At 36.7% G+C, this 66,475-nt stretch overlaps 4 protein-coding genes, 2 long non-coding RNA genes and 2 pseudogenes across 14 annotated transcripts; 4 read left to right on the forward strand and 4 right to left on the reverse strand.

The window, feature by feature from the left end:
* The first annotated feature begins 17,233 nt into the window (after positions 1 to 17,233).
* On the forward strand, positions 17,234 to 17,809 carry LOC147513344 (ethylene-responsive transcription factor CRF3-like). The gene has a single exon (XM_086598909.1). It carries the CDS (start codon positions 17,234 to 17,236, stop codon positions 17,807 to 17,809), a length of 576 nt encoding a protein of 191 aa, XP_086455035.1.
* Positions 17,810 to 19,857: 2,048 nt separating this feature from the next.
* Positions 19,858 to 22,463, reverse strand: LOC147513345 (ubiquitin-conjugating enzyme E2-17 kDa-like). The gene is made up of 4 exons (XM_086596382.1): positions 22,147 to 22,463; positions 21,542 to 21,669; positions 20,917 to 21,021; positions 19,858 to 20,202 (listed from the first exon to the last, which is right to left on the reverse strand). Exons 1-4 carry the CDS (start codon positions 22,214 to 22,216, stop codon positions 20,059 to 20,061), a joined length of 447 nt encoding a protein of 148 aa, XP_086452508.1. The 5' UTR covers positions 22,217 to 22,463; the 3' UTR covers positions 19,858 to 20,058.
* Positions 22,464 to 29,386: 6,923 nt separating this feature from the next.
* LOC147513346 (uncharacterized) lies at positions 29,387 to 30,607 on the forward strand (annotated as a pseudogene). Its single transcript, XR_015217374.1, has 2 exons — positions 29,387 to 29,531; positions 29,641 to 30,607. The product of XR_015217374.1 is annotated as an uncharacterized LOC147513346 (transcript).
* A 970-nt stretch (positions 30,608 to 31,577) lies between these two features.
* LOC147513347 (uncharacterized) lies at positions 31,578 to 35,608 on the reverse strand. Of its 3 annotated transcripts, XR_015215408.1 has the most exons (5): positions 35,029 to 35,608; positions 34,648 to 34,930; positions 34,367 to 34,454; positions 32,059 to 32,228; positions 31,578 to 31,887 (listed from the first exon to the last, which is right to left on the reverse strand). It is a non-coding gene; the product is annotated as an uncharacterized LOC147513347 (long non-coding RNA). The 3 variants fall into 3 exon arrangements; XR_015215409.1 differs by having other exon boundaries at positions 34,367 to 34,930; positions 35,040 to 35,608; XR_015215407.1 differs by having other exon boundaries at positions 34,367 to 34,930.
* A 709-nt stretch (positions 35,609 to 36,317) lies between these two features.
* On the forward strand, positions 36,318 to 43,599 carry LOC147513348 (uncharacterized). 6 transcript variants are annotated; one of them, XR_015215412.1, is made up of 4 exons: positions 36,318 to 39,134; positions 39,891 to 40,040; positions 40,152 to 40,271; positions 41,769 to 43,599. It is a non-coding gene; the product is annotated as an uncharacterized LOC147513348 (long non-coding RNA). The 6 variants fall into 6 exon arrangements; XR_015215414.1 differs by having other exon boundaries at positions 40,152 to 40,266; XR_015215410.1 differs by having other exon boundaries at positions 36,318 to 40,040.
* Positions 42,459 to 45,760, reverse strand: LOC147513349 (uncharacterized). The gene is made up of 2 exons (XM_086596384.1): positions 44,230 to 45,760; positions 42,459 to 42,680 (listed from the first exon to the last, which is right to left on the reverse strand). The coding sequence occupies exons 1-2, from the start codon at positions 44,967 to 44,969 to the stop codon at positions 42,665 to 42,667; spliced, it is 756 nt and encodes a 251-aa protein (XP_086452510.1). The 5' UTR covers positions 44,970 to 45,760; the 3' UTR covers positions 42,459 to 42,664.
* An 851-nt stretch (positions 45,761 to 46,611) lies between these two features.
* On the reverse strand, positions 46,612 to 48,838 carry LOC147513350 (DEAD-box ATP-dependent RNA helicase 38 pseudogene; annotated as a pseudogene).
* Positions 48,839 to 52,254: 3,416 nt separating this feature from the next.
* Positions 52,255 to 55,632, forward strand: LOC147513351 (uncharacterized). The gene is made up of 2 exons (XM_086596383.1): positions 52,255 to 53,679; positions 55,148 to 55,632. The coding sequence occupies exons 1-2, from the start codon at positions 52,957 to 52,959 to the stop codon at positions 55,358 to 55,360; spliced, it is 936 nt and encodes a 311-aa protein (XP_086452509.1). The 5' UTR covers positions 52,255 to 52,956; the 3' UTR covers positions 55,361 to 55,632.
* The last annotated feature ends 10,843 nt before the right edge of the window (positions 55,633 to 66,475 follow it).

Consider the following 66,475-nt stretch of genomic DNA (forward strand, 5'->3'; position numbering starts at 1 on the left):
TGGATGCTTCTTCGTGGTACTACCGATCTCTTTGAATGTTGATGACTAAGAGTTCACGCTTTCATTACCGACCAAGGCATTTTCTCGCTACACTGTATGCCTTTTGGTCTGAAAATGCCGGTCAACCTACCAAAAGCTTGTCAATACAATTTTTCCGATCTGGCCGGGATAATAATGGAGGCTTATATTGATGATATAGTCGTTAAATCGAAGCTTACCGGTGATCATCTTTCCGATCTTCAACTTGTTTTGATAGACTTAACAAGTATAACATGAGACTCAATCCCGCCAAATGTTCTTTTGGCCTCTCTTCCGGAAAATTTCTGGGATACCTCATGACTCGTTAGGTATTGAGGCTAATCCCCGATCGATATCGATGCCGTTATTGATATGCCATCACCAAAAATAAGAAGGAAATTCAACGGCTTCTTGGGTCGGTCTTTGCGCTCTTCATAGATTTATTTCTAAATATTCCGATCGTTGTCATCTCTTCTTCCGGACTTTAAAGGGGGCGCAACTTGAAACATTGATTGTGAGATGGCATTGCAACAAATTGAAGAAATACTTGGTCGATCCCTCCTATATTGACAAGTCCTTCAACGGGTCAACCGATTGGCATGTACGGCGGCTACAACTTCAACTCTGTTAGTCTTTGTTTCTTTTCGTCGATGATGGTAGACCCGCTTTTTATTAGTAAGGCGTTAACCGAGCTGAGTCTCGTTATTCAAAGATTGAAAAAATGGCACTTGCATTGGTTCATGCCGCCGTCGGTTAAAACCATACTTCGGGGAGGTTGGTCGAGTTTATCTTGAGTATCCCTTTACGCAAGATCTTTCGTAATGCACAAGAATCAAGCAGATTAGCGAATGGGAAAGTTATCTTAGTGCATATAGCATTGTCTTTGAAAGTCGTTACTCTCGAAAAAGGACATGCTCTAGCTTCTTTGATAGCTGATTTTCGATTGATGATTCTCCTATTGACGATTTCTTGCGCCAAGAAGAATCTATGGAAGACGATCTCGCCACCAATAACTGGGGCTTAATTTTAAGACCAACTTGCAAGCGTAATTCCTAATCCAATTGACCTATGGATTGTTTATTCAGATGGCTCCCATAATAAATCTGGGTCCGAATTGGATGCGTTTTGTTAAACCCGGGCGGAGAAGATTGAGAAATTGTGGCGACTTGGCTTCGCCAAATAAATAACGGAGTATGAGGCTGCCGTTTGTGCCTTGAGAACAGCTTTGAAACTGGGGGCGCGAAAGCTCCAGTTATACACGGATTCTCGCCTTGTAGCCAATCAGTTTGGTGGGTCTTTTGAAGCAAGAGATGACCCGTTGTGTTGAAGCAATTTACTGCCGAAACAGCTGCCCTAAATCGTTTTATCTCTCGGTATTCTGATCGATGCCGTCCTTTTTTCCAAACATTGAAAGACGCAGTAATTTGGACGGAGGATTGTGAACTTGCATTTCGTCATTTGAAAGCATACTTAGTCCAACCTCCAGTTCTTGCCAGTCCAGCAACGGGGCAGCCTATAGGTCTGTATTTAGCTGCCATTGATCATGCCGTAAGTGCCGTCTTATTTGTCAACGGTGGCGATGGGCGTCCTATATTCTTTGTTAGCAAGACTCTTACAACTACTGAAACAAGATATTCTTGAGTGGAGAAAATTGCATTGGCTTTGGTTCATGCTTCCCGACGTCTTAAACCTTATTTCCAAGGACGAGTCGTCAAAGTTTATACGGAATATCCATCACGAAAAGCTTTTTCGTAATGCTTTCGGGAATCAAATTCGCCTTGCGAAATGGGAAAGTTACCTTAAGCTTATAGCATTGTGTTTGAAACTTCGCCACCGTGAGAAAGGACAAGCTTTGGCTTCCCTAATGGCTGATTTTCCAATTGAGGATATTCTTATGTCTGACACATTACTAGACGAAGAGAATGTCGTCGACAACACGCCATTACCTCTCAGGGATGATGATTTGCCAAACTTATCAGATGTATCTGCTGATTGTTGGATTGTTTACACTGATGGTTCGCATAATAAGTATGGCTCCGGTATTGGGTGTGTAATCTTGTAACCGAATGGAGAAAAAATTGAGAAGTCGGTCGCGTTTAGGTTTTGACGCTTCAAATAATGAGGCCGTAATGAAGTCGTCATTTTTACGGCTTGACCGCTTCTTCACTCACTTGGGGCGACTAAGCTACAATTATTCACAGATTCTAAGTTAGTCGCTAGCCAGTTTGGTGGATCGTATGCAGCTCGTGACGATAGAATGGCGGCTTATGTGGACTTAATTCATCGGATTGCTCGAAATTTTGATTCTATCAGTATTGTGCAGCGTCCGCGTCATGACGTGCGACATGCGGATTCTCTCGCATATTTATCCGCGGCAGTTAAGTCAGATAAGCCTCGCCAGATTACCATTGAATTTCAAAAGGAATCGAGTATCGATCTGTCCATCGAGGATGTGCGCGATATGTACATCACTCAGAGTTGTTTTTTCATCAAGACATTTTCTGAGGAATCACGTCATGCCAATTTGATATCTCCTGTGCTGACTCGGAAGCGCAAGCGTGATCTTGATAATCAAGCTATCATTGCAGAGAAAACGCTTGATCCACAACTTATGCTATCAGATGACCACAATGATCATGTCAATGATATTGTCTCGGTCCATACCGACGACGATCATGAAGCTGACAATGCTCCAGAGGTTCCTGATATAGAGCTAAGTTTTCTACTTACACCTTGTGACGAAGATGATTGACGTCTTTCTTATATCACATATTTATATGACCACATCTTGCCTCCCGATCATAAAGTGGGTGATCGTGTCAAACGCAATGCTTGGAAATATTGTCTCATATCGACTTCGAACAGTCTGTTGCAACTTTATGACAAAGGCACAAGTCTTAACCCTATGCTTCATTATCTCAGCAGAGCTGAAGGTTTGCTCGTTCTGGCGGAAATTCATTCAGGCCTATGTGGGAACCACTCCGGGCGTAAGTCTCGCCATAGAGCAATGACACAAGGATATCGGGTGGTGGCCACATGCAAAAGGATGCTAAGCGTTTGTCCGAGAAGTGTGTTCCTTGTCGAAATATGCTAATATGGGAAATCTTCCAAAGAACGAAACTTCATCCAATCTTGAGCCCTTGGCGTTTGCAAAGTGGGGTCTTGACATCGCCGGTCCTCTTCCGAAGCTCCCCGGTGTTAGTTTCTTACTTTCTCGAATCGATTATTTTACCAAGTGGGGTCAAGCTATGCCCTTAGCCCGGATCCATGCTTCGGATGTTAAAAAATTCTTATGGCGAGACATTGTTTGTCGTTTCGGTATTCCAACATCATTGACTTCCGACAATGGCAAACAATTTGATACTGAAGAAATTCGACAATTTTGTTCTGACTTGAAGATTAATCACAATTTCTCGCACCATACCATCCTCGCTAATGGACAAGCGGAAGCTACTAACAAATCCATTCTTGCAATGCTCGCTTAACGACTTCAACAGGGCCAAAGGAAATTGGGTTAAGGAACTTCCTGCGTTATGTGGGCTTATCGAACCACACCTAAACATTCAACCGGATTTTCTCCGTTTAATCTTGCTTACGGGTACGGAAGCGGTCTTGCCTACAAAGTTGATGACACCAACCACACGAACTTCTAACGTGGAATTGGAGTCGAATGATCAAGCACTTGCTCAATCCAAAGCCTTGATAGATGAGACAAGAGAGGTTGGTCTTCAACAGTTAATTCGTTATCAAGCTGATATGAAACAAAAATATGATAAGAAAGTTCGACTTAAAGTGTTTGAGAAAGATGACTGGGTACTCTGTCGAAAGACGAGGTTGATAGATTCCGGTAAATTTGGAGAAAACTGGACAGGTCCATACATCATAGATCGCCCTGCCACCAAAGGATCTTATTTTCTCCGAGATTTAGATGAGAATGTTCTCGATAAGCCGTGGACTACGTTTCATCTGCGCAAGTTCTATAAGTAGATTTTAGTTGTGTTTTTCCGTTATCCTGGAGAAATAAAATAATACAATATTTTGTTTCCAGTTCAGGCATGTATTTTTCGTTGTTATCTTTGCATTTTTTAAGACTCGATAATCAAGAAAGAAGCAGTTCTTTCACTTCAGTTCCAATGGTATAATTTTGGTTTTAGCGAACCTTATAATCGCTACAACAAAATCTGGCGAAATTACCACGTTTAATTTCGTCAGTCTAAGTCGAACGCTTTTACGCTCGCTTAGTCGTTACTATCGCTACAATAAAATCTGGCGAAATTACCACGTTTAATTTCGTCAGTCTAAGTTGAACGCTTTAAGCCGGCTTAGTCGTATTATCGCTATAACAAAAATCGCGAAATTACCACGTTTAATTTCGCCGGTCCTAAGTCAACGCTTTTACGCCGCTTAGTCGCTACTATCGCTACAACAAAAACTCGGCCGTGAAATTACCACATTTAATTTCGTCGGGTCTAAGTTGAACGCTTTTACGCCGCTTAGTCGTATTATCGCTACAACAAAATCCGGCGAAATTACCACGCGTTTAATTTAGATCGGTCTAAGTCGAACGCTTTTACGCCGCTTAGTGTTTAATATCGCCCGAGCAAAATATGACGAAATTACCACGTTTAATTTCGTCAATCTAAATTGAACGATTTTACGCTCGCTTAGTCGGTTACTCACGCTATGTCAACATCTGATGACGTTATCCCGTTTCGTTTCGTCAGTTCTGCGTCGGAGCATTTTTTCGCTCAATCTAATTTTGCAAGCTTAAAGTTAGCATTGGGTGCGTTTCATTCTATTTCGTGTCATCTATACAATTCAACAACATTGTCAGTTTTCCACAGGTATGTTATCTGACATCACAATGATATTCAATTGCCAACACATACTTTATTTTATTCAAAAAGAATTTTTAGCTCTATGGTATTACAAACGCAAAATCATATGATCATTGGTTTGGGCAAATCCAATGATTCCTTACAAACTTTTCGCATATACAACTCGTACAAATATTTGTAATTCATCTTCTCACGTTCTAGTTCATCTCCCGTTTCTATTAAAGTCTCTGTCAATTGTCTTACGGACGATTCACAATGTGCCATTTGCACGTGATCTTGGCCGCCGCCGCTTAAATCATCTATTCGCTTGTTATTTTTTTCTCGCTTTTTTACGCGACGCTTAGTTCCCTCGATCTTTGGTCGCCACGAGTGCCTTTAATTCTATCACATCTGCTTTTAAGTGTTTGTGTTCTTCCATTATCTCACATGCTTTCCCAAAGTCTTCGTACGATCTCTGCTCGGCTTCTTCCGTCCGCTCGGTTAAGTTTTTGTTTTCGTCTTCTAACTCTCTGTTGGTTCCGCTTAACGCTTTGTTTGCCTCTTCTAATTTTCGGTTGAGTCTTTTAACTTTCTCTATTTCTTCTACGACATTGACTTCATTCGGATCGATACTTTTCTTCGCAACTTTTTCATGAATTTCTTTGGCCCGTACTACCGCCGTTTTAACCTGCGGTGAAAAATATCTGTTTTCATCAATCTTTCAGACTTAAACACAAATTTGCAATAAATGATAAAAAAAAAATATACTATCATACCTGGTTCATAGTATCGAAAATCATTGACACTGCTCTGTCATATTCTCCGATGTTCTCCGTTCTTCGGTCACGCTTTTGATATTTTTCGAGCCCCTCCATTGGCGTGGTCTCTGGCGATACCTTCGCTTCGTCGTCCAGACTTGAACATCTTTGCTTCATCTACCAATTTCATCGATTTAGTGTCGGACATAAATTTCTTTACCATCCTAACGCAATAGTAAAAGTCAACGGTCCACTTTATGTTAACAGATTCTGTGGTTTTCCTCCATGAGTAGTATTACCCCGACAGTACTTGCCAGTGGTGGTTGGATTCTTTGCTCCTGATTTTGTTTTGCCGCTTGTTTTCTTTCAATCGACTTTGTGTTCTTCACTGCACTATCTTTTGTAAGTATCACGGTTTCGTTCTTTTTCCCCGCCATTCTTTTCCTCAGATATACCAAACCAGAGCGAGATATTACATCTCCCCACACTTTTACATATATATGTTTTCTACGGTACATACCTTTTCCTCTTTGTGTTGAGAATGTACTTTATTTCGTCTGGGCTGTTTTGTGCATTGTAGTCTCGTCCCTCGAGGCATCATACATTGTAACGTTGGTTGTCTCTCTTGATCTCCGTTCGCCCGTTTTCTTGTGGAACATCTTCTTTTGTACAATTCGCTATTTGTGTTTGGCAAGCTCAGCACTAATTCTCGCTGTGTTAATTCCGTTCCATCTTCTTTTTCACTATCGCTATCGCTGCCAAATATTGCATTTCTGAGAATCTTATTCTTCTTCGCCATTTCACTATGTGTCTCCTTGGACCTATCGAGCTGTTGTTCAATACCCCCATAGTGTTGGAAATCAACAATATCATCGAAATAGCTCAGATCTACCAATCTTTCGTCAGAACATTCATGAAAGAAGAAACGAAGGTTGTTCTCCACTTCCTTGTCCAATTCAATGTTTGGTAGTGTACTCGCATTTTCTGTTAGACACAAAATAACTCGTGTTAGTCAACAGTTTACTCGTAGTACACTTTTCAATACTTATGTTTTGGCTTACCTCGAAATTTGTTCGGTACTTTAAACTCTGTCGGATTCCACTTCCCTCGCAAGCAGTACGAAATCTATCCCATCCGTGTATACTTTTGGGAACCCTTTAAAAGTTCTCGCTTTGAATCCTTGAATTCAACTTCAAATTTTATGTACCCTTTCGCCAAGATGGCTTTCGGTCAGACAACGCGAAGATTTCTTGAGCCCCAAACCTTCTCATTATATTCATTTTGTAAACGTGCGCCTCGTAAAGATTAACCGTAACGATATTGGGTAAATTTGTCCCGGTAATTTTGCCACCACTCCAATAATCAAGCGCATTTCTTTGTTCAACGGAATTGTATTTCTGCAATTTAATTGTGTGTGCTTCATTACTACTTCATCTTCTTCAACTTTCGCTTCAAATTCGTGACACTTCTTCCATCTCAAATTTCTTGAGTCCTAGTATTTTCTCAGATTTCCTTAGCGACCATCGACGCGGTTTCGTGTAGTCGTTGATCACACCTTCTTTCCACCTCACCAAGTCTCCGATCGTCATTGAGTTTTTTTCTTCTCGATTATCTTTCATCCGTAATATCGGTCGTTTTTACCGCAAAAAACCGGGTCGATAGCTCAAAACCGGATGCAATAGCTCCACAAGGGTGAACCGGGTCGATCAAGGCAACACAGGTACGGTGCCCCTCCTTGGCTGGCACGACACCTTATCATGGTTTGTATTTCAGTTCGGATGCACCTGGCCATATTAAGAGCAGTGCACGGTGCCCTTTTATTAACTAGCTACCGCACCGTATCATATTGGTTAATATGAGTTTGAATGTGAGCCCATCTTCGCCAAAAAACAAATCAAGATGGCCACCTCACCATCTTCTCCAAATGATCTTCGAGGGTCTACAAACAAACCAAAGTTAATATGTTTGTCGCCACCTATGTTGACCCTTACAAGCCAAGGTAAGGTCGTTTATCTTTTTTTCGATGCTCGCTTTCCGATGGTAACGACCCACCTAAAATCAGCACCGCCATGCATTTTTCCACACCTGGTTTCTCCGAGTCGGTAGAGAAATCTACCTCATACCACCCGAAATCCCCCACCTAGACAGGTTGAATCTTCATGGGCCAAGGGTGTTTGGTGATATCTCCTACTCCCGCGATGCTTGATGAGTGAGATGTTGGGAGTACGCTTTGTCGCACCCTCTACTGCTGTTTCGCACATAACGTGAGCCGTGGAACGGATTGCTATGGCGATCGGCAAGGTCAAGCTAAGGTTTTCTCCACTTTCAAGGGCAGGACGTTCTAGAGCCCCAAGTGTGAGTCATCAAGAGCCTACCGTGTCAAAACGAGATATATGCGAAGAGCTGATGGTGAGAGAGCGTACTTGATTGCGACGGAACATAGCGTTCTAGAGCGGCAGTAATACGGAAGAAGACGAGCTTTATGCGACTTCAAAACTTCTCTTGCCTAAGACTGTTCTGTTGGATGAGCTTACAATATTTTTTCTGGATTGGGATATGCGGCCCCAGCACTTATATAGGATTACGAGCGGGTTTTCCAGTGCTGGTGAGATTCTTCTCCAACTCCAACTTTATCTATACTCTCAATTCTTATCTCATCCGGACACTTTGAGTCCAATTCATATTTAACTACCTTTTATTATTATTACTAAACTACCCCTACGTTTAATTTTCAACGGTATAATCCAAGTATCGCTATTCCGTTGGCACGCATCGTCGAATTCAAATTTCGTATTATTACGTGACGCGTTCGGTACAGTTTTCGCCAATCGATTTTTTTTTTTTACAATTTTATTTCTGTGCATATTTTATTTATTTTTGTGCATTTTCGGCCATCTTTTATTTAACTACATTGCGTCCCATATACGTTAGTTTGACATTATTTCGTTACCGCTAATTCACGATTTTTTTTTCGACAGTCAATTTTCCAATTATTTCTTTTCGCACGACACTTCGTTATACATTCCGCTCATTTTTCTTTCTTCTTTGCCATATGAACTTTGTTCGCATGCCAAAGAAGGGGCGGTGTTTCGACCCCCACCTACGTGGCAAATGTCCATTGGTAGGAGTCTCCACTTTATTCGTTTAATCGATAGGGCTAAAGCCCAATTCGCAATATCATGGATCAATGTACAGGCCCATTAACTCATGTGGCTAAGGCTGAACCTTAGCCACATGACTTGCCACTAATGTACGTTGATTTATGTCTAGATTCGTTTCTTATCAAAGAGATAATTATCAGTTGAAAGTTATAGTATATCACAATTACTCAGGCTACAAGATTACTTGAGCTACAAGGACTCTCTACTCTACCTATATAAATACCAAACTATTTTTCATTCAGAACTACGTTCTTGAGACTTGATCCTACTAATAATTTGGGTACGTAGGCAACTGCAAGGTACAGTCTCATCATTCCCCCGATCACCATCATTTTTCTAATTACTTTTCTACGTTCTTCGTCTTTTTCATCAACACTTGGTGTTTTAATCATATTTGGTCGAAACAATAACAATGACAAGTACGTTATCTAATGTTGAGTTAATTAACTGCCGACAGTTCATGCATCCACAACAAATAGACCAAATGCCCAAATTCTCATAATTTATAAACATGAGATCAACATATCTATTTTCTAATAATAATAACAAATTATACTACATGAATCAACAAACACGCATCTAACACTATTCTTCCGAAATTCTAAGTATCTAATAGAAGAGAGGATAAAGAAACCACAAACAAAACCAAACAAACAATAAACCTGCATAAGGGATAGAAGAAGAGGATTACCTGGAAGTAGTAACAACTGCCAAAACAAGTATGTAGCCTTTGTTTAGCGGACGCTCCTTGCTGCAAGACTCAAGTTCGGTACTAACACAAAAAGAGAAACAAGGTTTTTAATCAAAATTATCATATACAAAAATCACTACGATTCTGGGCTTTACTTAAATTGGAGAAGAAAATTACATTTTTAGAAAACCCTATTAACATCTACCAACGATATAAAGCAAAACCACTAAATTTACAGCCAAAATCGAGAGAGGGGGAGAAAACCAAATACCCTGATACACGAAATTGGGGAGAGATGAACAAAATCAATACTTGAAACCAATATAAGTTGAGAATTCTTTGATTTTTTGGTAACTAGTTGGGAAGTGTTCTGTTGAAAAGAGAGAGTTTTAGTGCGAGACGGTTTCCCCTTTTCTTTTTTTTTTTTTTGTTATTTTTTTTTTTAAAGGGAGTGGGGTTTTGGTATATTGCTTTACCTACGGTATAATTTTTTTTCGAAAACATTAGCCACCTTTTTCTGTAGAAACAGTGGGGTATATAAATATGAGAAAACAAAATAGGCGTATTGGCTTGCACCGTGGTATATGGCGTGCTGTATACCGCTGTTTTGCAAGAACAGTGGTATTTGTTTGTACCAAAATTAGAAAAGATATCCTTACCGTGGTAAGTGACTATTAGTCACTGTTATTGGGAAAACAGTGGTTTATACAAATTTGCCAACCGTGGCTAATATGTATTTTTGTAGTAGTGAAACCTAACTGGACACATGTATATAGACTAGTATAGGGTTTTGTAAATGCCCTGGAAGTTGGATTAGACCTTAATCTTGTAAATTTTCAACCTGTTCCTTTAGAAAGATGGAAACCACCACGTATAGGGTGGGCAAAATTGAACGTTGATGCCAACTTTAAGAAAAATATACCCCACCCCATTGGAATTGGTTATGTACTTAGAGATTCTAATGGATGCTTCATTGCAGCAGGAACAGACAGAGGGAGGGGCAGAACTACGGAAGAAGCAGAATGTCAAGGGGCACTTACAGGAATTCAATGGTGTCGGAAATTCAGCTCATCAGTGGAAGTAGAGCTGGATGTGAAAGATGTATGCAACTTTTTGGACAAACAAGCATCAAGCATTTCTTGGTTTCAAAGATTATACTTGAAGATGTACTAGAAACTCTTGTAAATTTTGATAATATCAGTATTAAGTGGATTAATAGATCAACAAACTCTGTAGCTCACCAGTTAGCGTTATATGGGCAAAATCTACCTCCTAGTTCTAAGTGGCTTACACTGCCACCTAGTTGGTTGATGAATTATTTGGAGGACGATAGACTATTTGTAATCTCTTCAGTCTTATTTTATTATATATATGTTGATTATCAAAAAAAAAGTTTGGATACTATAAATTACATTTTAATTAGGGGTGGAACTCGAGTGGGTTGAGACCTATAACTCGAGCCCAATATGAGTTTCAAATACTTTGACCCGAGCCTAGGACCAAGCCCTAGTCGGTCCTTAAATAATATTCAGCCCAAGCCCTAGCCCAACCAAAATATGTCAACCCAAGCCCAACTCGGGTTGGTCAAGCTTCTCAATTATTATTATTTTTTTAAAATTCACTACAAGAAAAAAAGCTTTATATCACTGTTAAAAACAGTCACAAAAAGTCTTTTGTCACTGTTTTTTTTTTTTCCAAAACCGTGACGGAGTGAGAGTCATTTATTTTTTTTCCAAAACCGTCACAAATATTTGTTCCAGACTAGCCTCTCTCTACCATAAAAAACGGTAACAACTGTTCAAAAACCGTCACAACAAATCATATCCTTTGTGACGGTTTTAAATAAACGGTTATGGATTCATCCTTTTTAACGGTCATAAAAAGTACCATTAGTCATGACGGTTTGGATAAAACAGTGATATGTATATATTATTATTTTTTTATTAAAAAAAGAAAAAAAAATGTGAATATATATAAAAACCCCCAAAATTAGGGACCTGTAATAAACTACACACCTGAATAAACTACATATCTAAATATGATCAATTAAATTTCAAGTAACACTCATGTATATTGCTAATTTCATTGAAACATTCCAATCCCATTAGATAACCAATATATATTTGTACTTAATCGTAAAACGTAATGAAATAAATAACACATTTCCAATCTAATTCATATAAATATAATCAGCCTTATCCAAATCCAAATCCAAATGAAAAAAATAACCTAATCTCATCAAAGTCGGTCACCCACATATATGTCTTCAACCTTATAGTTCATCTTCGTCTTGAGGATAGTTCATAATGCATTCTTGGATGAACATAACAAAATCCATTCGAACTTCATTTATCTCTTTATCAGTGAAAGCCCTTTTATGGCTAAGATTTTTTAGCTGGAATATAAGAAACAACAAGTTTAATATTTTGCAAAATAAAGAAAAAAAAAAGTAAAAAACACAGTTGTTAAATATATCAAGCATAAATTAAATTAAAATATGAGAGAGATTTTATTTACTTTCAATGGCAAAGGAGAAGGATCGCTCATTATGTCTCGCATAAAGCGCATTGCATGAATACCACATTGTTTACCATCTGGTTGCCTAGGGCCCTGCAAAAATATGAAATTGAATTAGCGATGTTATACATCAAGTACATACATACATAGTAATGGTAATCGTTTATCCTTAAAGTATACTCAATTGTTGTCCTTCTTACACTGAGACCCCCTGTTCCCTTTGCAAACCCATGAAAAATGCACAATGCGGGGACTGCTTGGAAGTGTCTACATACTAACTAGGGTATGGATGACACTGCAACATCCCATCTGTGTCTCATTCAATATGAAAATTATCAAATGGAATGCATAGGAGATAGGGAAACGTGTAAAATTACACAAGCATAAAATCTAAAACTTTAATTTAAAATAGCATGTTACCGTAAGTTAGTAAGTAATTTCTTTTTTCTTCTAACAGCACAAACTTTACCATCAAAGTCACCGGCCTCAACCGGATTCAACCCGACCCCTTCCAAGAAAGTAAATCATCACCATCAGCCGCAGCAATAAAGTCAACCCGCAAATAATTTTTGTATGTTTCAAGAAAAGGTACTGGTTCAAACAAAGCTCTCCATTGGGCCTTATTAAGCTCAATATCCCAAGATGGGAAAATATAGAAAAAAAAAAAAAAAATCGAGAATCAAAGAAAGAGAAAATTGACCGAAAACTCGCCCGACATTGTACCTCACAAATCTTATTTCCGCTCGAATTGCTCCATCATAACCCGACCAAGACGAAGTTGAGACATTTACTAGTAACAGAATAGACCTTCTATATTGTCCACACCTTGGTCCTATGTTTTTGGTTAAGATGGAAGCATAGAGATATTTGACCATAACCTCCACCCAAAAGTGCAAAACCATCAAGTATGAGAAGTACGAACATTTCTAGAAACCTCCCCCACCCTAACTTAAAGAGCATACCTTTGTCATATGTAAGTCCCTTTGAGGAAGGTGCGTGTTAAATAAGGATACCACTTTGCAAGGAAAATCCCGAAGAAATGGTAATAATGGTATTTAGAAATTCTATTGCGGGTTTCACTTTCTACAAGGGATTGTGTCGAACAACATAGCGAACCAACTCAGTGGTTATTATATAACTAAATAAACAAAGAAAGAAAGTTGATACTTACCAAGATCACCTTGAAGGAGAATCTCAAGGGCTTCTACATGCTGCAGGTCAACACTAACACGTTAAAATCACTAAATAACATACTGCAAGAACCAACAACTACTACAGCGTCAAACTAGTCAAACTAATTTTGCTCGGTAATAAAATTTAACAAGAAGAAATATGATAAACTTAAAATTACACCTGTGTCTCTATAATTCCTTCAACGGCACACTCCATGCGGCTCTCCATTGTTCTACTTCACACTCTGCAAAAAAAGAATATTTGAAAATAAATGATACAAGAGAAACAATTGGGTAATTTTTGTTAAAAGTAAAACACATTTCAAGAATTAATGACGGACGCCGAGGAGAGTAAATATTTTGCTAGTGTCAAAACATTTGAGTATAAGTTTAATTTAATTTTACCTGGTGCTTGCCGAAAATGTTTAAGGAGTGAGAGGACCAGAAATTATACCAAAAGCGAAGGATATAAAAGTGTAATTAAGAGTCCGCGTAGGGAATAACCGAGCCCTACGTTTCTGGAGGTGTTGGAAGGATGGGAAACCGAGCCCTAGGTTTCTAACTACTTTTATTTAGTGGGCTCTTGCAGTTGGGGAAGCGAAAAATACCTGAGTATTCAGGACTTTCACATAAAGTCTGGGAATATGTAACTGTTTTTGAAGACCAGTGACAAATTATACTCCACAACCTAGAAAAAACCATTTGTCACACTTCTGGATATGACAGTCACAAATAGTTCTCCACACATATACACCTTTTTTAAAAAAAAAACCATTTGTGACCGTTTCAAAAACGCACGTCACAAAAAACTTCTTAAAACAGTCACAAAAACCCTTTTCTGCCATTTGTGACCGTTTCAAACAGAACAGTCACAAATAACATTTTAAAACAGTCACAAAAAGCCTTTTTTCTACTAGTGATTAGAAAGTAAATAACATTGAAATTGCAATCTTATAACAAAATCAAAGGGATTTGATTATTTGAATGGGAAACTAACCTGATTGCTTATATTATTCTCTATAAAATGGATGTTCTCAACCGTATTTTTTAACAATAATACAAGGGATGGAAGATATACGTACACACTAGCTTGTAGGCCCGTGCATACGCACCAGCTCTTTTGAAAACATTTATATTTTTTTTTAGAAAATTGGGACTACCGTTTTAGTCGGTAATCCGTTTTAATTTTCTAACAAATTGTTTTAAATGAAGTTTTAATTAAGTTTTAAAAACCTGTTTTTTCAATTGGGTGAGATATCATGTTTTAATAAGAGAATAATTTTCGTTTTAATTAGATATGCTAGATTTTCCCTTTTTAATAGGGGACAAATTCACATTTTAATAGGATAACGATTCCCGTTTTAATTTGAAATGCTAGAATTTGTTTTAATATTAGAGGAATTCCCGTTATAATAGGAGAGGGTCGGAATTCCCATTGTAAAAAAAGGATTCCCGTTTTTTAATTAGGAGAGAAATTCCCGTTTTAATAGGAGATGACGTGAAATTTTAATAGAGTTCAAAAAATACCCATTGTGGAAGCTTTAATATTAAGACTAGAAAGTAGACCCGTGTATACGCACCGACATTTTTAAAAATTTGTTCAACAATCATAACTATACATATATAAATTTTCTAATTGACTAATTCGTGATTTATGTTTTCGTTGTTAATCCGTTTTAATTTCATAACAAATTGTTTTAATCAAGTTTTAAAAATCCGTTTTAATTTCTCAACAAATTATTTTAATTAAGTTTTAAAAATCAAAATTTTAATTGGGAAAGGGATTCAATTTTAATTTAGAAGTGTGATTCCCGTTTTAATTAGAAGTGCTAAAATTTCTCTTTTCAATAGAAGAGGATTTCCCATTTTAATAGAAATTGATGACGTGGAATTTTAAGAGAGCTAAAAAAATACTCCTTATGAGAGCTTTAATTTCTTAACAAATTGTTTTTATCAAGTTTTAAAAATCCATTTTAATATCTCAACAAATTATTTTAATTAAGTTTTAAAAACCCATTTTTTAATTGGGTGAGGGATCCCGTTTTAATAGTTGATTTAATTTAAAAGTGTGATTCCGTTTTAATAGGAGAATGATTATTGTTTTAATCAGAAGTGCTAGAATTTATCTTTTCTAATAGAGGGGGAATTCCTATTTTAATAGGAATTGATGACGTGGAATTTTAATAGAGCTAAAAAAAATACTCCTTGTAGGAGCTTTAATTTCCTAACAAATTGTTTTAATCAAGTCTTAAAAATTCATTTTAATCTATCAACAAATTATTTTAATTAAGTTTTCAAAACCTATTTTTTAATTGGGAGAGAGGCCCCGTTTTAATAGTTGATTTAATTTAAAAGTGTGATTTCGTTTTATTATGAGAAAGATGATTGTTTTAATCAGAAATGCTAAAATTTATCTTTTCTAATAGAGAAAGAATTCCTGTTTTAATAGGAAAATGATTCCCGTTTTAATTAGAAATATCTAAAATTTATTTTTTCAATTGGAGAGGAATTCTCATTTTAATAGGAGATAATGAGGTGGTATTTTAATAGAGCTCGAAAAATACCCCTAGGAGCTTTACTATTAAGATATAGATATAAATATGCACACATATATTCTAACCCGAGCCCAACCCAAAACCGAGTCGGGCTTTATTTTACAAAACCAAACGTGAGCTACGGATCTAAAATGTTAGTCCAAAACCAACAAAAATCGGATTTTAACCTATTAGGCTTGGACCAACCCGACCCAAATTTCACCCCTAATTTTAATGACCATTATTTAGCAAGTTGTACAAGATCTTGCATTGAAGAATGCCATAATTAGAATGAAAAATATATTCAGCATAGCAATTCACAACAGAATGGTTTGTGTACTGTACTTGTAATTTTGTCTTTTTTTCATACGCATTTTAACTTAAAAAACAATGGTTCTAATGATGACTGTTTTGGTAATCTCGTCTTCTATACATAAGCATTTTACTGCACAATTTTTATTTACAGTTAATGCATTAAGTTCTCTAAATAAGTAATATGATATCAAGCGATATTGAGCTGGCACATTTATTGGTAGATTCATTCATTTGCCACAGACACAAAAGGGATAAAAGTAAGTAATATCAAAAAAAATTATCGAAAAGACTTATATGCCCTTACCATGTGTGCTATTCCGATATTTTATAAGGTAATTTAACATACAAAAGGAGGTTCAATAAGTCAAAATATAATTTATTGATAAATTTGTTGCCATAACTTTCTCAGCAAGTCACGTGATGGATATTGCTTATTCATTATCCGGATGCGGCGGTCCGTAGTATCTACAAGTTTTCAGCAGAATCTTCGATTGGGCGGTCAGTCAAAGAGAAAAATAATAGTGATACAACACTCTACACTCCAAGAACTATAATACATTGTTAAATTAAATGACTCACAATAGCCAAAATATTCAACACTCCATAGAAATTTTACAAGTGGATAACATGGAATAGTTTATGCAAGTTAATTTGGTAGACAGAAGTCCAAGTTATTTTTCTCGTTTATGAAATGAGTTGGAAATATTCCAACTTCGCTAAGTTTCCTATTTAGGCTGATTGATTCCTATTAAACAGGTTTTTTTTAGTGTTTCAAGTCCACCCCTTCTCTGCACATCTCTATCCCTTTTTCTCTATCTCAAAGTTAGTTTCTGTGTTTATTTGTTTTGTTCTTCTTCACATTTCGTTCCATTTTGCATAATTATTCCCCTTGGGAAACAGTTTGCATATTTTGTAATGTGTTTCTTGTGTACAGTTTGCATATTTTGTAATGTGTTTCTTGTGTACTTGACATAAGAAGTGGCCTTCACACCTTCCACCCGACACTGATTCTCCAAACAGTGGTTCCTTTATTTTCTTTTTAACATAAAGATAATTTTCTCTTACTTTTGTGCTCCTCTCCTTCATTTTTATCTTTTCGAAAAATTTCTTTTTATCTTTTTCCGGTCTAGTTTTTTTTTTTTACTTTATTCTCATTGAAAGCATATCTTTAGTGTTGTTCTAGTTTCCATCTGTTTTTCGTTACATGCTTTGAAATGTCATCATTTGAGATGGATGGAATTTTTTTAAATATGGATGAAGATTTGCTTGCTCCAATTAAATATTCCGAGCACCGAAATGTCACTACTTCTACTGAATTTATCAAACAATCTCGAAAATCTAGATATTCTGAAACTAGTAATGAAACCATGCGAAAAACTGTACGGATTTCTGTTACTGATGAAAATGCAACGGATTCAAGCAGCGACGAGGACGAGATATTTTCTAGGCGTCGCGTGAAGAAGTACATTAATGAAATCAACATTGAAACAAACTGTTTTAGAAATGTATGTAAGAGTACTGGATTTATTGGGAATGAAGACATCAAGAATGTGGTTGAAGAAAAAGAAGTGAGCGCGATAATGAAGCAATTCAACTTGGTTAATGGCGAGAAGAAGAAGTACCGCGGGGTAAGACAAAGGCCATGGGGAAAATGGGCTGCTGAGATTCGAAATCCATTTAAGAAAGCAAGAGTATGGCTTGGAACATTTGAGACAGCAGAAGAAGCTGCAATGATTTATGACAAGGCTGCAATATCAATACGAGGATCCAAGGCGAAACCAACTTTATTTCACCTATTTCTCCAACAAAACCCAAGCCAGAAATGAAAAGTTCTACGTGTGCATCGTCGACTGAGTCCCAAAATCATAATCTCTCTTCTCCAACCTCAGTTCTTCAGTTTGAAAAACAAAAGGAACCTCTGCAAAAACCCCTCCAAAACCCTGTTAAGAAAGAGATAAAAGAGGAGCTAAATTGCTGCGATTTTTCGGCCCCTTTAGATGCTCCATTTAGCGAAATATGGAGCGTTGAAGCTCCATCAATGCCAGAGTTCTTCTTTGAAGATTCCATGAACTTTTCTGGAAATTTAATCAAGACTGAGTTGTTTGCAGATGAGTTTGGAGCAGACACCTGTGTTGGTTCAACTGATAATTTCAGATTCGATTCTTGGTCGCCGTGGCACAAAGATTCTTTTCTGGAAATGGGCGATTTACTTAATTTTTGACTCCTTCATGGCTTGAATTTTTGGTTAGTCGGCATTGTTATCTGAGTGTGGGAAGAAAGAAAATGAAAAAAATCTGAATCCGATTTAGCAGAGATTAACATTTTTCAGTTCTCTGCCTTCAGTAGCTTTCGCGTTTGTTAACTTCTGTCTGGATTCTAAAATTGCGGGGCATACTCAATAGAGTTCAATGGAACACAGTTAAATGCATAGCTAAACAAATAAAGATTTCTCTTTTGTTTCCTTTTCTCTGATATATGATTTCTGTTTGTGGATAACGGCTTCAATTTTTGTAATTAATCAAACAAATGCAACTGGACTAAAGGAACGAAAATGAAACTAATTGCATTTTTGTGTTGCGGCTGTGTATCTGTTTTGCTACCTGGAAGTTGGAGTATTTGGAGTCATGCAACAGTCATTTTCATGCTGTTGCCAACTTTCCAAGATCTTTCTGGCAACAATAATTTCAAGGTCCAACAACTTGCAATTGGGAGTTGGGGAGAGTTCATGGGTTTTCTCACCGTTGCCATCAATTCAATGCTCCAAGAGTAGTTTTGGTATTCTTTACAACGAGTCTGTGTGTTGAAGAGTATTCAGAGGGATGTGCTAGTTCAATAGTTTTTGCAGACTGCAGTACTTGAAGTAACCAAGACCTTTTTGACTTTTCGTGTGACATGTTTATCATTTCTAATGGTTCATATTATATGTCCATAAGCGCACATCATAAAATCGATCTAAACATTCAAGGACTCTTCCATCCCTATCAAAATTCAGTAGAACACCTAACATTAAATCCCCCCAAACTCAGTGGGTACGCCTACATTTCTACCCTAAATTTACACACAACTCGCTTCTACTGGAATATGAACTCAGAGACAGTTCCCATGAAAAATCTCACCACATTGCCATTCCCAAAAGACTAATTGCATCATAGTAGCATCTCACTTTGTCGTGCTAATATATCCATGCTCCAAACCTGATTTACCAACACCATTGAAGATAATAATAGCTCCAAAACAAGCACAACAATCTTTAATTTCCTTCTCAAATCTCAAAGACATGGATCTTGGTTATGGGGTTTATGGGTTCAATCCAATACTACGTTCTAAGTTCTAACACTATGTAGGATGGGTAGAGGCTAGTGATACATCTACGGAAGAGAAATTGCTTCAAGGAAACACCAGCCAATCAGTACATAGCCAATTTACATCCTGCATTTCCTAACCAGATCATGTACTGAACTCAATCAGCAAACTGAGACTTAGCATCTCATCACAGTATATCCATGAGCTGGGGATCTGAGTGCACTCATTGGAAACCCAAGCCAATCAGTTACCCAACCTAAAATGCACGACGTAGATTGTCAAAACATCAGCTTCATTACTTCTCTTCCACAACGCTGCTTAGACAAACTGATGAAGTGCAGTGATTATATTTGAACACCCCACCATGTTAAAAGATAAGACCGGGATTTAGGGGTAAATGTTGATTTTCACCTAATTTTTCCAAGTCCTTGCTACTTGATAAATGGTGATAAAAAAATTTCTGTAATTTACACAACAAGGTAATAAATTACCCTAGTTCCCTCTCAAATCTATTATGTCCTTTAGGAGGGTAAGCGAAGAAAGCATCAAGCAATATCGTTGAACAAGGCAGTTACTTTCAACAAGGTTTGAAGACTGAAATCATCATAAAAGTAATCAAAAGTAGTCATTATGTTTTAGGGAGGGCAGACCTCTCCTTTTGCCCTATGACATTGAAGAAATGATGAGGGCAAATGACCTCTTAGTCATACATAGTAACGAAAGACTAATACAATAACATTAAAGAGATCTCTCCACATACATACGCACCACACTATCCCATTGCGTATTTCTGGGTCCAGCTCCAAGCAGTTGTCTCATACTTGCTCCGGTCTGTCTTGTACATGTGAGCAATCTCTGGCACTAATGGGTCATCAGGATTTGGATCCGTCAACAGAGAGCAGATTGAGAGCAATACCTGAAAATGAAAAGGGAATTGCTACTCACTAAAACAACAATAATAACACAAGGAACTGAGGAAACTGAGAACTTCGATATGACAATAAGACAAACACCTATCAAATAATTTGAAATTTACCAAAATTTAGACAAGCTACAAAACAGACAAAAGATTTAACCGATCAGATAACGACCAACTGTTTCTCAATATAATAGCCACTACTATCTTATGTTGAAATTTGGTTTCAAAAATTAATTGGCTATTTTAAAAGATGAGATGCCAAAAATAATGACACATAATGTAATATATTTGAAAATTTGAAAATAAGGCATAGCATGACAATATTAGTCATTATCATGAAAGAATTGAGTTCGCAACAGGATCCAACATATCTACAAATATCACTTAATGTATATATAGGGGCCCCATATATATATATATATATATAGTGGAAACCAATTCCAATTATATAACGGTTGATATATACCAGCATGACAGACAATGGATTTGGAAGCACAGACTAATGACAACCACATAAATCATCTAAAATTTTCCAACACAACGAACTTGGGTTTTTCGAGTTATCTTTTATTTTTCTGCTCTTATTTAGAAGTATTTACACCACAGACCGAGTTCCTGGTTAAGGAACTCAGGTGGTGTCTTGTACATGTGAAAAGTTATAATTTTTCATTTGTTTTACATGTGAAAAGTAGGTTAGATTTGAAAACGAACCTTTGAAATGGTCAGGGCAGGGCTCCATTGCTCCTTCAAAATATCAAGACAGATGCTGCCATTGCTGTTGATGTTTGGATGAAAAACTTTTGTCCTGAATGCAACCTGCAGAAATGCAACAATGATACGAGAGGCTTCATACATAATCGTACTAGCAGGAATATATGGCATGTGTCATGATCATAAACTCAACAACTTTCCACCAATATAGAGGAGGGTTAACAAAATATTCGTATTATTCACTGAAATGATGCTCAGAGGATCCTAAGAAATCATCTTAGACCCTCGGCTGATGGCAGAAAATAACAACAAAGTAAGTTACTTCAATAACTTTCCACCAATATAATGAGGTTTAACAAAACATTAGGCATTGCAATTTCAAGGATTTTACTTCACACTTCTTCCTTTCATCATGTTATACACGTGTGAATTAGCCTATAATATAATACAACCAAAAATCCTTCAACAAACTTGGAAACAGAGGTACACACTAAAAACTAAAACTCAAGTCAATTTTTTTAAGTAACAGGTGATGGAGAACAATATAACATACAGCTTAAGTGTTATACAAACAAAATCTTAGTATATGCATAAGCTGCTAAAGTCACTTGGGCTGCAACCTTACCTTTGGTGGTTTAAATGGATAATCTGGAGGAAAATGAATCGTGACTAAAAAGACACCACCGGCATATGGACTGTCCGGAGGACCCATAATTGTTGCTTGCCAATGGAACATATCTTCTGCAACAGGACCTACACAATATAAACACATTCAACCACATGAACAAACTATATGCTAAAAAAATATCATTCGTCACACGTGACCTATTAATAATTGAGAGAAAAATTATTTTTCAACTCTCCATATACCTTTTCATTCTTTGATCTATTAACTAATTCAAAGTGTTGCTAACAATCTCACTTATCACTTCTCAGCTATTTGAGAACGACAAAGTCACCAGTTTATAAAAGTCTAATACAATGTGTAAATCTAAACCTTCAATATCCATATCCTCGTTGATACAATACAGAGGAAAGTCTTGGACTTTCCTGAAAACAAAAGTGAACACCACATCCTTGTAATAAAAGAGACCACCACTCAATTCCACAGCCGTAACAACATAAATTAGAATTCCGCATAAAAACATGCAAATTCAACAAAGGACTTATTTATTATTATAATATTTATCTAAAACACAAAAAATTTGTAGATCGAACATAAAAAAATACCTGCGCTGCATGACGTAGGAGGATCTTTCTGAAGATCTTTGAGTTCCTTCAAAATACGTTTCGAAGCCATCGAGAACAAACCAAAAAAAAAAAAAAAAAACCTAGATCGAAGAAGAAGGAGAGAGAACGACTTATTCTAGTTTTAAACTATTTTTCGAAAACTCTCCTTCCTTTTCGATTGCCTTATAATAAAATTTGAGGACCTTCCAACTTCGACGAGAGGAAAACGGAGGATTTGAAGATTCAGGGAATGAGAAGTTTATAAAGGCAAACTTAGGGGGTCCCACCATGCGTGTTGTAACCGGTTGGCTTTCTGCTGTCATTCATTACTTTTTGCTTATTTTATACCATGGACTACTTACTTATCCGGTTTGCGGTAACCCCGTTCCTATTACGCAATAATTGATGCAGATATTAATGCCCCACTTAAAAAGAGTTTTATAGCAAACTGAAAAATTGGCACTTGTAATCAAAGACCAAAATATCACCGATATATCTGATATATATTATTTATTTGGTACACCAATATCGATATTTTTGATATATATCCATCGAATATTAAACTTTTTTTTCTGATATATATTGAAATTTTCAATATAAAATTTTATATCACCGATATATACAATATTTATGATATATATTATTTGATTTTTTGACCATTTTTTAATATAAATCGACATTTCTGATATTATATTTCCAATATATCCAATATCTATATAATAAGCTAAGGTTTTATTTGGCGCTACAGGACAAAATAATAAACAAAGGACGGTCAAGATCTTTTTAGACAAATCTAACGGCTGTGCAAAACCCAACAATTTCTCTTTAGAAAAACCCCTTCCTTTCTTCTCCAACAAAGCGAATTAAACCCCAACAATTTCTCTTCCCCTCTTTGAAAGCAAGGTGCTTTAAACAAGAAAAATCGAAAAATTTGAACCTTTTTCGATTCAAGTAAAGATAAAATCTGAATCTGAACCTTTTGATCCGAAATCAACCTTTTCGATTCAAGTAAAGATGAAGGGTTGAATATTCATTGATATGCTATTATCCCCTGGTCGAGAGAGTACGATACATCGGTGTAAAAGATTGAGTGGGATCTGTGAGGTTGGTTATAGTAGCTGCTTGAGTACGAACTTATCATCCGAATTGAAGAAGGAAGAAGGAAGTAGCTGCTTTCAAAGTCTTGACCAGTCGCGACTCCCAGTCACTAAGTTACGAAGGAGCAACACTTGAGGGAAAGAATTGATGTTGTGATTACCAGCATTTGAATTTGAATTTAATTTCACCTAACAGTCCCCCCTTTTCTTCATAACCTGGTCTTGAACCAATAAAGGAGGAATAATAGGGCCACAACCAAAGAGAGAGTTGTCAACAAGCCTTAGTGATCTTTTGGCATAGACTTCATTTGTGAGGTTGGTAAGAATTTTGTATTTGATGTATGTGTTCTGTATATCCATGAGATAAACTGAGTTGTTTTCACATGTTCTTATGGAGCTATTAATTAAAAAAAAAAAAGGTAGCCATTATTACAAAGTGGGATTTTACCAAAAGGAAACTTCAAAATAGAACCTCCACATGTTTGTTTGGAGCACACGGTTGTAGTAATAGCTTATTGAGTCGTTGGTGGTGGTGTTATTGACCGAGTTAATTGTTTGGAAGAGAGTTGAGAAGCGAAAGATGATTTGTTTTAGGGTTCATGGGTTACTTAGGAGTTAGTGTTTTGAAGTATACCGATGTGCGTGGTTTTGTTCATTGCTTTTAATGTCGCTACATATATGTGATATTAGGAACTCATTCCATGCGCTTCGTACAAATAAGTACGTGTAAGTTGTATGAGATAGGTAGTAGGTACATAGGCATTTGTTGTTTTGAATGTTGTTATTCTAATTTGTGCGTAGTCACCATGGACCAATAGAGAACAGTGTTGATGCATTGGGCAAGGCCGTGGGATCATATTCAAAACAAATGGTTGACAAAGTTAAGTTATGTTAATTCTTGATATCATTATTGTCTTCCCCAGTTATATTTGTTTAGTTCTAAATAAAAGTATCAATACATAATATATTCTTATTGTTTTCCATTTAATTTTATCTAATTTTCATGTCATTTTGTGGTGCTTAGGTTGTCAGTATAGAAATAAAATCTTTAGCATTTTAGATGGTTGCAGTCTAAATTTATTCACACTTCTTTTATTCCTTTAGTGCCTCATATTGGTTGGCATTGTAAACACTTGGAGAGCCTACTAGGATTTTTGAGAGAATTCAATTTCAATTGTCAATCTCAAGACAAGACCAATTTTGGGTGAATTTGAGGGTTTATTGTCCTACCACTGCTCGACTCTTTGGCACTTGCATTTGCTCTTTGGAAATTGCAAAGCATAATATATTTTTTTCTTTTAATGGCACGATGATATCATCAAGATGATCAAGAAATCTCTTGCAAAAGTGCCAAAAACACCTCCGGTTAGTGTGGTTTTAACGTAAGTAGTCATAATCCCTTTCGACTCAATTTTGTTTCTAATTCATTCATCACAAAAATATTCCAGGTATAATATTTCACCCGCTTTTGTCCAGTTACATATCTATCATTATATTGATTGTTTGTTATTTACGGGAATCGAAATGTCATTTGAATATTGTCTATCATGAAAATCAGTCTATTACAACATTGTTTGAACTTAATTTGATTTTTTGTTCAGGAGGATATTCATAAGCTTCTCTTGAGTTTCACATAAGTTGGTTAGAAATCCCCTAAACCAATATTTCAGGTATAATATTTAACCCGCTTTTGTTCTCGAACTCCCTTATTAAACCATCATTTCAATTATTATACCATTTAACTTTCTCGCATAATTTCCTTCCTAGGCAATCATGGTGAAAGAGCTTAATTCAAGCCGCAAGAGAGCGAATTGCAACAAAGATGAAATACTATTATATGTGATTTCACTTTGTCTATCACACACATATATTTGTTCACACATATATATTTGTCCAGTTACATATCTATCATTATATTGATTGTTTGTTATTTTATTTAGTACAACTATATCAACATATTAACGGGTGTATCTTAGGTCGGCGACTTCATTACCACAAACCGAGAAATGAAAGAGAGGGAAAGGAGTTAATTCACACAATCAATTCCACAAAGACGACATCCCCGTTACGCCTCCCAATCCGATATATGTGCCTCCCCATCAAGATATATGCTCGCCCCCAATTTAGTATATGTGCCTCCTAATCAAGATCTACTCCTTCTCCATCCGATGTGCCTCATAATCGAAGATATACTCCTTCTCCATCGGTTGTGCCTCATAATCGAAGATCTACTCCTTCTCCATCTGTTGTGCCTCATAATCGAAGATCTACTCCTTCTCCATCGGTTGTGCCTCATAATCAAAGATCTAATGCAGCTCCTAATAGACTATCTGTTGTGCCTCCCTAATCGAAAAATTTCTGCAGCTCCCAATAGGCTATCACATTTGTGCCTCCTAATCGAAGATCCACTACGCAGTTCTCACTAGGCTATATGTTATGCCTCCTAATCGAAGTTTTATTACGGTTCCCAATATGTTATCTGTTGTGCCTCCCACCAAAGATCTATTGCACCTCCTAATCGAGATCTCGCGTTACAACGCCTTCAAGAGAAAGGGAAATGCAAGTGCCTCTAAATCACGATCAAATTACTATAGCACAACAAAATCGGAGAGATGAGAGAAAAAAGATGTTATGTCCGATTACATTGCAGATTCCTTTAAGAAGACGAGGTCAACGCATCAAGTTCAGGTCATCTTCATCAATGTATGATATCTCTTACGAGAAAAGCCAACCTCCACACAAAAGATGTAACAATGCAAAGTTGTGAGAATAACACTATGTAAGTTAAAACTTAAATTCTCACTCTTATGTTAGGTTTCAACATATCGTAAAATGTGATATATCATAGGTCTATTTTTGCAAAGATCATGATATGACTAGATTTGACGAAAGTGAAGAAGAAATTCTTAATTCTCATAGAGGTCATGCGCTTCCAGCCCAAAATCGCCACTTTTTGGGAAAGATGGATGTTCTTTGTCCATTTTGTTCGCCCTTCATTGAAAGATGAACAGTTATCGAAATCAAGGCGAACCGACCTTTTATTTGGAACTTGTTTACAAAGAAAAGTTAAGCTACCGCTTCTTTCTCCACTGCCTCCGCACTTAAATCTTTATTCAAGGATCTAATAAACGTGCAAGATTATTCCGCGGCGATTCGGCAATACAATGTGTAATGCCTTTACCGGTCCTTTGGTTGTAAATTTAACGATCGTGGTGTTACATGGACGTGGTCCTACCTCATTCATCGTTCATGGAGAGTCATGGCATCAAATCGGTTCATTGTTGCCCGATCCAGGGATGGAACCTAAGTTTTCACAACTTTATATTTATGATCCCCTAGCTGCTTTGGATCACCGCCACAATCGTAATCCGAATTTGTCAAGGGAAGTGTTGAAAACCGCATAAGAAACTCTTTTGCGCACCCACAAGTTTTGTGATATCTATAAGCAAGCATTTAAGGTTTTAACTGAAAATGCTTCGAGAATAACAATGTTCCGTCCATCTACACTATGATCCGCGCTGGATAGATGAAGGTACAACCTTCCGGATAACCGATGAGATTGCGGTGATATTGCCCGGAGATGGGAGTAAGGTTGATGCCATGCGATATTGTACTTCCGCTTGAGAGGAGGGCATGAGTTGGAACGGATAAGCGAATGTCATCCCGCTTTATTTGCCTTTGCATTATGTTCTTCGTTTCCTTATGGGGATTTGGGTTGGTCACCGATTTAAAGTTGTGGGACGTCAAGAGAAATGCTCCAAGCAATGCAAGACTCACCCAATTATTGTATTACGCCTACCGCTTGTTTGAACGACCCACGAGTACTCATCCATCTTGCCGGGTAAATTGTTGCATGAATTTTTGGTTGATGCTTGGGCTGCATATGAACGAACCGTCTGCGATACATTAGACTAAATCAAGACACCATCCGTTCGATGTGTACAAGTGCTTCGGATGTTGCACTTGAGGGATTAAGTCCCATCAAATTGGCCAACGGTTCATTTTGCCTTCCTCGCATGTTGGAAGTCCAAGGCACATGTACGAGATTTTTCGGATTCAATGGCTATCACCCGGCACTATAAGCACCCGGATATTTTTCTTACGGTGGACCGCAAACCCTAATTGGCGTGAAATTAAAGATGCGCTCAAGGAACACCAAACTTCGACACTTCGCCCGAAATAGTTGCACGGGTATTCGAAATGAAACGAAAAGCAATTATGAAAGAAATCTTGAAGAATGATATCTTCGGTCGGTGGTTGCATATGTCTATACCATTGAATTTCGAAAAATGGCGGTCTTCCACACATGCATTGCCTTTTATTTCTTGCACATGATGACAAGATCCAAACAGCAGTGAGCAAGTTGATAAATTTGTATGTGTTGAATTCCCGGACCACTCGACACCCACCCCCGCATTGTTTGAAACAAAGGAAGAAGTGCATGGTTCATGGCCCCGTGGTGATCGAGATCCGAGTGCTTCATGTATGGAAAATGGTCGATGCACTAAAAGCTATCCAAAAGAGTTTGTGGAGGAAACAATTATGGATAAAAAAGGGTACTCCATTTACCGGCTTGCGACAATCGGCAAGAAATATTTTGTGAAGAGGAAGAATAAAATGGTTAAAGTTGATAATGGAGATGTTGTTCCTTACAATGCATATCCATCTGAAATGTTTGATCGCCATATCAATGTTGAAGTTTGTGCATCGTGTCAAGCTTTTGTTAAATATATTAACAAGTACATCTACAAAGGTTATGACAAAGCAACAAGGTGGTGGCAGGAACAAATGATGAGATTCAAATAATATATCGATGCAAGGTATATTGGACCAACGGAAGTCGTATGGCATCTATTTCAAAATCCAATGCATAAAGAGTTTCCAAGTGTCCAACGATTGGCTTCATTTGGAAGGTATGCATAGGGTTGTTTTCAATAGCAAAGAGCCCATGGATGCAATTCTTGCCCGAAAGAAGAGACCAAACTTCAACAACACGACAGACTTTCTTTAAAGCGTTGTCTTTCAAGATCCGGATGCACGCAGCATATACCTATCAAGAGTTTCCACGACACTATGTTTTCCACAAAGACTCTCAAGAGTGGACTCCTAGGACTCGGGGACCTTCCATTGGTAGGATGTATTTTGCAAGCCCCAATGCCGGGAGAGGTTTTATCTACGTTTGCTACTTATCATTTGTAAAGGGCCTACCTCCTTTGCATATCTTTATAAAGTCGGTGATACCGCGGTATGCACATACAAAGAAGCATGTATTGCCCCGTGGGCTGTTGGAAGCTGATGATGAGTGGATACAATGCCTAGAAGAGGCGGCGATAATGAAAACTGGATATCAACTACGGAGGTTGTTTTGTGTAATTCTTTTAGAGTGTCATCCGTTACGACCAGATCTACTTTGGAGCAAATTTGCATCGAGTATATGTGATGATCTTGGACACTGGCTTCGAACAAAGCACGACATCCCAGATCCAACTGATGAGCAAATAACAGATTACGGCTTATATCTGGTGGAACAAATCCTTTTAGAATCTGGGAAGACATTGGAAGATTTCCGCCCATGCCAAAAGCAAAAGGAGGATTGGAGCAAAATTGTTGGCAATAGGCTCATTTGGGAGCAACGCCAACTTCAAAGATGAAGGCATAGGAGAAGAGGCGCAGTTGATGTGAGTCGCCTTAATGCCGAACAACTTCATGCTTATATCGGCCGGGATCGATTCAAGATATGGTGGTGACAAGGGCAAACTTTTTTTTGAATGGAGCGGTACAGTGGAAAAAACTTTTTGTATAATACAATTGCAAAGGCGCGCAAGAAGGGGTCTTATTGTCATCATGGTGGCATCATCGAAATTGCATCTCTATTATTGTCCGGTGGACGACCGCTTCATTCTACATTTAAAATTCCAATTGATGTGATGGATACCACTTTTTGCGGCTTCACTAACATTCCGACCTTGGCGACCTATTTAAAGAAACAAAACTAATTGTTTGGGGACGAGGTGCCCATGCAACATAGATACTGTGTTGAGGCTGTGGATAGAACACTTCAAGATATTTGTGGAAACAAGAAGATATTTGGTGGTATCACTACGCTCTTGGTGGTGATTTTCGAAACAAACACTTGTTATACCGTTAGGCCAGAGAGAGCAATTTGTTGGTGCATCACTACGGCGCTCTTTCCTTTGGAGTTATTTAGAAGTTTTGCACTTGGTACAGAACATGCGGCTTGAAATGGCAGAGTCCGAGAATGTCGAATTCGCCGATTTTTTGTTGGAGGTGTGCTACTAATGCCTTCTAATTAGAATGTTTTTTTCTCCATTAGTTCCATATATAAACGAACTATTTTAGAAACTAATGAATTCATTTTTTGCTTTGATTCATTTAGATTGGTTCAAATCCCAAAGAATGCGTACAATTGCCGAATGGAATACGCAAGTGTACCAATATCCAAGAACTCATCTTCTCTGCTCTCTATCCCCAATTGGATGTTATGGACACACCATCTCCAAATTTCTTAACCCGATCGCACTATTCTTGCGCCCGTAATGATGATGTGAGTGCAATTAATGAGGTTGCACTGAATTTGTTTCCCCGGTGAAGCTTGAGTATTTGGCTGCAGATAAAATCATCGAAGATGATATTGATAATCCAAGTGGGGCTCACTATCCCACCGAGTTTCTGAACTCCCTCGACCCTTCTAGCTTACCACCTTTCAATCTCAAGTTAAAACCTGGATGCCCTATAATGTTGCTCAGGAACATAGCACCTAAAGATGGGCTTTGCAATGGGACACGACTTATGGTGCTTCAATGTGCGAGTAAAGTCCTTCAAGCCAAAATTTTGACTGGAGAGAAAGCTGGAAATCCGGTACTCATCCCAAGAATATCTCTGGCTCCCTCAAATGCAGAGTTGCCTTTCAAACTATCAAGACGACAATTCCCTGTTCGACTAGCTTATGCCATGACAATTAATAAGTCGCAAGGCGGTCCGATGAAATATGTTGGCATTGATTTGAGGACACCGGTTTTCAGTCATGGGCAACTCTATGTGGCCATGTCCAGATGTACTTCTTCAAAAAGAATATCAGTTTTTCTTCCACCTAATGCAAGAAATTGTACTACAAATGTCGTATACCCAGAAGTTCTTCTCTAAAGACATCGATACCAATGAGAAAAGGCAAGTGAGAAATTAAAGAATGTTATTTTTATTGATTTAGAAAATAAAGAATATATTGTATCCATATATATGCTATGTAAGTTTTTATGATAGTTTTTTTTTGTTGATGATAGCGTGGATACTTAAAAATAAGAATAGAGATTATTTTATTTTGAAAACCATCTCTTTTGTAAACAATATGCTAAATGTATCAAGTCTAAAAAAATCATGTGTATGTGGTTTGTTTGCAGTACCAAGTTAAATTGCCATAATTTTTCAAATGCTGACATGATTGTAGTCTTTGCTCCATGGCGGATTTATCCATATGGTAGCGAGAATGGTGTGAACGAGATGCATAGAGAGGAGAATGAGAGAAATGAGGAACTTCGATAAGTGGAAGTGGAGTTTATTTATTTTATTTTATTTTTCCTTTCGTTACTAGAATTAGCCCCATGTGAAAAATTATGCAAAGTCTTCTTTACTGTTTAATGAGTTGTCTTTTAGTTTTAGAAGTAATTTGTGTTATGTATAAATATGAAATTATATATTTTGGTATGGTTGATCTATGAGAATTGTATTGTTTGATTTTCGTGGGTTATGACAGATTTAGGTTTTGAAATGTTGAAAATACAAAGGAGACTCTGGATTTTTTTATTTTTTTAAAAAAAAAATGATGATGCTCTTAATTGAAGACTCTCTCCCTTTATTTTCATCATTCTCATTCTGATATGTATTAAATTAATGAATGTATAAGAGTATGTGTAATGAGTTATTGGTTTGTGAGAAATGAAATGTATAGAATTGCAATAATTAAACTCACTTGAGTATGCGTATGAAATGATTATGAAGTATAAAACTGTTGGAAATGGTTATATCATCGATACAATGCTACCATAGAGATGGTCTCTCTTGGGGTGTTGTTCAAAAGCAATGTGTCTAGAGTGCCGACTGGCACGGGCATTCACTAGTTTTAAATAGTTTGTACTGGTCACAAAAAAATATAGATATATCCCATATATATTAGTTTTTGGGTACACCGATATATTGACCGATATAGATATTTTGGTCCTTGCTCGTCAACTTAGCTTGGAGATATGATGAGTATATTTGGTTAGTTATGACTTTTCAAAGTCAGCAAAAGAATGGCAAGGATTACAACATTGTACGTGAGCGCCCCAAATCATATGCATATCTACATTGGTTTTAGTTTTTTAGTCGTCAAAAGGAACAATTTAAAAGCCGAACACTAACACTTGTTGGCTCTTGAGATCTTGAATTTCTTCACTGTGCTTACAAGTTACAAACACAAAATGTAAGCAACTTCAGTACGTGCATGGAAGTCAGAATAAATGGAAAAAGAAGCTGTTTAAAGCTTACTGCCAAGGAACATCTCCCACCACCAACCAATCACCTTCCTTGTCTTCATATACTAAGAGATGATCATCATTGTCACTTTGTACATTATCAATATCCGGCACTGTTTAAAAGGTGTGAAATAAAGGAAGAACATATAAGTTATTAATAATAATTGGTAAAAAAAACCTATGGGATTATTAATCTGTTAATACTAGCGAATCAAACTCCAATGCAGATAATCAATCACCTCTCCTTCCCTTCATATACTAGCGAATCAAACTCCAATACTTACATTGGATATTGAGGGTCTTGAACGTGTGACAAATAGTTCCTATTAGGGCATCGTAGTTCTGGTGCGCGAGCATATCAACTTTCCTGCCAATTTGATTTCCTTCCATGTAGACCTTGACAAAGAAAGTAGGTTGAGATATTATTGGCGGGCAGTAATCTACTTCGTCATCCCTACAGTGAAAAATAAAGACCAATTAGTACATGAATCCTATCCTTTTGGCGAATTCAAAAACTAAAGAATCAATTAGCATCAACCATAAACCTAACAATAGTTGAATTCATAAAACTTAAAATAGGAACTGTCCACGCTCTAGGTTCTATTGCACATAGGCACCATAATAAGAAACCATCTCAGGGAGAATCCAAACAGGGAATTGTCCTACGTTCCACTATGAACTATACAATTTTGTCCTTCAACAAATATCTGTGTTTCTTACTACTGTAAGTAGCATGGGTTGTAACTCCCCACGTGCGCTTTAGTAGGTACACCACACAACCTAACAAAATCACTTCTCATCTAGAGACTTGTAAGACAATAGCAACCAGCACACAACTTGTTTAGCAAGTTCTTGGAAACTTCATGTTTAGTAGGCTCTTTAGAAACTTAGCATTCATTTAAGCGAAAAAAGAAAGGAAAATATAGAAAAAGAAAAATCATGACAAGAAACAGTGTACCTTTTCCCTTCACACTTATAATTTACCAGGTTGTTCTTGATATATCAAATAAAATTTGAAATAGGTAGAGAAATTCAATCCGAACAAAACAATGCAGAGTCGTCAAGCTGTAAGATTCTGCCAAGCACTTCCTGTTGGAATTCGTCATTGTACTGAAAGCAAAAAAAGTTGATACAGATATGATACCCTTTTCTCACCAAAAGACATCATTGATCTCAACTGTCTAAACTAAAGTGGGTACTGATTTTTTTTTGGGTGGAAAGGTACTGAAAATAGATGACACACAAGCTCTATTCCTGAAAGATAAATAGTTATCTGTTCCAATACTGCGACACCTCATGTTTAATAGTAAATTAGAGGTTCTAAACTAAGGAGAAACTTGAACTTGAAAGTCTGCAAGGAGTAATGTGGTAATGTAAATGACGAATTTAATAGAAAAGCAATCCCTTTTTCTCTTTCATACGCTCGCACAGCCAGTTGCAATGAGCAATGCTAATGCTTTTGTTTACTTCAACAGATGTTGAATAGCAACTGTTGCACAGAAAATTCAGTATCTTCTGGTGGATGTTAACAGAATGATGTAACTAATAATGTATGCCAAAAGACCTTATTTATTTCATTCCTTTAACATCCACCAATCTCATCGAGAAATCAATCCACTTTGAGTATTTTGTACCATCAGTTCTACACTAATGAAAAGAAACAATGAAAATGATATCATTGCGTTGATGAGTAGCTTGCATGCACCTTGAATTTGAAGAGTTGGCTGCATGTTGAGAGGAAGCTGAAAGGCTTACCCCAAGACTTATATCTATGCCAGAATCCGTCATTGGTTGAAGTGAAAATGATTCAGACGAGAGAGAAGGGTGGCTGCAGCTACTGTTAATCGGTGAAGAATGACCAGTTGTCGACTTGTTGTCAGTTTTAGGCTTATATATAACTTAATGGGGAGGCAAAACTTCAATGAGGGATATCGGTGTTTAAGTCATTCGATTGACCAACATGGAGTGTGAGAGTGTAATAAACACAAGTCACCATCTCAGTTCATTCTTTATAGGTAGACAAGTTTTTTGTTTTCAAGTCTAAAGCTATCTATTTCTAGCTCCATGAAACACACGCTTAATTAAGCCAAGCATCCATTCAATAATATGCATTCATTCTTGTTACCACGTGGATAGTAGTCACAATCATAACTATATTGATCTATCTGCATTGCACACAAAGACAGTTGAACTCTGTTCCTTACAATAATGATCTAGTGACAAAATTAAAGCACAGATGAATTTTGGTGAAAGATTGGATGGCATACTTAGTTCTTCATTAATTGGAAACTCTGAGACTTAATAGAGTGCCTTTCATCAAGGGTGTGTGTCATTTTATAGCGCCAATGCTGATTAGAATTCGACAATCAAACTCATATACATACTTTATATTTAATTCAATGGAACTGAGGCCTACATATTCACAGGCCACTAAGGAAAATCATTGCTACCAATTTCATCAAAATCCCCAAGCCTTCTACAATATTCCGGGTATTTTAAGAATACAACACAAAACTACATCATTCGCCAAAACACTACCCTTACTGGAATCTGCCAATCATGGACATCATTGAAAAGCTTCAAAAGTCTAACCTGGTTTATCATCCCAATTAATGAAAGCTCCAGAGATATTCAATGCCCTTCCAGTCAACTGATGAGCCAAATAGAACCCAAGCTCCCCCTACATGCACAACAAGATTATCAAATTAATGGTAGCTTGTTACGTGTCAGAATATATTTCAAGGATAATTTTCTAATAGAGAAGTAAGAAGTAAAGTGGTGTCCTAAAAGAAAGAAAAGATCTGCAGGCTTATGGAAATCCTGCAAGCATTTAAAACAATAACTGTGAGCATCTGTTTAGTATGTTCAAAGACCTTCGCAGATAGAAGAATGCATTATGATTAGTGTAGCCACTTTAATATACTCATAGTTTATGCGGTGTCTGACTTCTCATAGTTGGGAATGCCTCAGATATATGAGATTCTGCTGCGCATCAGATGTCTGGACTCGTCATGGGTATGAGGTGTGGATTGGCATAAAGTATATTTACCAATTGAAGGTGACCCAGAGCAAGGCAGCAATTTGGGATGGCTAACAAATGGTTTTTGTCAAGTATGCAATATTTTCTCCAACGGATGCTAAGAACAGAACAGGTTCCTGCATCACCAATTCACCATTTGAAAGATGAAAAAAAAAAGTATAAAAATGGTCGACAAGTTCTATTAGAACAACAAAAAGGCATGTCGAAAGTCTACCATGTTCTTACAATAATATCCATGCTCTGCATCTGGATGATATTACTCAATTCACTAAAGAAGGTAACACTAGCCCGTTCACTCTTATCAAATGTTCGAACATCCTATCCTCACACTATTATCCAGCCTCTGGTTGGTTGCGAACCGCAACTAGGAAAACTTCAATGCTTATTTTACCCCTCACCATCAAATCTCATAGAATGTGCCAATAGCTATAGAATTCTACTTTTTCCAGCACCACTAGGAATGATTAGGGATGTTACTGTTTTACATTTTCGTGTCAATTTAAGACCACTCGGGACTTCCACATCAGGTCTCACAGGATAAGAGAACGGGCCCGTGTTGTCTCCATAATGAATTAGGTATTATCGCACAGATGCAAAGCATGGATATTATGGTAAAACATGTAAATGGTGTCACTTAAACAAATCTTGCATATATTTGCATTCAAATTAAGTAACGAAAGAATCAACTGCATCACTTGAACAAATCCACATACTAAGTAAGATGCACTAGTACAAAACTACATACATCTTGCGTACTTCTTGGAAACACATTGCATAATTAAAAGTCATACTATGATAAGAATGATTAAACCACCATCGCCTTAGGATATCATATAGTCTAACCACACTTCACTACTACGAAGCAAAAGTAAGAGTACAAAGTGGAAGAGGAGCAAGAACCACATGCACACACAGCGACCCACCCTTTTGCCCACGCATTTCTGTAAAGACACCACAGGATCAGAGGAGGATATTTAGGTCTTTTCTCCTAACCTAATTCCGACATTCCGTAGATTGTGACATGTGAATATGTGATAGCACCCAACTGATCCTGTAGTCATGACTTGTGATTGCACCCAACTGATCACAAGAATAAATCTAGCCATTGACATCAAGAACAAAGTGTATGAGTTTGGACAGAAGCCCGAAGACATAATGCATAAACGTACACACACACAAGACGGAATCCAATTCTGAAGATATTAAGTCAGCCACTATCTTGGTTGAAGGTTTCACCTTGGTTTCAATTTGGCAAAATAGTTATAAGTTATTTACCTGTGCATTAGGCACTCATTTTCCACAAAATGGAGGTGACTATTTTCACAAACCCCCTATTTTCACCTTCATTGGGAAAGCATTTCCAATGCAGGTGGACTTCGGACGGGATATTGGATTCCGTTTCGTGTGTTTTAAAAAAAAAAATTGGTTTCATTTTTTTCCGGATGGGATGTTGGATTCCGTTTTGCGTGTTTTCGACTTTTTTCGGTTGTTTTTTTTCGGATGTTTCATTCCGTCCGACGCGTTTTTTCGATTTTTACATTCAAACGGAATCCAACATTCCGCCCGAAATTATTTTTCACATTTGCATTGCACAGCCTCACCCCTCACCTTACTTTTCACCAAAACGGTAGAAAAAACGGAAAATACTGTTTAGTGAAGGTGAATAATAGTGGCTTACATTAGGAATGCTCTAAGCAATTTATTCTTTCAAGTGTCACTTATTCACCACACGGTTAATATTTACCTCGCGGTTATTATTATTTGTGCCACTCCTAAGCCAACAGCCAAGTAATAATTTCTGGGCGATGCGTATTTCCCACGCTATCGTAAATATAGTGCCTATAATTAGGGTTCATAAAATTAAAGTTTTAATATTCGTGCTGTTTGTTTTATTTTGTGTTCATGATTGGCCCTGGTTTATATCTTTTTGGAGACATGTAAGGCTTTTCTATATTTTGGGCTGGTTTTGCTTGATTGACGTTGAGTTTGGTTAGTTCAGCTATTAATGATAATCAGTAGAAGAAATGTCTAAGGAAATTATAACCATCTGCTTATATAGTTGGCAATTCTGCGTGTGTTTAAAAAAAAAAAAAACACTTTTTATTGCGATATATGTTTTGGGGAACGTTGGATTAGGACTTATGGAACACATGTGGGGAATGATTATGGAATAGTGCCGAAGAGTGGATAAGAACCTGAAAGAGGACGGAAACCAAAGAATGGTACTTGTGATTCCTCAATCCCCTGTATCATTGGCCACTTTCTTTGGACCTTGTGTTTGTGTATTCTTGTTTAGGTGCAATTTGTATGGGTGTGGGACTGGCACCCAGAGAAGTAAGGTTGCCTCTTTACTTTGGCCTGCTTAATTCAGCAGTATCACTTCATCTGTTATTAGCCTCTCACGTTTCTGTTTTTTCTTTACCTTAAAACTTTTCTTTGAAAAATTTCTATGTTACCATCTTATTTAGAAATTCTCTGTTTTATTTGTTTGGTAAACCTATTTTTGCGTGGTTGATGTTTCCTACGTCTTTTTATTTGGATTATTCCCTGTGTATTTTTATTTTACCTATTGCAATCCTTTCTCCACCCTCAATTTTTCTTCTGTTTTTCTCTGCTTTCTTTTCTAAATTTTCAGTATATTTTCCATTTTCTTTGACTTTTTCATTTTAAAACCTCTTGTATTGCTCTTTTTTCTCATATCCTTTTTTATTAAATTTTTATTTACTCTATTACTCAGTCCCGTTAGGGATGATGGATAAGGTTTCATTTTGCAACCTATATTTTCTTTAGATACATGTTTTTAAAATTTGTGTATTAGTATTTGCTATAATTGCTTTAGATACATGGTGGGGGTGATATAGATCACATTCTGAAGAGGATAGGCATCGAAAAGAGGGAATTGGTGAAATGTGCTTATGATTCCTTCAGCCTTTCACTGTTCACGCCAATTTTTCAGTCCTTGTGTTCCTCAGATAATGTTTTTATGGCTTGTGGCCTGTCACCAAGAGAAGTATGGGTTACTTTCTACCTCGGCGTAGTTTGAACCCCCTTACAATGTGATCTAGCACTAGCATTACCCCTTAATGTCTTATGGCCTCTCAGCTATTTGGTTTTTTCATTTATTTAGATCTATTTTTATTCATATACTTTATTTTTTATTGTTTTTCAATCTTTACAAGTTTTTATTTGCAAAGCTCCATAATCTTATATTTCTATATGTTATTTGCATGCGTATCTCGTTTTTGGCATTGGATCCCAATTACTTATATACTTATCTATCTTCTTAATGTGCCTTTTGGATGGGTGGATAGGGCTTGTGACCTAGTTCATTCAGTCCTGAAATTGAGGACAGACTGAATGAACTGAACTTGGGGATGGACCTTGTATTTGTTCTAAGTTTTCAGACGTTTGTATTTGTGGTCAGTTTGTCTGATATTAGACTTATGACCCGGGCCTGGCTGGTAGTCTTTAGTATGTCTGGTAATTCGTCATGAACTTACTTTTTTTTTTAGAAAAAACTATTTTCTAATCACATTTTTTTTCACTTGTTCATTTCTCAGAGATAATGCTAAGTAGAAATGAAGGCCAGGAAAATCATGATTTGAAGCCTCGTTACCTACTTAAGTTGATATTACCTTCTGTTTTGTACAAATTCTATTATCTGACACTCATAGCGTGATAGATCATATTTGTCTGTATCGCAGCCAATGCCAATTATGATACTATAATATATTTTGATAGTTATGCCAATTATAATCAGAGGGTCTCTTGATTTTGATAGTGATCGTGGGATTATGGGAAGATTTTAACTGGTCATAGATTACCAACGACTCCAACTTCACTTTGGTTTGTCCATCAGAGGTGTCCCGACATTGAGCTAGGAAACATTTTGGCAGGCAGCATTTTGCATCATAAGCTCAACTGGTACAAACCTAAAAGAGGCTGCTCCTGTGGACTATCAATAAGTTAATATCTTTCACTGGATTATTTACAATTGCCTTTAAATGGCTTTCAGTTAGTACTTAGCAATGCTAAATCGCAGGTTCAAGAACTTCTCTGGGATCCTTGCTGATGAAATCCATAAAGTGTCTCGATCTGTTACCATGTAAATTATCATTAGAGTTTATTTTAGTGTTATAGATTCATCTAATTTGTCTTAAATCCTTTCTAGGTAAATTTTGTCATTATTACTGGCAAATGTTTGTGTATTTGATGTCTAAGGTTATTATCATGGTTGGGTCAGTAGTTCATTTTTGTGGCTGTTGTAAAATTGAAGACTCCAGTGCAGACTGACAGGCTATACCCGGAACTACAAAACAGGTATTGTACTGCGTCGGATAATTCATTTTCGTATAGGGATTATCGTAGATTTGTAGTATGATAGCTAACAGGCGTACCAAGTTTGAGCGTGTTTTAGGTGATGTAAATATGCTTGCTGTGTATCTTTGGAATTCAATTCCTCTTAGACTATCCACTTGTTCTAAATTTTACCTTTACATCGGTAATCTTTTGGACCTTATTCTTGGGTTAGCCTGATACTAACACCAGTTATGCTTTTATATGGACTCTGATCTGCCTGGCGACATTAGTTGTTCAGAGCCTATTACTATCCGGCTTTTAGATTATTAGCTTCATTTGTTTATGGGATAAATAAGCATATTGATTGTTTTTAACTTTTAGAAACTTGTAGGCTTTGTAGCTAAAGTTTGGTGGGTCTTTATATACGTGCAACTTCAGTGACCTTGTTTTAACTGTTTGTTGCAACTTGTTGGCTTCAGAAAATGTCTTTCTAGGTCAATTACATTCTAGATATGGTGCAATTTGTTAGGGCTTAGAATTTTTATGATTTTCTTTCTTTTGATTCTGTCAAAGTAAAGTTCGTATGTCTAAGAACTATAGTTTTGTAAATCCTTATTATGAGGAAGCGCTTATTGTATTGTATCGTATCTTTCTGGAGCTATAAGTCTATAACTCCCATTATTACCAATTATACCATCCTCTTTATTTTCTCCTCGTAGTTATGCTGAAACCCCTCAAGGTTTCCTGATGTGTTGTTTGTTTTCCAACTGTAACAAGTATGAGAAATTCTGGATAACTTCTCGGAAGATACCAGAAAGGGTAAGGGATATTTTACTCAGAATGAGTGTATTCTTCAGAAATCACCTGTGCCTTCAAATTTGCCTGTCGATACCTGAGATTTGTGATGGAATTAGCAATATGTTTTCTGTAAGTTTTTATTTACACGTCACGGATTGTAATTTCACAAGTAACGATACGATACTTTGAGTTCTTGGTGATTTCTTGTTGTGATCGTTTCCAATGCATTTTAATTTCCAGGATATATCTGTATCGACACTCAAGATATGGTTCTCCAAATTCAGAGCTTCATAAGGTTGACGTGAATGATTTGCACAGTCAACAGTTGCAGAGTATCTTCATGCTAGGGGAACTGGTAAGGTATACAACTTACATAATTATAGCACTCTTATCCTGTTTTAGCTTTAGCAATTAGAAATTTAGAATGCTCAAGTTGGGTTGGTTCACCAATATACAGCTGCATCGTGTGCCACACCCCATATTGAGATGTGAACGTGAAATGCGAATGGTGAAACATGAATCCTGAACCAAACTGCAAAAACACATTGCATTTTTATCCAATTCCTAGGCGTGGTGTAACAAGATTGCGGAAGCGTAAATACACAATTCACTCATTGTGAGAAGCATATGATTTTGACAAATTATTACTGTGAAAAATGTCACAAAGAAGTTCAAGTTTCATTCCCCTGCATAGATATGTGTTGTGCAACAAAGCATGTAGAGGATGTAGACATCAAATGAAGTCATCTCTCCTTGAATGTGAGATAGTAGATGACTGGGGATAGTAGTAAAAAAAAATGTCACCTGATTATAACAAGGGTCTCTGGCATCTTTGGATTTCTGAAAATGAAAGGGAAGACAATCTTTTCTTGTTAGCTATTAATTGTAAGATTTTCATCTCATACTACTTCTGTTTCCTTTTGTAAGTACAAGGATTCTCATGATATCAAAATGAGATCTGGAATCAGTAAAGAGGTCCGTGATTATGCTACAAAAGCTTTGTTTGAGAAGGTGAAAAAGCTATTTTAGCTGCAAGGGTTCAGGGTATACTCCTTGGGCAATGTGGTTACTGGTGATGTTAATGAAATTGTTCTGCCACTAGAAATTGCCCAAAGGATTATATTTGAAGAGACTGGATAAACAAGGTAAAGTTGTTTATAAGACACAGTGATGGAGTTTCCATGCATTCCATACGGGAAGATTTGAAGGGCCATACATTGTTGAACAAGTTGTATATTGACGAATTAAGGATGTGGATGTCGCGTTCATTAAATGGCCACCAAGTACACACAAACATTTTCAAGCACTTTAGTATATGTTCTTGAAGATCCACAGTGAAGATCAATCCACTTATTTGTGGATACTTATTTTGACCGAGACTGTATTCATATATTCTTACCTTCAGTAACTTGTTGCAAGAGCAGAGGCGTTGGGAGCTATTTGCTGTAGAACAAAAAACTGCTCAGCTCTCATAGTGGCTGCTGTTAGCAAATGATGCATTTGCTGTCGAGAACTTTTTCTTTGACACTACCAAGTGGGTAGCCATGTTTGTTTCAACTACTTAACAACAACCTGCGCGCTATTGAAGGCTAATTCTGTTGGGTCTTGATGGACAAAAGATACTTCAGTCTGTATTACCAGATCATTTTGATCGTTTGGGGAGATACCGAAATTTGATGTTAACTGGGATGCTGGGGTCTTTGTGCAATAAAATTCACTTATCAAAAAAAAAATCCTAGGATGCTGGAATCTTTGTGCAGTGAAATTATCTGTTCTGTGTCCTTTCAAAATGGATAAAAATGCGCTTAATGTTTTCAACTTGTTATAATCCTTCTTGATGGAAATTATTTTTGACAGGCTAGTGTTTGCTTGAAAGACTTCGCAGTTCCAGAGTTGTATCTTACAGATCTTCCAACTAGGTGTTCATGATGTTTCATTCCTGCTGCATCGCCTGAGATGTAGGTGTCCTGAGCTGGTGGAGTTGCAACTTGAAAGTACTAAATCACCAGACGTGTAGAAGCACCTGTTGTCATTTCCTTCCCTAAACTTTCTGGCTTGGGCAAGTTGATGAATTTCAAATGCAATTCTTCTGTTAACAAGGTGGTTGAACAGATTGGCCTCTTAGGCATTCAACTTACGTTTTGAGGGAAAGTTTACGCGAGGAATTTGGTTAAGGACATGAACTCACTTTTCTTTGTCAAGTTTGCTGCTAATGGAGTTGAATACCTTTGGGAGGCATTTGGATTGATCAACAGTTGTTTATCTCATAGTCTACTTTCCTACTTTTCAGGCAGAGGTAAATCTTACGGGCTTTACTAGCGTTTTCCCGTTCCACTTCATATTTGATATTTCGTACATTTTGAAAAGTTGAAATTGACTGCAAAGTGCAAACCTGATTGGGCATTTTGCGTACGAAATGTTACCTTCATTCTTTAAATCTTGACCCTATTTACGGGGTGGTCTCGGTGAGTCTCACAGTCACTTGTTGGCTGTTGCCCATAATAACATTAAAACTAGTATAACGGCCACTGGCCTTGGCCAAAGAAATTTAAAGAAAAATTCCAAAGTATAATAACATATAATTGTTAATTGTAATGAAGTATAACCAAATGCAAATATAACAATCTTTTACTGAAGAACAAAAAATGAATATAAAAGATTCTACGGACCACCCCTGTGACAACCAGACTCATCTCCTTATTGAACTATACACTGAATTATGAAGTTGTATACTCCGCCATCTATGAACATTGTCAGTGTACGTTGATCCTGCAGTCAAGAAACAAATCACATTCATAAGTTACGCTCTTAAGTACCACGCCTTTTCAAGGACAAGTAGTCGTGACCGTTGACGAATGACTAAGTAGAATTGCCTTCATGCCACAAGCTGTGGCGTGAAATTTGATGAAATCAATATTTTGGCCAATATAAAATCCCAATAGGAAAGTGCAAAATGAAGAACCTGCTTTCAGTTGTATTCTCGTACTACATCACTGTTTTTAATAAAGAAACACACCATCATTTCTTTCAGTTGTATTTGACACACCATCAAACACACCGTCAAATACATCTGTTTTGAGGGAAATAAACTTTGCAAGATAATAAAATGCACAAGTTAGTCTGCAATCTGTGCCAGTACTCCAAAATATGGAGTATCTTCGAATTCACAACAGAACGGGTACTCCTTGTTTTGTTTTTGTATATTTAGATACTATCTCTGAAGTCTGAAGTCAGTCGAAAATTGATCCCTACATATAAGCTTCAAGACAACGTGACTGATGATGCATGGGTTACAAATATGTTTACTGCTTTTCATGCTATGAGATGTTTTCGCAGTTTCCCAACTCATATGGTGATAACTAATTACCGCAGAGACTATTGTTGTTTCATACTAAATATTTCCTCCATAAAATATCTGATGTTTCCATGAAATATGATTCCTATAACAAGGTATTGAATCTATAGATCTATTCTTCCATTTTTTAATTAATTGGTTGGCCTTGAATTCTGTACTCAAGGAGTAGATTATGATATATCCTGCATATTCCCCACGTAATGACCAGCAGAGACCATAGTTCTTTCACACTATTTATTCTCTGTACACAATAAATCAAAGTATGCCACTACTAAGTCTTTTCAAAGTGAGAACTGGCACCCATCTTACTCAATCCAGAACACTTATTTAAATTAGGGTTAACTAGTATTACCCCCCACTAGATGAAGCCAATTAGGATTTCCCCCACTAGATGAGAAATTAGGGTTTTCTCCCTAAATACACACAAAAAAAAAGTCAAAGTGGGTTGACCGAATTTTTTTTTTGTGTGTATTTAGGGGGGGAGACCCTAATTTCCCATCTAGTAGGGGGAAATCCTAATTGGCTCATCTAGTCGGGGGTAATACTAGTTCACCCTTTAAATTATATTGAATGAGAATATAATTGAATTTTCCAACAAACGTTTAGAAAGAAAATAATTTCATTCATTTCTCATTATGTATTTTTTGTCCCTATTATTAGCTGTGAGGTTTTTTTGTCGATAATGATTATTAGATGTGAGTTATTGCTATCTAAAACGTTTAATAATTCCATTCACAAACCTCAAATAGTATACAGGCGCAACTTGTCATGTTTCTCAAATTTACAAAGTTATAACAAGTGGCAAAGTGCGTTCTATTGTTAATAGGTATTTAATCCCTCTTTTCCAATCCACATCTATTGTTAGAAATTGGTGATTTGACGCAAAACAGATAAATACAAAATACATAATGGCAAACGTACTCTGATAATTCAAAAATGAAAAAGTTGAAGAGAATGACATACCATTTGAGGAAGTTAATAGTGCATTTGGGATTATCATCAACACCACCGTCCAAGCCCTTCAAAGTCACATCATTACACAAAACCTTCACATCCATCTTCCCCAAGGTCCAATGCCAACTATCCAAAGTAAGACCAAACTTAGTCCGCACCTCAACCGAAACCATAATCTTCTTAGTCTTTACGTCACTCATCAAACTCATTCCATCCGCATCATTAATCAACGCGTTACTCACTTGCGTATCGAATTTCAACAAAGTAGTATTCCCCTTCACTTGTGTGAACCCAGGTGCAGAAGTCGCACCTAACTCAACATCGTCTCCAATGGTAATTTGAACATGCGTTTCCCCATAATGAAACGTTATTTTGCTGTTAGGATTTTTAGCTTCGAATCTAACCATCGTATGAGCAGTAAGAAATGTACCATCCCTTTTAACCGTGACGTTAAAACGAGGGAACTGGATTGTTTGCAAATGATATACTGGTAGTTTCGGTTCGAACCAGAGGTAAAACAGAGCAGAGAAAATGAAGAGAAGGAGAATGAGGAAAAAAAGGGAAGTACAAAGGAAACAACAGAAGCAACGGCAGTAGTTTCTTCTACGTTTCGGTGTTGGATTGAATGATGGTGGAAAGACTGGTTTTCGAGGTGGTGGTGGTGGTGGAACAGGGCGATGATGATTCGGGTGGTCTCTGTAACCCGGTGGTTTTTGTAAAGCTGGTTTTGATGGATGTGGATTTTGCATTTTAGTTGATGATGTGAGTTTCTTTTTCTCAACGCTGGTTCATGAAAATATGAATTGGATTCAATTGTAAGAAAAAAAAAAAAAAGGAAAAAAAAAATGTAGATATAGAAATATTACAAATGCGCAAAAATGAGTTCCAAATTCAATGAATTGGAACACAAATGCATTAAGTTGGCAAAAAAAAATCTATGATACTTAAATTATTGCAAATGTTGAGGACAAGTTTAGTTGGAAAATAGTGAAGAGATTTCAATTGTCTATGAGACAAGATTTGGGAAAGAAATTGGTTTGTTTGGGTTAAAGAATGAGCTGCAAAGGCAGAAAAATAGCGAACAGAAAAGAGATCAAAAATGGTATGTAGTTGAATGAGGACGAGTTATGGAGAGCTGGTTTTTTGAGTAAGTAAAAATGGGTGGATGCCCGTGTGGCAGAAAATTTAATCGCGAGATTCACGCGCGGCGCTTCAGATTGTGACGTGGAGCTAAGATTTTGACAGTTGTCGTATTTAAAGTTTTTTGTGGTGGGAAATTTTGAAGCAATCGACTGCATCAAGTATTGGATGGACCCATGCCCAACCTAACACGTGCACGCACGTTTTTGTGGGGGCACGTTTTAGAGTGACCTGGACAAAAGAGAATATGGCTGTATCTTATTTTTGTTTTCTGCTGTGCGAAAGGAAATATCTTCTGAGCCAGTGAGTTGTTTTCTAATGGTTTTTTTCTATTTATTGCGAAGAAGAATATTATTTTTCTGGTTAATAAAATGGTCAAATATGACTATCATTGGAAAGATTTAACACAGCTTTCTAGCAAATTTTATTTCATTTTCAAGAGTGTCTTCGATTTCAAGGAATTTTTTTGACCGAAGTAATCACTTTTATGAGAAGTTTTTAATAAGAAGGTGACAGATTGTCATTATAATGTGATAGTAAAATTCTTAATTTAGCACGCCACAAACAATCTTCAATGTTTGATCAAGATTAATCGGATTCGGATGTAACACTGTCGTGGTCTCTTGGACAGGCGGGACAGCTATTCATGAGCAAATTGGCGAAGATTTTTGCTTGTACAGTTGTACACTTGTTAAACTGAAGTCTTTGCTTGTACAGTTGTACACTTGTACCATTCTTGCAGACTTGGCGAAGATTTTTCGTCCAAAATACAAACTCAACAAATTTGTTTCATCCGAAAAAGATCAATTAATTGGATGATTTGGATCCCTTAAGCTGGACCATATAATAGGCCTGTCTTAGTCCACAGACCACAGTGAAGCTACAGTGCAAATCCCCAGGTCCATATGCCTATAAAATTTGGAGTCATGAAGAGCGGAACCAAGCTAATCTTAAATTCTTAATTCCCATATTGACGGTGTTACTTATTCTCTTATTTTTATTTGGATCATCTGTTTGTCTCAACAAAATGTATATTTCCTCATGGAGTAATGGTAATGTTTTCCATGAAAACGTTCATAGCATATCACAGTGCTATCTGACTATCTGACTATCTGACTATCTCCATTATTGCACGACAGAAATCCAAAAGTTTCTACTTTCAGCTTACTATACCTGTGGAGCAGTATTCTATTTGTTTCCTTGTTGGGTGCTTGGTTTTTTTTTTTGTAAAATGTAAAATATGATTCTCAGTTGATTGAACAAGCCGACAATTTCATACATTCTCAATGTTCATAAACAAACAACATTGGACTCACTGGAATATTCAGATGGGAAAACAAATAACTTTGGAACAATTCAGTATAAGATTGGAAAGGTGAATCGCCGGTGGACTCAAGTTTGGTAACGATCAAATCGTCTACTCAACCCAAATTATTCCAAGATCAGAAATCAAAGCAAACAAGCAGCTTTCAGAGCTTTTTTGACCTCTTCTTCACTCCGCCAGTCTGAAACCTCAACAATTTGACTTCCAAAATACTCCTGGATTTTATCAATCAATTTGAAGTCTGCATATGTACAAAGAAAGTTGAATACAGCCCATTTGCGACCAAATCGCCCTGCTCTACCGCATCTATGCAAGTAGACCTCATAATCTGGTTGTCCGAAAATTATGCTTGGCCGGAATATCATAATTGATAACCAGATTGACCTGTGATTGATCGAAACCTCGAGCAAGGACATCAGTTGATATAAGTACTTTAGTCAATCCGTCCTTGAACTCCTTTACCACTTTGTCCCTATATTCTTTGTCAAGATTACCATGAAGAGTAGTACATCCATAACCATAGTCACCAAATTCTTCGTGCAGAATTTTGGCACTATTCTTTGAGTTGACAAATATGACTCTGCCCCAACTTGTCTCCTAATTCAAAAATCCTATCCTTAATGAGCTCTAGCTTGGTTTTTTTGTCCAGGCAGTACACCTTATACCATGGACCAAAATATCGCCGATATATCTGATATATCACCGATATATATATCGGTATTTTGGTACACCGATATTGATATTTCGGACATATATCCACCGAATACAGAACCTTTTTTTCCAATATATATCGGAATTTTCCGATATGAAACTTTATATCGCCGATATAATCGATATTTCCGATATAATCGATATATATCAATTGACTTTTTGACCATTTTAAAATATAAATCCGATATTTCCAATATATTTCCGATATTATATTTCCGATATATCTGATATTTTCGATATTTTAAATAGTTTGGACTGGTTACCAAAAAAATGGATATATCTGAAATATCCGATATATATTGGTTTTTGGGTACATCGATATATTCATCGATATCGATATTTTGGGCCTTGCCTTATACTGCTTCACCACATCTAGTGACAGCTCTTCTTTCTTCACAAACATTTGGTTTGGGTCACTAACATGCTTTGCTGCAAAACTTTTAACAGTTTCGTTAAAATTAGCAGAAAACAGAAAGATTTGAATGCTCTTATTGGCTTTTCTAATATCCCTCATGAGTTTCAAGGAATCCTCTTGGAAGCCACTATCTGCCAGCGTGTGATCCTATAACACCCCGTCTTTTATTTTATTTTTCTATAATAATAATAATAATAATAATAATAATAATAGATAAAACAAATATATGATATCTAGCAGTTACGGATAAAAGTTCCGTAAGTAAATAGATAAGTTTTATCCTTGTTTTTTCGGGGAGTTTTTAAAACTAAAAAAAGAGTTTTCTCACGTAGAGTTTTTGAGGAAAAACCCATAGAGTTTTATAGAGAAAAAAAAAAAAAAAAAAAAAAAAAAAAAAAAAAAAAAAAGATTTTTCTGGTTGATAGTCGATAGTCGAAGATTTTTCCCCGGTGGTGAGTAGATATTTTATGGATTTTTATTTTATAAAATCTTTATTACTGTCGATTTCTTTTCTGTTGAAATCTGTCGTGTTGTTAAAACTTAAAACTCTTAAATTTGATATTGAACTGTCGAACTGTGCTACTATGTGGTGGTGTGGCTATGTTTATTTGGAACTGTTAGTATAGTTTTGAAACTGTTTGAACTGTTAAAGCTCGAAAAAAGCGTTAATGGAGGCGCGAGCCAAACCAACGTTTGTCCGGTATATGGTTGTGGGAATAGCGTGGGTTTTGATGTTAGTTGAAGTTGGATCGGGTGTTGTCGGGATTGAAACTTGGTGGGGGCTGTCGAAGCCTTGACACCTTGACACCGGTTGTTAATGGCGTCGCCATCAACACCAAATCGTCCTATTATTTGTTGTGTTGGAATTATGTGTTTTAATTGATTTTGTGGTGATGTTAAACGGTTAGGGTTATAATTAGTGATGTTTGGTTGTGTGGTGAAGTGTTGGGTTGTGAAGTGGTGTTTGGTTTAATTGGGTGTTGGAAAATGTTGGGGGGAGCTTTTACAGAAGCATTAATGGAGTCCATTCTAGTTTTTCACAGTATAATGGAATCACGAATTGTGGGTATTGGTGTTTAGGGGTTTTCTCAAGGAACCCAACCGCTAGGTTCAATATGGGTGGCGAGTGATGGCCGGTGGTGGTGGAGGCGCTGTGAGGGGAAGAAGATGACCAGCGTTTTTCTTGTTTGTTGGGCTTGGGCCGAACCATTTCTAGTGTGGGTTGGGTAGAACCAACTCATCTTGAGTGAGGGCCGGTGGTGGCTAGAGTTGGTGGAGGTTTTGTGAGGAAGTAGATGAATAGTAAATTTCGATTTGGGCTTGGGCCAAATCGTGGGTGGGCTTATGGGTTTTAAAATTTTAGATTTTTATGTTTAGACTTAAGTTTAGACTATGGGCCTTTGACTTTGGGCTTTTGGGTTAGAGGAGTTTGGGGCTGGTTGACTTTGACTGTTGACCAGAGTTTGACTTTGACTAGTTGACCAGAGTTGATTTTTAACTTGGATTATGATTCGGTCTATTAGGATAGGTCTATGGCTATTAGCATGCTTGCCTTTAGGCTAAGACCTTTATATATACGTGTGTACGCGTATTAACTACTATGTGATATTTCAGTTTTTATGATATGCAACGCTATGACACTTATACATCCATGAAATTAATAACGCGTAAACTAATAATACATGAATCAAGATACTCTTTCGTTCTCTGAAATAATATATGCAATAAAGTTCAATAATGCGTAAACAAATTTATCGCACTCTTTTAGAACTCTCCACACCTCAAGTTTTGGAATTGAGTTTTATGACTGTTGATGTCATATGTTAGGTGGGCATTTATTGAATGTGCCATAAATGGCCTGTTAGCGTTATCTATGGGTATTCATTGAATGTACCATGAATGACCGATTCTTTGGATTTACTAGAGAGGAACTAAGGTATTTGCCTCATGGGTTAGTTGTTTTTGATTATGAGTGTTTGGGTTTACTTTTGAATACCTAATATAATATCTACATATGTTATATAGAAGTTCTAACTTTCTTTTGCAGGAGGGTAAGACTTAATAACATTTTGTGCAGGGACGCGATCCTACCCTTATACAGCAGTGGATATCGGTAAGTTTTAATTCAATGATTTAGATATTATAATGAGTTAATATAATGGAAGTCTTGCTTGGGAAGAAACTATGCCGGTTGAAATGACAGAACTACCTATCTTCCAAGCTGAGAATGATTAAGTTATGGGAAAATATAAAGTGATTGTTTGGACAATTAAAGTATGACATTGTTTTTATGTGGTTAGTCTACTCATACCAGCAAATTTCATTTTGCTAACCCATGTTTGCTTTGTTTTGGCAACATGGGTGTGTTCTTGGGAACATAGGTGGAAGGCAGTGGAACCGCGGCGTTTGATTTTGATTTGATCTGGAGCAGTCCGTTAGTTTTTATTAGGTCTGATCTTTTTGAAAGTATGTAATAACGTAGTTTCATATTCATCATGGAATGAGAATACGATATTGATGACCTATTATTCTTAGAATGTTATATTGATGATTTTTGGATGGAAGATAGACTTTCATAAAGTAATAAAGAGAAATTTGGAGATTATTTTTGTTGTTAATATTGTTTATGATGTGGGTTTTAGGTTTTGACATGTGTTGTATCCACCCCGTCATAGTCTGAGTTTTTAGACAATTGAACATAGTGATGTTTGAGATATTTATATTTTAAATATTCATTTTTTTTAATTGTTTAGAAATTCGGGCTGTGACAGATCCGCCTCGTCAAAAACCAGTATTTTCAAATCTCTCGGGCTGAGTGTATTGTAAGAAAACCATTTCCCAATTGTTAAGGGAGTTACAATAACTACTTGATCTACAACTTGCCCAAGGCCTTCCGACTTTAGAGCATTTTTAGGAGTGATACCAACCTAGCATCAAACACCAAATTTCTAACAATTTGGTGTTTTTTCAATTTCAGGAGAGTCACATGTTGATGAAAACACCAAAAAAATACCAAACTAAACACCAAATCGGCCAATATTTGGTTATAGTTTTGGTGCTGTATCAAATCACTCAAGCGGTTGTTTCAGAAAAATTGCGCGGTTTTGCCAACACCACGTGTGCTTGGGCTAGAATGTGGACTTCAATCACACAGTTTTGCCAAAACTGTGCAAATTGGAAAAGAAAAAAAATAAGCAGTTTTTGAGAAACTGCGTGGGCTTGGGATTTTAAGATGGGTTTCACTAACGCGGTGTTGGAAAAACCGCGTGGACTATATTGCGCAGTTTACCCAAAACCGCATGGCGTCATTTGATGTTGAAAATTTGATGTTGCTCTTAAAGATGTTTGGTGTTTTTTTGGTTTGGTTCAAAATTTTGGTGTTTGATTTGGTTCAAAATTTTAGTGTTTTTTTGGTTGCTATTTTAAAAAATAGAAGTTATACCGGTATATTCTGAAAACTTTCATCTTTCTCAAAACTTCCAAATTCTGAACGACCAATTCCCTAGTCGGGCAAACACACAGAGCTTGTGGGGATTTCAAATTCGGATCGACACGACTCAACATCCCAAGCACAAAATAAATAGTTTTACTCGAACCATGAGATTCTTGTACAAATGGAGACAGAATCATAGGCAAACTAACCGATCAATCTTACTAGGGCGAGTAAATTTCATCTCAACATAAAGCCCTCTTAATAACTCGAGATAATTTCAAATCCTCAAATGTCATAATACAATGTATCTTCTTCGAAAAATCATTATCTTTTTAACATCTTCTTCGATCTTTAACGACTCGAAGTTCGGTAGAGGTGTAGTAGTAGTAGAAGATGAGCTTAGGGTTGTTTGTTTTTTTGAATTCAAAGATTCGAGAGCCTCTTAAACTTAAGTTTTAAGCATTCGAGGTTCAAAACTTGTTTGTTTTTTTAAGTAGTTTAAGCATTAAGTGGTACTTTTAGCATTCAAAGATTCAAAGACCAAAAATTTCTTCCTAATGCTTTTGATCTAATACTTGAAACAAAAAGTCTCTTCTTGCCCTTTCTTAAGAACCCAATCTTAAGAACCCATCTACTTTCCTACCTTTAACTTTTATGGTTTCAAAATAGGTTCTTCAAAATTTGATGTTGGCTTTTTTTCATTTTTTGGTGAATAATATCCACTTTGTTAAAAATAGAATTACATATATATATATTCAAAAATAAACCGTTAAAATATATTTGTGAAAATAAACCGTTAAAAATAGAATTACAAGAAATCAAGTTAGTGTTTAAAATAGATAGCATGAGTAAAATTGTCCTAATGATTTATATTCAAATTTTCAGAGCCAGGTTATTCTAACAGAAAACAAACATGTTTTTTAGAATTCAGCAATCAGCATTTAGCATTCAGAGGATGAGCCATTCAGCATTCAGCATTCATAGGCTCAGAAAAACAAACGACCCCTTAGACTCTTCTTCGACAGGGTGTGCTGCATCTGTATTTGTAGTAGATTCTTCTTCTGGTTCGTCTACCACGTCACTCCATCGTTTTGTTTCCACGACAACTAAACAATCAACTGAAAAAAGAGGATTACTTTGTTTAAGTAGTAATCTCTACACTATATGATATAGAACCTTATTCCTCTCAACAAAGCCCTTCACAACAGAGAATATATATAGAGAGAAATTGGTGTGGAGTTGGACATTGAGGAATTGGTGTTTGATTTCGATTCCAAGAGAACACCAGTGTTTGATTTGGATTGCAAGACATAAAAGAGAAATTGGTGTAGAGTTGGACATTGAGAAATTGGTGTTTGATTTCGATTACAAGAGAACATCCTAGTAGAAGATGGTTGACTCTTCTTCGCTGCATCTGTAGATGTATTTGTATTTGTAGTAGACTCTTCTTCTGGTTCGTCTTTCAACGACAACTAAACAATCATTGACCCGTGCGGGCCTTTATGTCAGCAGAAAGCAAATATAGCCCATTCAACAAACAAATTCGAGCGTTCTTGTCATTGTGTCAACGTGCTTACCTAATATATTATAAAACTCTAAAACCCTATTAATAAAGGCGGTAAACCCTGAAAACCCATACGAGTTTACGGCCACCACTACCACCATTACTGCAAGTCTCTCTCTTTATATCCTTTCTCGACCCGCTTAATAGTAATGACGGGCAACCATTCCGCCCATGACGACGGGATGGGCTTTTGGAAATTCATGTTGGCGGGCTCAGTTGCAGGCATGGTTGAACACATGGCAATGTTCCCAGTCGACACTCTCAAAACCCGTATGCAAATGCTCGGAACCACTTCCACCGCCTCATCATCTGCCCACCGCCACAATGCCGGTAAAGTTTTTAGCTCAATTATGCGAAAAGAAGGTCCATTAGGCTTTTACCGTGGCATAGGCGCTATTGGTCTAGGTGCCGGTCCAGCACATGCTGTTTATTTCACGGTTTACGAAGTATCTAAAGAAAAACTAGGCGGAAATAGGCCAGGACACCATCCGTTAGCCCACGCGGCATCAGGGGTGCTCGCGACGACAGCAAGTGATGTAGTGTTGACTCCATTGGATGTGGTGAAACAGAGGTTGCAATTAAAGAAGAGTCCTTATAGTGGAGTTAAAGATTGTGTGACAAGGATGTTGAAGGAAGAGGGGTTTAGAGCTTTTTATGCTTCGTATAGAACTACGGTTGTGATGAATGCGCCTTTTACGGCTATGCACTTTGCTACTTATGAAGCGATGAAGAAGGCTTTGAGTGAGATATCGCCGGAGAATGCGAGTGAAGAACAAATCTTGGTTCATCTAACGGCTGGTGGTGCGGCTGGTGCTTTGGCTAGTGCAGTTACCACTCCATTGGATGTTGTCAAAACCAGATTGCAATGTCAGGTATATCATGTATATTATATTCTCTTTATAGCTTTGTCACAGGTTAATTGTAAGCGTTTCGAGTGAGTTGTATTGTAGTCTGAATTTGGTGTAGTTTGCTTCAGGATAGAACAGTTGTTGTGTCTTGGGAAAGTGAAGTAGAACAATAACATGAGTAACATTTTCATTACAGAACTGTGTAGTTTGTGTCTAACTACAAAAAAGATAGCACTGGATGTAATGTAGAAGATGATTTTGCAAAATTGAAAAAGACAGGCACCAAGTTACAAGAATATTCCTGCGAATATTTACTTGTCCCTTAGCGAATTTAGATTTAAGACAATTGGCCTTAAGAGAAAAGTTATTAGATTTCATGACATGGCTTTTGTGGTTAATTAGCAGGCCATAATGATAGGATCGTATTGGCATGTCTGGTAGGTTGGTAGTTGTTCACCTAAGTTGATTGACATATGCCGTGTTGAACTGATGATATGATCTATATTGATTGCATCTCTTAGTAATACTCTTCCTGAGCTTCCCCGTGTATTTCCTTGGAAGCTCATCTGGAGGTATGATATCATCTGTAAATATCTACCATTCACGAGGGCTGGTTGTGGAAGACTGATAATGGACTAAGTGAAACATAGGAGGTCCTATTTACCAAGATATTTGAAATCCACTTGAAAAGCACTTCATTACATTGTCAATTGTCGCACTTTATGTTACCAAGTGAAACCTGGGGAAAAATCTTTTAGCATCTTCGACCTTGTATTTTCCCCAGAGTAAAAGTTTTGGAGCATTTTCTCTTCTGCAAATAGTGGGGCCTGTGGTTTGAGAGGATCGTAGAGGCATTATGACTTTTGAGAACATAAAATTACCGCTGGAAGATGTGAGGCGATGATTTGGGAGGAAAGGAGGGGCACGCCTGGGAGCTCTGTTTCAAATGGAGACATCTGTTGGGCACCTGTAGTGCTGACGTGCTGTATAATTTTGTCCCGTTTCAAAAGATCGTTTATTAGCAAGAAATGAGTAAATGTTCTTGAATGAAGCTATGTTTAGCCATCTTAGGAACCAGATCTGAGAGATTGTTTAACCCTCTATCATCTTCGTACATCTTGGAAAGTTGGCAACGTCTTTGATCCTCCAAACATCTCGTGGTTACAGGCATTCAAGCATGCAAACCAGTAGACTTGTCCTGTATCCATACTCATCTCATCAAGATCCTGTTCATCTCCCCAGTATGAAATCAGAATCAAGTTTTACTGGTTCTTTGGTTTGGTAGTTCGTTGTTTGTTGGCCAATTGATTTGTTGTGTTTTTTATTCCAAATTATATGCTCTTCTAAACCGTATTAGTTTGCATTTAAACAAATATTCCCATATATATTGCATTGAAGTATGGGAAAAGCACATCCTTACACTGCTCCTGAACTACATTATACCTTCAGAAGACTTGTTATTGACTAATAGTTGTCATTGAACTTTAAACAGGGTGTGTGTGGTGCTGACAAATTTAGCAATACTTCAATCCGAATGGCGCTCAAACAGATAGTTGCAAAAGAAGGGCTCCAAGCTCTGTTGCGAGGATTGAAGCCAAGAGTGTTATTTCATGCTCCTGCAGCTGCCATATGCTGGTCCACGTATGAAGCCATGAAAAGATTTCTTCATGATGTTCATGAGAGCTCAGTACCCTCCCAATCGTGAGAACTTTGGAAACCAAACAACTATGTGCCCATCCAAATGTCTGGACAATTGACCTGTGATCATCAGCAATTGGTTTGTGTTTCCATTTCCGTACAGAATCAAGCCCATGGATTCTTTATTCATTGCTAAATTTGTGTAAAGTTTCTTTCTGAAGGAGATTTTGGGAGAGGTCTGTGTTTCCTGTGCATTATTGTACTTGTAGAGATTAACTTATGAGGTGAACTGCTTGAATACAGAAGGAAATACAATCCCGAAGCAAATAGTTTGAACCATCAAGAGTCTTAGCTTGTCTTTACATTTTTTTGATGCCTCTGTTTTGTATTCAGTTAGAAATAAATAATTTTAACTTTATTTGCTTTACAGTCATATAAGTAACCTTCGAAATAATGAAGTAAATTTACTTGAATCCGCGTACAGCTAAATAATTTTCAGGGTGTCTGCTGAAGTTGCCCCAAAATGTAGAGTCGTACAGTAAATAATTGAAAATATCTAAATTCTTTGGAAGTATATATAGAATTTAAAACGGGAAATTGCAAATACCAGTTAGTTGATAATAAAACACCAAACTTATTCATGGAAAGTTGTGGGACTCACAGAGCAGGGGAGGCCCTCCCTTATACATGAGCAGAAATGATCTCGATCTCCATCACAAGATCAAATAAAATGATAGGTTAGGAGCGAACCGATTGGGAATGACATAACCAACAGATCATCATCTGTGTAAGGGACATCCCATCTCTCAAGCACGTGATGTACACACAGTCCACACAACGACTCAGCTCCAAGAACGCAAGCACTTGCTCACTCGTCAAGATCGGTTCAACATCAACGACTCATCACTCGATTTCATCTCGTGACGTCATCACTTGTCACCTTCATTATTGCTATTATTAGCATCAGGCTTTTACCCACTGCGACACTCAAATTATTACCATCATCACGTCCTTAACCACACTATTATCATCATTACATCCGTAACCACACTCTTTTTATGACAGCTCTAAACAACATGATACCTAGAACCACCACACACGTGCAGTCTGTGAGGACGTGTCGCTCATCCTAATAGCACATCTGTCTATACCACCACACGTGTCTTACCAACTATTTGTCCGCAACCTCTATAAAAGCCACCCCCATAACTATGTTTGTTTGATTCCAACACACTTGATTTCAGTCTCATCCCAACGTGCTGGATACGTAGGCATCTTCTTACTCGTGAAGAACAGCCATTCTCATCAACCAAAACAATCTCTTTTCTTCATATAAATTAGAGCTAAGTCATAAACACTTGATGTAATGTCCTATTAATCCCTGGGGATAAAAATAGACATTTACAAGCTGGATAGAGGAATTTCTCTATGCTACCATCTTGAAGACTAAAGATGCCAAATTTCTGTCTGTAGAAATACAGCTAGATTTGCAGCCCGAGAATTTGGAGGACGGAACAGAAAAAGATGTTGTATCCCAAAAACAGAGTGATCACCGAGATTTTCCACTGTCACCCACTCGTAAGGTGTCGTAGAATCATCCAACTTCGGCAACTTGAATACTCTAAATCCAACAGTTTTCTGAGGAAAACGACTAGAAATTTGAACACATCTAAGGACTACCAGTAGATCTCCTGACAATTCCATTATGTAATGTTGGGTAGCATGCTTTCCAGGAGGAGTATGTGTAACCTTTCCAAGAGAGGTCAAGGAAATTGGTGGATCATATCTTCTTGTGTTTCTACTGGACCACAGACGACAACCACATAGCCAGTATTATGCACGGCGTAGAACTTCCCTTTATAATAATGAGATCATGGAGCATTCCATGTCCTGTAGCACTAGCAGTTGGAGTACAAACATGTTGATCTCCACCAACTCTATAAAAGGCCAACGAACAGTTCATACTTTGTATGCCCATAATTATTTCCCCTTCAGTAACCAAGGATGACGACACAGCCACTTTATAAATGGAGGTGTCTCGCACAAGGATGGATGGCCTGGTGAAATTCCGAGGGAGATGGCTGACTACGTAGAATCGCTAGGAGACTCCATCTTCCTTGCGCTCAATCGTGTCAAGCACACCTGGAAAGTTTGTGAGAGGTGGGAGGTGGATTACCCGTGATGACCTGAATGTCCTGAAAGGGTTGAATAATTGAACTTTGGAATTTTCGTTCACACGGTCATCAGCCAGCCTCCTGGGAAAGATCCACAGATTCGTCTGTTGGATATTTCTGGTAACTCTGCCTTGTAAACCTTCCCATCGCGAAGACTGAAGAACGTGACATTTTTGGTATTGTCAAAGGCCAAGGAAGAAGCAGTGGTGCAGTTGTTGATATTATTGATGAATGGAAGTATGAGCCAAGGGAGATGGTCTCGAAACTGCAAAGGAATGAAGGATCACATACAGATCTGCATGCCTTGCAGACCATACCGAAGCGAACAGATCTGGTAAACACAAGCGATCTACCACTGACTCCAGTAAATGATATGGTAGTAGTGCCAATCCGCTCTCCATCTCAAACACCTGCATCAGTATTTACTTAGCTTAACAGAAAGTTCAAAATTTCTAGAAAAACAGAATAGCCTTTATGTAATAGAAGATTTCATAAGCATTTTGATTTCATGTCGGAAAACAGGCACTCTTCGTGATGAATTTCTTAATAGGAGCCAAATATCAGGCAATTACAAATCAGTCATCACCATGACACCACACGGCCTCATCACTGACACCAGTCTAGTAAAAAGAGTTCAAACACTTCAAACAAAACCGATTCTTGGTTCTCCAAACAAGGCAATAGAGCTTAACACAAGAATTAAACAATTTGAAGCTCCTACAGAAGAAAAAAAACCTGTTCTACATTCAAAGGCCAGTTCAAGTATGTTCCAATTGAAAAAACATAAATATGGCATCATATCCAAGAATTTTTTTTTTAACCAAATAGAACAATGAAGCAAAAATTACTTGCATGATTCTATCAATTAGAGGAAAGAGTAGAGAGAGCTCACTTGTTACTTCTTGGGAACTTTAACCCCTATGAAAGAAACAGTTTGGAATGAACATTTATAGAGTTGGCCTAGTAAGAATCGGGGCTCGCGCTACTACTGTATTTGTGACTTGGCTTGCAAGTGACGCGAAATTGGACTGGGTCGGAGTTGGGCTATAATCTCATGTTCAGGTTTTTATGGGCCTGGGCCTTGTGGCTTTAAAATCCGGGTTTCCCACTTCGAGTTGTGTACGAATGTACGATACTACGACTTATGCCCATTTCCAGCCTATGTTCACCATGGGAATAATTCCCATTTATTAAACACTTCTAAGAGTGAGCGCGTGACCAAACCAAACACGCCCCAAGCCCCGTTGTGACGCGGGCACCTGTCTTTAAATACATTCGAAGTTTCGAACACTCTCATTTTTTATCCCTCTTCGTTCTCCTGCTGCCTCTCCTTCACTCTTCTCTTCATTATACAATTCAGGTCATCTTCTCTCTTTCCTTCTCTCTCTCACGCACACACAATTTTCCTAACCAAGTTTTATTTACTTGCAGATTTCAACAAAAGGGTTTGAGCATCAGTAACAGAGTCAGGATTCTAAGTTAGGGAGTGCGAGATTATATGCACACCCTACTCCACCCCACCAAATATATATATATATCCACAATTTAATTTATGTGCACACCTACGTTGACTTCTTATTTTAATACCTTATTTTGACATTCACAACTTACACAATGAACTAATGGCTGATTTTTGGTAAATTTTTTTTTTCCTACCATGGGTTGAATCTCTACCAAAATTAATCTAAATTGGATATGTCTCGCTTATTAAAAATAGTGTTAAAATTGTGAACCATTAGATAATTATTGAATTTAAACACAACTTTTGACAATGTTAGACATGTTCAAAATCAACCCTTAGTTCATTGTGTAAGTTGTGGGGTGTCAAAATAAGGTATCAACGTAGCTTGACCATATGTATTTTTTATTTTTATTTTTGTGAAAAGGTCTAAACAATAAATATCAACAAAATTATGCATTTATTTCAATTCACAAAATTAGAGTGCGTTGATTACTAATGATTTAATATAGACTGATGAAATTAACTACTTAAGTACTTAAGCTATTAATTGATACTACTATGTCTATATATATATACATAATCTAGTCCACAAGTCTATAACAATTGATATTAACTATTTTAGAATTCTACACATTTATTAGTTATGGATAGGCGAAAAGTTTTTTTTTTTTCGGAGAAGGGTGAGGAAAATGTGGAGAAGACGATGGAGTATTATTGTTAACTAACCATACGTTAAAAAACAAAAGAGGAAAAGCTAGGGCAATAGTGGGCTGAAATATATTCGGGGCCCTAAGCAATATTTCACTATATGGTTGAGTCAGCCCTGGTTACTCAATAATAAGCTCATTATCATGCACTATTTCTTATGAATATTCCATATTCATTTTTTCTAATTTCGCAGGTATCAGCGTTAAATTTTATAGGTTAAATTTTCTTATCACTATAGTCCATGATAAAAAAAACAAAATCACATTGTATTGTTTTGGTACTTTAGCTATTAGAAAGTGTAAAAACTTTTTTTTTAAAAGGCAATTATGAGGGGACTCTACCTATGTTAACTGTTTTACAATAAGTTTTTATGAAACAGTTTAAAAATTGTCATTGCTAAAGGTGTTCTTTATTGGATAGACATGTATATGCTTGACTTGATGATAACTTTTTTCTTTGATGGGGGAAAGAAATCAATTTTTGTGATATCTAAAATAGTATTTCGGGCATGTGGGACTTCTCTAACATCTGTAATATATAATATATACAATAATAAATTGCTTGGAGACTACAAAGCATGAAATTTTGAAATGAAATTAGATTTTTTTAAAAAATCAACCTATCATGCAAAATAACTAAAAGAGGTCGGGCGTATGCCCGGGTCCAAAATCTAGTTGTTTCTACAATGGACAACAACAAACCCGACTTTATGGAGATAGATGGGGAGGAGGCCAATCAGAATGATAACGGTCCAGTTTGTGAGATAGTCTGGATATGCAGCTATTGCAGAGATGGGCCTGGGGGATAGTGTCTTTGGGCGACCATGATTCATTCATGAAGCATATGACATTTGATCATCCGAGCATACTCGAAAAGCTAGATCGCATATGTGGCACATGCGTGAAGAAGTTCAAGGAAATTGTGTTTTTGGAGTCTGAGTCGATACTGAAGATGCATATGCACTACAAACACACTTGATTAAGTCAGCAGGAGTTCACTTAGCTAGGCCTATTTATATTTCTGTGTAGACTATCAGTTTATTATTTTTTTTCAAATTGGACGTGGGAGCCGAGCCTCCAGGGTAGAGGAGTAGGCATTTATGACCTGGTTCCAAGCTCCCAAAAAAAAAAAAAACTTTTTAAATGTGTTCCTTTGTCCAATTTTGCTTTTTAATGATTGTGTATAATGATTATGTGATCATGCGTTGCCGTGTTGGTGACGTTATCCATAAGCATTGCAGGTGTCTATATGAAGCACAAGGATACGAGTGATGTTGAGATGAACAGGCAAGGGCGGAGCCAGGGGAGTGCGAGATTATGTGTACATCCACCCCACAAAATTTAATTCTTTTTGTCAGAAGGTCTAAACAATAAAGATCAACAAAATTATGCTTTTATTTTAATTCACAAAACTAGAGTGCGTTGACTACTACAAATTTAATATGGACTAATGAAGTTAACTACTTAAGTACTTAAGGCATTAATTGATACTACTATGTCTATATATATCTACATAATCTAGTCTACAACTCTACAACAATTTAACAAATTGTTAATTACCTATAATGTTATTATAAGTCTATATAACATTATAAAATATGTCTATATAACATTATAAAATATAATGTTATACTAGAAAGTAAACCCGTGCATACGCACCGGCTATTTTAAAAATATGCTCAATAATCATAACTATACATATATAAATTTTTTAACAAATTGTGATTCATGTTTTTGTCGCTAACCCGTTTTAATTTCCTAACAAATTGGTTTAATTAAGTTTTAAAAACCCGTTTTTTAATTGGAGGAGGGATCTCATTTTAATTTAAAAGTGTGATTTCCGTTTTTAATATGATAATGATTTCCGTTTTAATTAAAAGTGTTAAAATTTTCTTTTTCTATATATGGAGGAGGAATTTCCATTATAATAGTAGAAAGATTTTGGTTTTAATTAGAAGTGTTAAAATTTATCTTTTCAATAGAAGAGGAATTCCCGTTTTAATAGGAGTTGATGAGGTAGAATTTTAAGAGAGCTATTAAAATATCCTTTGTGGGAGCTTTAATATTAAGATATAGATATAACATTATAAAATTATAAAATAATGCTAATAATATTGTAATGCTATATAGACTTATAAAATATTAACATTGAAAATATTAACATTGAAAAATAAAAAATTATCTTGTTTTGTTTTGTTTTGTTTTTAAGTGGAAATTTTATTGATAATGATAATGAGTTTTACAAATAATTAGGATAAACATGCAACAAGCTGCACCGCAAGTCCTTTATGAATTTGTGTTTTTTATTTTTTATTTTATTTTGTTGAAGTCTGACCATTTGTTTAAGAATTGAGAGTGAAAGAAAAGAGGGAGAGCATACGAGTTTATTATGGATGATTAGAATTATACAAATTGACCAGTTAGGCTTTGAGCCTTTAGATATTTTTTTTAGTTTCATCAACCAATCAAACATTCAAAGACACATTTGTCCCTCTTTAATGGGTTTGGACTCAAAATAAATAATAAATAATAATTTTGTAAGGGCAAAAAGAGAAGTAAAAAAAAATTGGTTTATTAGAATGTTTTTTATTAGTTTTTTTTTCATACTATTTTTTTGTCAAAACTCCAAATACTTCAACTTTACTTCAAATAATCAAATTTAAAACATGCCCACCTCGAATAACTCAATAATTAACAGACCCAGCACCTAAAGATACGTATGATTTTTATTATTTATTTTTGTATATTGTAGTTTGATACAATTGTTACCAACAACATCTTTGGGGACATTTTGTCTGATGAGGCTTCAATGCTTACTGGAAGTATCGGAATGCTTCCATCCGCCTCTCTTGGCGAATCAGTAATGTCAAATCATAAGTTCTTAATGATATTGAAGTTATTTTAATACATTTTGAGCCTCAAATATATTCATAGGGTAATATCGCTCCAAATTTGTTTTTGACTTTGACCAACACACCGCGACAGTGGTATTGTCGCGTGCCATTGCTAATGTCGCGCAGTTATTTTTTTTATACTTTTTTAATTTGGTGCAACAGTGGGAATGTCGCGTGAGTTTTTTTTTTCAACTTGGGGGCGACAGTATCAATGTCGCGCAAGGTAGCCCTATTCCAAATTTGCGAATGATATTTGCGACCACTTATAATTGGTCAAAATTTGCGTCCAATTTCTCCAAATTTTGCCTTCAAATTTGAAGGAAATACTACCACCACCTAGAGATCACTTCGGTTGTTACTTTCCAATTTATACGACTATGCACTAAGACCATTGTGCAAATTGGCAGCCTTATGAATAACTATAGATATCTTGATGGAATGTGCATTGAATAACTTACTGTACTTTTCTTGTTCAATTGGGGGAATTGTTTGTTTATTGTGCCTGACTGCTGGTAGCATTTTAGTTGGACAGAAACACTAATATGATGAGTAGTTTTAAAAAGTATATAACTTTGTATATCTAGGGATAATTTGTTATATTTTATTTTCTTATAGCTGCAGTATTTAGGATGATTTTATTGTGAATTTTAAAAGGTTGTCAGAAATTCTAAGTTAGATCACTGACTAGCTGGAGAGCATGGAAGAGAATGACCAGCTGATTGATTAGAAGTGAAGGTGTTGAATTGAGTCCTCTCTGTCTTTTATGATTGATTTGTTCTGCGAACTTCTTACATTTTAAGACCGTTTTGTGATTTCAAGATATTTTGCTCCCTGACTTCCAACTCCAGCCACGCTTGCACCACTAGAGGGAAGCTTAAGCTATACAGGAGTTATGATAGATCATTATATCTTCTTATCAAATGGAAAGAGTAGCTTTGTTTTTGAGGCACAGAGGATAGCACTTTATGCGGCCTTGGCGAAGGCCATTATAAGCTTATAGCGGATGACCATAAAAACCAAGAGTTGCTGAAAATTATTAAAATATAATAATTATCATGACTGCTCTTTCTTCTTCAAGATAATTGGATATGCAACTACTCTTCAAGATTATGTTTGTGGAATGACTTTCTGTTTTAACTATCTCGCAGTTATTACTGTGATTATTGGTTGATTACTACTTCGTTAATTTATGTTTGTTTCGGGTTCTCATAAGGAATTCAAAGGTCATAAACTTCGAGTTTCCTTGATGGTAGCAAAGTAGCAGAAAGACCTCTACTTTAGAGAGAGAGGAAAGGGGTTGGAAGTGTGAGTGCCGCATGATCACGTTGCTACTTCTTGGGTCATGGAAATGCAAAATCAACCTCCTATGGCTTTCTGTCGAAAACAATGCCATCCTCTTAGTAGTCCTCTAACCATTTCTTAATAGTATGTTACTTGAGCAGTTTAAGCAGGCGTTGAGATCATTTGCTGGAGTTTCATGATTATTTGTGAAGTACTCTTAAATGGAGTAATATTAACTCAAAATACCTCTACTGAAGGATTCAGAGATGCACATTGGGGGGGGGGCGTTAGAGGATTGTGTGACATGATTGCTGGCTGACGTGCTGCAAAACAGGTAATTGCTTTCAGAAAAAGCCAAATGCGAAAAAGATCCAATCCATAAATACACGAATGATGCTGTTGAGTTTACTATGATATATTTTAAATCAAGTGATTACAATTTACAAATCTTGGTGTTACAGATGTTAGGAGGGGGAAATCGGGCAGTTAACAGGCTTGTGCGAAAGGGCCAGCAAGTTGAGCTGATGCAGTTAGGTAATATCGTAAGATGCTAAAGTGGAAGATTAAGAGGCATGCAGTTGTTTTTTAGTTTTTTTAATTTAAAATGTTTTTTGCTGAAGGAACAGAGAGATTAGACGCACAGGTAAAGGCACTTGTATATTCATGCAATGTGAAAATGGGGAGTACTTTTTTTATTTGAATTAATTTGTGGTGCTTAATTTGCATTTTGCAGTGGTTTGGCGTTATCACAGACCATTATCAAGATGGTTGCCTTTTTAAGAAGGCGTACGCTGTACCTAAGCCTAGAAGCGGCTAATCGTCACAAAACATGGAATTGCTTTATAAAATTATGTGCAAGGGAATGTAGAATAGACGTGGAAGCTTCTACAATGGGACTAACAAAAAAAGCATGTAGAGTTGGACTACTGCTACCTAAATACCTAATGAATTATGCAATGGGTTGCCAGACAAATTTCATTTCTGAAATGGGTTCAATTTTTCCAAGGTGGGATGAGTGCCTTGTCGAGACTAGGAACGCATTCCTTAGCTGCACGAGAGTATGTTCGAACTTGGAAGAATCTAGCGTTTGGAACGAAAAAATGGGTACTCTTGCTCTGTTGGGTCGTGTAGGCCCACTCATTAGAGGCGCTGAGTTTTGGGCTTTTTAAAAATGGACCACATTTTGGGCCTTTAAAAATGGACCGGGTTCTGTTTGGATTTGCTTAATATTTCTCACTAATAATAATCTGTTGAGTTGTTCTATATGAACAAACAACTTTGAACAAACTATTCTGAACAAACTGATGTGGCAGTGCAACATTCATGTTGCAGTGTCAATTACCATTGCCATATGGATGTTGTAGTGTCAACTCTCATTGCTATGTTGCACTGTTTACTTTATGCAATATGGATGTTGCACTATCAAATCTCACTGCAACATGCATGTTGCACTGTCAAATCGCACTATTTACCTCTGCAACATGGGTGGGTGTTGCATTATCAAATCTCACTGCAACATGGATGTTGCACTATCGAATCCCATTGTTTACCTCTGCAATATGGGTGTTACACTATCAAATATAACTATGCAACATAGATGTTGCACTATCAAATTCCACTATTTACCTCTACAACATGGGTGTTGCACTATCATATCGCACTGTCAACTCCCATGAATGTTGCACTGCCATGTCAGTTTGTTCAAGCCATGTTGTCCTATCAAATACCACTACAACATGAATGTTGCATTGCCACGTCAATTTGTTCACAATTGTTTGTTCAAAGTTGTTTGTTTATATAGAATTTTTGTAATTTGTTTGCTATTCTACTATCCATCTTATAGTAATGTTAACTAATCAAATTTAAAGTTTCTCTCACTTTGAAGTGTAGATTCTTCACGAGATAGAATGACGTTTCCAAATTACATGGGAAAAAGAAATTTTATGGACAAAGTAAAGAGTACCAATCAACATTCTCGCATACCATCTCAAACACACCCAAGTTTTTTCTGCTTTAAGTTTGATTTCCTCGTACTTTGTGATACTTTCTATACTAGTTATTAATGTTGTTTTCAGTATATGTACTTTATACCCCATACACTCTTTTACTTAAATAGTTTTTGTTTTGTTTGAAATTTTATTTTTAAGTGATAAATAATTTTACAAATAATTAATTAGGACAAACGTGCAAATAATTGGACAAACCCAGAACAAGTCCTTTTCTAAATTGCAAATCTTATTATTCTAAAAACAAACTCGTTAAAACCAGCTGTCATAACGTTACTGTTCATAACTTTCTGAAGTCTCTTGAAAAGCTTAACAGACTTGTTCCAAGAAATCTAGATTTTTTTTTTTTTATATCCCTAGTTTTCATATAATTTCTACTATTGTTTTTTTTTTTGGAATTATTTCATTATTAAATTTATATGTTTATCACTTTTTTTTTTTTATATCCATTTCCCCATTTTTAATGATTTTTAAGTTCTAGAGTTATTTTGGTACTATTAATCGTATATTATTGTATTATTGTTTTTCTTTTGACATAGTTTGTTCCTGTTTTAGAAGTCTTATCGTCTGGTTGATTTCTCTTTTTGAGTGTTGAATGCAATCTATAGTTCCACACGCAGCACTTACGACTGAAGTGTGTCCAAAGCCGCTGAAGACC

This window comes from Coptis chinensis, chromosome 3, assembly GCF_015680905.1.
Source record: "Coptis chinensis isolate HL-2020 chromosome 3, ASM1568090v1, whole genome shotgun sequence".
In the NCBI taxonomy this organism is placed as follows: Eukaryota; Viridiplantae; Streptophyta; class Magnoliopsida; order Ranunculales; family Ranunculaceae; genus Coptis; species Coptis chinensis.

Excerpts from the sequence above, each read along its gene's own strand:
- LOC147513344 (XM_086598909.1), top strand. The coding sequence starts at position 17,234 with ATGGATGAAGATTTGCTTGCTCCAATTAAATATTCCGAGCACCGAAAT.
- LOC147513345 (XM_086596382.1), bottom strand. The coding sequence starts at position 22,216 with ATGGCTTCGAAACGTATTTTGAAGGAACTCAAAGATCTTCAGAAAGAT. Across the intron at positions 21,670-22,146 it reads TCCTACGTCATGCAGCGCAG|GTCCTGTTGCAGAAGATATG; the intron begins GTATTTTTTTAT and ends TATATTGTGTAG. Across the intron at positions 21,022-21,541 it reads ATCCATTTAAACCACCAAAG|GTTGCATTCAGGACAAAAGT; the intron begins GTAAGGTTGCAG and ends GCATTTCTGCAG.
- LOC147513349 (XM_086596384.1), bottom strand. The coding sequence starts at position 44,969 with ATGCAAAATCCACATCCATCAAAACCAGCTTTACAAAAACCACCGGGT.
- LOC147513351 (XM_086596383.1), top strand. The coding sequence starts at position 52,957 with ATGACGGGCAACCATTCCGCCCATGACGACGGGATGGGCTTTTGGAAA. Across the intron at positions 53,680-55,147 it reads AAACCAGATTGCAATGTCAG|GGTGTGTGTGGTGCTGACAA; the intron begins GTATATCATGTA and ends AACTTTAAACAG.